Here is a 72,089-nt window from a genome sequence, read left to right on the forward strand (position 1 = left end):
TCAATGACCCCATCATCATCATTCCCTCCTTACTCATCATCACTGGAGCCAACTTGGCAAAATGCTGCAGCGGTCGGAACATGACTGCCAATTTCTTGTTTACCAGTGTTCTCTGTAGGCTCATGTTCCTCAACCTCAGAACCAGGCTCTGAATCAAGTAATGGCTGTGCATCATCAAGGAGCAAGTGGCTGAGTTCAAATAACTCACCTGACTCCTCCATGCCTGATACTAGGGCTATGGCAGGAGTAGCCATGGACAAATAGGCAGAATAAGCCACTCTGGCAGCTGCAGGTGGACTGCACACTAGTCTCTGCTTGGGTGATGGAGGAAGAGGAGGATGAGGATGGTTTTGTAAGCCAGACAACCTCCTCCTCTGCCTGCAGTAGCTGGATAGCATCACTAAACAGAGGAGGTGATGCCCTGTTTGAGGACGGTCCAGGTCCATCTTTCTCTGTGGACACAGTGCCATGGGAATGTCCGCCTCTCCTTGCTGGCCTCCCAGACATGATGGAGGCTTATTACCAAAATGTAATAAAGATGGGACAATTTGTACATGGATGCACTTTAATGGAAAGTTATGTTTGGTGCACTTTAACGTGAATACTCACTACACTGTGCACTAACACACTGAATTATACTGCACTGAAATATAAGTGTTAAACTTGCAGTAATGCACCGCAAATTACTGTGGTAAATGTGCACCAGCACAATGCCATATCCTGCAGTAAATGTGCACTAACACACTGCAATATACTTCAGTAAACCTGCAATAATGCACTGAAATATACAGTGTAAGGAGAAGTCCAGTCTGAGCTCATTCGGCTGGGCTTCTCCTATAGGTCACAGGAGTGTAATTTATTTTGCACTCCTGTGACCCATTTTCAGCAGAGTAAATAGTAAATAGAGTCCACCTGTGTGTAATTTAGTCTCAGTATAAATACAGCTGTTCTGTGAAGCCCTCAGAGGTTTGTTAGAGAACCTTAGTGAACAAACAGCATCCTGAAGGCCAAGGAACAGGTCAGGCATGAAGTCGTGGAGAAATTCAAAGCCGGGTTAAGTTATAAAAAAAAATATCCCAAGCTTTGAACATCTCACGGAGCAATGTTCAAACGATCATCCGAAAATGGAAAGAGTATGGCACAACTGCAAACCTACCAAGAAATGGCCGACTGCCTAAACTGACAGGCCGGGCAAGGAGAGCATTAATCAGAGAAGCAGCCAAGAGGTCCATGGTAACTCTGGAGGAGCTTCAGAGATCCACAGTTTAGGTGGGAGAATCTGTCCACAGGACAACTAATAGTTGTGGCCTTCTGGAAGAGTGGCAAGAAGAAAGACATTGTTGAAAGAAAGCCATAAGAAGTCCCATTTGCTGTTTGTGAGAAGCCATGTGGGGGACACAGCAAACATGTGAAATTTTACTTTTTGGCCTAAAAGAAAAACGCTATGTGTGGCAGAAAACTAACACTTCACAAACTAAAAGTAACACTGGCAGCGTCATGTTGTGGGGATGCTTTTTTTCAGCAGGGACAGGGAAGCTGGTCAGAATTGATGGGAAGATGGGTGGCCAATCTTAGAAGAAAACCTGTTATGCCGCGTACACACATATCAGACTATCCAGCAGACTTAGTCTTGCGGACCAACCCACCTGACTGTCTGCCGGACTTTCCGAACGAGCTACTTGCCCACACATGGTACTTTTGCAGCGGACTAGGTCCGGTGGACTTAGTCCGATGGATTATCCGCCGTACTTTTGAAATGAATGGACTCGCCCACACATACGGAGGAAAGTCCCTTTTGAACGCGTCTCCAGGTAGCCGGGACCAGCGAAGGAGGTGTCACTGGCCCCGTAACCTGGTATGGAGTTAAAGGGGAAGCCCTATGCCGAAAAAATGGCGTGGAAGTCCCCCTCTAGGTCCATATCAGACCCTTATCCGAGTATGCTACCCGGCCGGTCAGGAAAGGGGGTGGGGACAAGCGAGCGCCCCCCCTCCTGAGCCGTACCAGGCCACGTGCCCTCAACATGGGGAGGTGCTTTGGGGAAGGGGGGGCCGCGTTGCCCCCCACCCCAAAGCACCTTGTCCCCAGGTTGATGAGGAGAAGGGCCTCTTCCCGACAACCCTGGCCGTTGGTTGTCGGGGTCTGCGGGTGGGGGCATTATCGCAATCTGGGAGTCCCCTTTAATAAGGGAGCCCCCAGATACTGGCCCCCCACCCTATATGAATGAGTATGGGGTACCCCTACCCATTCACCTGTGAAAAAAACTTAAAAAAAAACACAACACACAAGGTTTAAATATAATTTATTGCACTGCTCCGGAGGTCTTCCGTCTTGGGGGGGGGTCTTCTTGCTGGACTCCTCCGCTATCTTCTGCTAGCTCTTTTACTAGCGGAGGAGCCCGGCTTTCTTTTTCATCGCCGCCCGGGGGTCTTCTTTTACCGACTTCGGGGGTCTTGTCCCCCTCTTCGGTTCTTCTTGCCGGGCCTCCTTCTAGCTCTTTTACAAGCGGTGGCCCGGACTTCTGTCGCCACTGCAATAAATTATTTTTAAACCTTGTGTGTTGTGTTTTTTAACGTTTTTTTCACAGGTGAATGGGTAGGGGTACATTGTACCCCATACTCATTCACATATGGTGGGGGGCCGGTATCCGGGGGCCCCCTTATTAAAGGGGGCTTCCGGATTCCGATAAGCCTCCCACCCGCAGACCCGACAACCAATGGCCAGGGTTGTCGGGAAGAGGTCCTTGTCCTCATCAACATGAGGACAAGGTGCGCGGCCCCCCCTTCCCCAAAGCACCCCCCCATGTTGAGGGCACACGGCCTGGTATGGCTCAGGAGGGGGGGCGCTCGCTCGTCCCCACCCCCTTTCCTGACCGGCCAGGTAGCGTGCTCAGATAAGGGTCTGATATGGACCTAGAGGGGGACACCCACGTCATTTTTTCGGCATAGGGATACCCCTTTAACTCCCCTTTAACTCCATACCAGGTGACGGGGCCAGCGATGCCTCCTTTGCTGGTCCCGGCTACCTGGAGCCGCACTCAAAATGAGCGGACTTTTCATTAATTTCAAAAGTACGGCAGACTAGCACATACACAGCCGTATTGTCTGCCGGACTAGCACACACACGGCCGTATTGTCCGCCAAAATGCGAGTCCGGCGGACATATTTAGGTGCAAAACTACTTTCTTAGTCCGCTGGACTTTTGGGTGAAAAAAGTCCGCCGGATCCCACACACGGGCGGATTGTCTGGCGGACTTGAGTCCGTCGGACTTTTCCACCGGATTGTTTGATAGTGTGTACGCAGCTTTAGAGGTGTACATTTATCAAACAGAGACGAGCCGAGATCCTGATAATCACGACTGATCTCTCAGGTGTAGAGATGGCCTTACAGTTTGCCCGGCGATCGGTTTGCGGCAAATTTTGCGTGTTCGCAATTCGCCAAACCGGCGGACTTCTGGCGCTGTTCGCCCGGCGGACATATGCGTTTACAGTGTGAAAGAACTTTGACCCATGATGGCACATCCATCATGGGGTACAGGACAGCCAATTGAGACATTTCAGCACATGGACAATTGGACATGCCCCCTACCTTATAAATAGACCTGATCTGGCAGCCATTTTACATTCTGTCTTATGTCAGTGTAGGGACGGGATGCTGTGTGGAGCAGGGAGAGACTGTAGTGACACAAATCACTAGCTATTAGGTCCACAAATGTCCTTTTAAGGACTGGTATAGGTGTAGTACAGTATATATGGTTCGCTGCACTGCTGCTGACTGCTGTGCTGGTGATTGCTGAGTGCACTGCTGACCGATTCTGATGCTGTCTTTTGTCAGTGTAGGGACAGGACACTGTGTGGAGCAGGGACAGTCAGTTTAATCACAAGCTATTACTATTAGGTCCACAAAGGTCCTTTTAAGGACTGGTATAGGTGTACAGTATATAGGGTTCTGGTGCACTGCTTTGCTGGTGATTGCTGAGTGCACTGCTATAGGTATACAGTAGGGATGAGCTTCGTGTTCGAGACGAACGTACGTTCGACTCGAACATTGGCTGTTCGTCCGTTCGACGAAATCCGAACTCTTGGTCCGTTCGCGTCAAAATTCGTGTGGCGCGCCCGGACCACAATGCACTGCGGTGCTGCAGTGCATTGCTGGCTCATGATTGGCCAAGCATGCACTGTGACCCCGCATGCTTGGCCAATCGCAGCGCCAGCAGCGAGGAGAGCCATGATTGGCCACAGGCATCCTGCCTGTGGCCAATCATAGCTCAGGCTGTGTAGTGCACGACCCACACTATATAAGGCCGCCTTTGAGGCGGCCTCGTGTAGTGTGTTGTCATCTGAAGCAGTGGGTGTTCTGTGTACCTTCAACACAGTTACACACCAATCGTTTTTGGCTGATTTCCTATCTTGCTCTTGTGTAGTGGTTATTGTCTGTGCCCTGACCGCAGTATACACCACTACACTATATTCACCTCACCTATATAGCTAGTGATCTATCTTTAACCACTTAACAACCGCCCATTAACGGCTTCAGGGCGGTTGTTTAACTCTGAGAGGCCGTTAATTAACGGCCTCCCAGAATTCTGCTCTCGCGCGCCCCCTGGGGCGCGCACTCGAGAGCATCCGTGACCGCCGGGTCCACAGGACCCGGCGCATCACGGATCACGGTAAACGGCCGCTCGTCGCGGCCGTTTACCACGTGATCGCTCCGTCAAATGACGGAGTGATCACTTGTAAACAAACCGGCGTCATGTTATGACGCCGGTTCCTCCCTCCCCTCTCTGTACCGATCGGTACAGCGGAGGGGAAAGAGATCGGTGTCAGCAGCGATGTGGGCTGCATCTGCAGTGCCCACATCGCTGCTCACCGAATTTGACCCCTCAATTCCCTGCCAATACTCTGCAATACCAGTGCATACTCTGCAGTACCCTGCCATTACTCTGCAGTACCCCCCATTACTCTGCAGTACCCTGCCATTACTCTGCAGTACCCTGCCATTACTCTGCAGTACCCCCCATTACTCTGCAGTAACCCCCATTACTCTGCAGTACCCTGCCATTACTCTGCAGTACCCTGCCATTACTCTGCAGTACCCCCCATTACTCTGCAGTAACCCCCATTACTCTGAAGTACCCTGCCATTACTCTGCAGTACCCCCCATTACTCTGCAGTAACCCCCATTACTCTGCAGTACCCTGCCATTACTCTGCAGTACCCCCCAATACTCTGCAGTACCCGCCATTACTCTGCAGTACCCTGCCATTACTCTGCAGTACCCCCCAATACTCTGCAGTACCCGCCATTACTCTGCAGTACCCTGCCATTACTCTGCAGTACCCTGCCATTACTCTGCAGTACCCCGCCATTACTCTGCAGTGCAGTACCCTGCCATTACTCTGCAGTACCCTGCCATTACTCTGCAGTACCCCCCATTACTCTGCAGTAACCCCCATTACTCTGCAGTACCCTGCCATTACTCTGTAGTACTCCCCAATACTCTGCAGTACCCTGCTATTACTCTGTAGTACCCCGCCAATACCCCGCCAATACTCTGCAATACCCTGCCATAAATTGCCATACCCAGCCATACTCGGAGATACCCAGCCATACTCGGTGATACCCTGAAATACCCAGCCATAGACGCCCCCCACCCCTCACCGCCCTCCGGTGCTTCTACCAACTCGCCAGTACGATCAAAGCCAGAATCTTTTTTTTATTTTTTATTTCAGGCTTCCCAGCCTAGAGGTGAGATGTGGGGTCATATTGACCCCCAGATTTCACTGTAAAGAGGACCTGTCACCCCATATTCCTATTACAAGGGATGTTTACATTCCTTGTAATAGGAATAAAAGTGATCAAAAATATATTTTTGGGGAAAAAAATGTCAAACTAAAATAAATAAAGTAAAATGAACAATAAAAAAAAAAAAAAAAATTAAAGCGCTCATGTCCCCATGTGCTCGCATGCAGAAGCGAACGCATGCGTAAGCCCCTCCCACATATGAAAACGGTGTTCAAACCACACATGTGAGGTATCGCCGAGAACGTTAGAGCGAGAGCAATAATTCTAGTCCTAGACCTCCTCTGCAACTCAAAACATGTAACCAGTAAAAAAAAAATTATGAAGAAAAAATTACTAATCTGCTAAATTTTATAACAGAAACAATGAAAAATTCATTTTTTCGCAGAATTTCCGGTCTTTTTTCTTTTATAGCACAAAAAATAAAAAACTGAGAGGTGATTAAATACCACCAAAAGAAAGCTCTATTTGTGTGAAAAAAAGGACAAATATTTCATATAGGTCCAGTGTTGCATGACTGAGTAATTGTCATTCAAAATGTGAGAGCACCAAAAGCTGAAAATTGGTCTGGTTATTAAGGGTGTTTAAGTGCCCAGTGGTCAAGTGGTTAATAATAGAGCTTGCAGTCAGTGGTGTTAGGAGATAGTGCGTGCTGTCTGCGTGCTCTGTACCCAGTACATACCGCTATAATATAGGGCAGGCCCCTACTTTCAAACATCCAACTTACAAACATCTCCTACTTGCAAACGCAAGGAGACAGCAGCAAGTGAGATGAAAAAAGACGGACGACAAAACAAATTATACAGGGGTGATAACCCTTCCCTATGTTTTCCAAAAAGCTTAAAAATAGTTTTTTTGACTGGAGCTACACTTTAAAAATGTACCGGTTGAAAATGACAAACAGATTCAACTTAACACAACAAACCTACACAGTCCCTGTCTTGTTTGCACCGCCTGTATACTGCTGTTCTGAGTATATAGGGCCTGGGGGCCACACGCATTTCCTTTTTTTAATATGGGTACAGGGTTCCCCTTAATATGCGTACAAGACCCAAATAGGCTGGTAATGGGCAGGGAGGGCTACCCATGCCATTTTTCTCAATGATTTTCAACCATATTGCAGGAACCAGATATAACATAAAAACCGCAAGCAGTTTTAAATGGTGTTATTTCCGTTTAATGTCATTTGGTGCAGGGACTGTTCTAAACACGGGAAACACGTGGCACTTCACAGGCATACTACAGACACCCCCCAGGCACCATATTTAAAGGAATATTTCACTTTTTTTTTTCACTTTAATCATCATTAAAATCAGTGCTCCCGCCAAAACGGCCGTTTTTAAAACTTTTTTTTGCATTGACCCATGTCCCCTGAGGCAGGAGGCAGGTCCCCAAACCCTTTTTAGGACAGTATCTTGCATATTAGCCGTTAAAATTAGCACTTTCCATTTCGAACGTTCGAGTCCCATAGACTTCAATGGGGTTCTAACGTTCGTAACGAACGTGGGGGCCGTTCGCAAGTTCTGGTGCGAACCGAACCGGGGGGTGTTCGGCACCATCCCTGTGCTGTGCTGAGTTTCTCCTGGGCCTGCTTATTATGAGGGGATCACACCATCCCTGTGCTGTGCTGACTCCTCCTGGGGGTTCTTATTATGAGGGGATCACACCATCCCTGTGCTGTGCTGACTTACTCCTGGGGCTGCTTACGGTGCTGCTGTCAGTGCTGTATATCACGGTGCTGGTGTGAGTGCTTAATATCACGGTGCTGCTGTCAGTGCTGTATATCACGGTGCTGATGTCAGTGCTTAATGTCACGCTTCTGATGTCAGTACTCTCTATCACGGTGCTGCTGTCAGTGCTGTATATCACTGTGCTGATGTCAGTGCTGTATGTCACGCTTCTGATGTCAGTGCTCTCTATCACGGTGCTGCTGTCAGTGCTGTATATCACGGTGCTGATGTCAGTGCTGTATGTCACGCTTCTGATGTCAGTGCCCTCTATCGCGGTGCTGTTGTCAGATGACTCTATCACGGTGCAGGTGTCATTGCTTTATGTCACGCTTCTGATGTCAGTGCTCGCTATCACAGTGCTGCTGTCAGTGCTGTATATCACGGTGCTGGTGTGAGTGATTTATGTCACGCTGCTGATGTCAGTACTCTCTATCACGGTGTTGCTGTCAATGCTGTATGTCACGGTGCTGGTGTGAGTGATTTATGTCACGCTTCTGATGTCAGTGCTCTCTATCACGGTGTTGCTGTCAATGCTGTATGTCACGGTGCTGGTGTTAATGCTTTATGTCACGCTTCTGATGTCAGTGCTCTCTATCACGGTGTTGCTGTCAATGCTGTATGTCACGGTGCTGGTGTTAATGCTTTATGTCACGCTGCTGATGTCAGTGCCCTCTATCACGGTGCTGTTGTCAGATGCCTCTATCACGGTGCAGGTGTCATTGCTGTATGTCACGCTGCTGGTGATCATCTCCAGCACCCTCTTTTTTGCCTACCCTGGTCCCTGACCTTCCCTCTCCTCCATTGCCTTCATGCGCTCCACAGTCCTGAATTGTCACAACAATTTCCCATATAAAAAAAGAATGCTTGTAGTTATCGATCCCAAATTCACCTCATACATGTGTTATGTCATTGGCCATGTGGTGGGACTATGTTTGCCCAGCTAATAATTATCTTGTGGCTGCAAATTTGACCTAAAGGTTTGCGAAGTTCGCCTCCCATTGAAGTCAATGGGGCCCGCCGCGAACGTTCGGTTTCGCGAACGGTCGGCCTCGTTCGCGGTCCGCGTTCGCGAAACGTCCCGTCGGAAGTTCGTCCATCACTATTAATGACTGACAAGGCTGCAAATGACTGACAGGGCTGCAATGCAAGGCTGCAAATTACACAGTCTTTTTAAGGCCCCTTTCACACGGGGCTGTCCATTTTTACTCATCCACTTGTTCAGCGGGGATCACTCCATTGATACCCACTAAGCTGGGGGGGGGGGGTGACAAGTCCGTTTCTGCTCACTGTGCTGTCAGATCTCCACTTTCCTCTATGGGGGATCAGATGAAAATGGACTGCATGTCCTTTTTCATCTGATCTGATCTGTCACACAGATGGAAAATAGGGTTTCCATCTGTCTGGATTTAGTAGATCGGAGCGGACATGTCACCGCTGACATCTGTCCCTCCATAGAGGTGTATGGAGCGTCCGTTCAGGTTTGCCTAAAAAACTGACAGGTGGGTCTGAACCGTCTGCCCATGTGAAAGGGGCCTAACTTTGGTTTCACTTTTAAAACCTAGCTGCTCTGTAATCACACAGGTATCTCAGGAGATCACAGGCAGCACTACTCCTTCTACAAAGATCTCAGATGTTCTCAGAGGAAAAACTTCTCCTTTCTTCTCCTTCTGAGAACAATTGTTCTCCACTTCATAAACAGGGTGCCAGAGGAGAAGATTTTTCTCTGAGAACTGCTGAGAACTGAAATGAGATAAATTATCTTTGTTTGATAAACATAGACCATTGTCTACAAAAGACTTGAGACCGGGGCGGAAGTTCACCTTCCAGCAGAACACTGCACAATCACTAGATTCACACTAAACTGACAATCTACACTCACAATAGAATCACAATGGCTCACTAACTTGCTAGTAGCACTGAACAGAGCCCTGTTCTATCTCCCTCCACATCAATATCACACTGCAAATGGCTGCTATGGTAAGAATATTTTTATAGTGTGGGGCGGGACTAAGAGCAACGAGCCAAGACTGGATAGTCATCCTCACAGCGTCAAATCATGGCTCTGACAGTGCTATGTGCCCTGATTGGGCAAAGCTGTAATTTCTTCAGCCAAACAGGGCTTCCAATGTGGTGGCTCAGTGCATTGTGGTCATTTGGTGGGCCAAACAAATGGTCGAACACGCCTCGTCGAATGGGTGAACAGCCAATATTTGGCCTGAATTCATGCTCGGGCCGAACCGTTCTCCAACTCTAGGGGTAAGTAACAATGTTTCTGAATGACCATTTGCATTACTTTTATATATGGGTGGTAGGTGTCAGAGACTCTACCCTGTGAAGATATTTGCCAGCACACCATGGAATGACACAAATAGCATCCAAACGGGTGATTTATTGCATGACCACAACACAAGGATAGTGCAATGTTTCGGAGCCACACAGGACCCCTTCGTCAGGCAGGTGAAACTCTACCTTGGTCCACCCTTTGGAAGTGATTATACATTTAATACATACAACCAATTATTTTTGCATAAATATTACCTTTCTATCTACCTATCAATTTATTTTAATTTATTTTTTCTTCTATATTCACAAGAGAATTTTAATTTATCCCCTTCAGACTTCACATTGCCTAACACTTCTATGTTCTACGTATAAAAGGAGAAGTACAATTGCAGTCCTTGTTTTGTGAGGAATGTTCAAGCCGCCTTAAGCTCTTGTTTTACCTCCGGACATTATAAGGACAATAGTTTAAATTAGTTTTTACTTATTACAGGGATTTAAAATTGCATAAATCACTTTTTTTTTTTTTTTTTTTTTACGGGGAAACCTAGATTTCCAGTTCAAAAAATGTATATTAATGTTTTCTTCACAACTAATGAAGCCAGTGTAATTATATGTCTTTTTAGTACTGACCAAAAAGTTTAGGTGTTTTGAATGAAATATGCCAATATGATGGAACAAAAAAAAGGAAGAAAGACTTTCTCTAATTGGATTCTAGTACCACTAATGAGCAATCTACTTGGTCTTTGAGATTCTAAATCCTTCTATGTAGTAAGTGTCATTCTGAGAAAAGTGTTCCTTTTTTACTATAGGAATCAGAATACTTTATTAATCGCAAAGGTAAATTATTGTACTATTTATATTTACTAAGGATTTATTGAAAAAAAAAATACATTTTATGCATTGTTGTTTGGGGACACATACGATTTGGCATACTAAACTGAAAATTGTGGTAAAATTAAGTTAGCCTGTGCTCTTTGCACCTAATTTATTTTACTGCTGCTGTCAAAAATATTGACTTCTGATGCATAGTGTTAATAAAAATTGTTCAATGACAAAGAGATACAAAATAACATTTTTAGATGTTTTTTATCTACTCTGTTTAATTTATTTATAGGTCAAAAGGATAAGCATTGATCTGCATATGATGTAAGTTTAACCTCCCTGGCGGTACGATTATTTCAGATTTTAGGTGCTGAAAGCGGTACAATTATTTTGCATGGAAATTTGGTGTTTTATATTGTAGTCCTGTACTTCTTAGGAATAACTCACTTAAATCTGTCCAAACCAGAGTCTAGCAGACATCCCGGGTATGATAAAATTTGAAAAATTAAATCATAAATTATAATATAATAAAAAAGTATAAATAATTATACCAAATAATAATATAACAATAATACAAATTATTCAATAATGTAATCAAATCAAAAACACTGAGAATTGCTCAGTTGCAGAATTGTCGCTGTCATTACTTTTCAGTATTTGATGACAGATCTCCCCACAAATTACTATCGCTCAATTCTGCGAGTGATTCTATAATGGCTGTATATTTTATTTTTTCCCAATAAATTTTTTTTATTCACGCGAAGTCACATAACAGGCAGAAGAAATCACATTATGCCTGCGAGTGATTCTAATTTATTATCGCTGTTTTCTAGCTGGTCTAAAACCACTTTTGATGTAAAGGGACAGTTTTGTTTGCTATGGACAATCTCCAGTTTCCAGGCATAAAGAACAGTTTTTATAATATAAAACTACATGCAGGACACTGGGCAGGCCACTAGGGACAAAGGGGATGTGAAATAATTACATACAGCAATGTAATCTGTAAGATTACATTATACCGTATGTAATGTGTGTGTTTCACTTTTAGAATTTGGCGCCGTTCTCCATCCCTGTGCGTCGCAACGCTCGCAGGCAACGGAGATCGGCTCCGTGATAGATTGAGTGGAGGACGAGCCACTTGTACAACGGGAGGACATCGCTGGATCCAGGGGATAAGGTAAGTAAGCACTCCCTGGATTCAGCGATGCGAACCCGAGTCTGGCTCTGGGTTACCAATTTTGGTACAACATTTTCACCCCGAGCCAGACTCGGGAATACCGCCAGGGGGATTAACCAATGTGACAAGTGAAAAAATAAAAAATGTAACCACAGATGTTACACTCAAACAAACAAAGTTGAAATAGATATAAAACAGAAAATGCAGCGCCAGGGTGAGAAACACATTAACATTTGAAAAGTGATTAGATCCAAATAATCCGTGCTCAGAAAAGAAGTCCCACACTTATTGTGAGAAAAACTGCAAAAATGATTGCGTGTAGTATACAACACCCAATACAATATACATATAACTGTATGTCATAAATAATAATTGCGTGAAAAAATATATGGTACTAAGACTGAAAATGGACTGAAGTCAGTTCATCAAATTATGAAGGAAGTCCTCTTAATAAATTAAACAGGCGTGATCAATCTTCCCATCTACACCATAGGTCAAGGCGGGGAGGGTGCAGACAACACTAGCCTGTTTGTCTGAAGTACTATTTGAGGGTTCAACCTTCTATGGATACACGATGAATACTCTTACTGGAAATGTTGGACCCACCTGTCTCTTATGACAGTGGGTCTACAGCACTTGTAATCCCAAAGGATTGGGTTCCAGCTTTCGATGTAGTGGATCCTAGTATATGCTCCCCATGTGGACGTCCTTAGTCCTGGATGGAGGTAGGTATTCCTAAAGACCACCAGCCGATATTCTCCAAACTCGAGACCGATGTTATTTTGGGAACCCAATATATCCAAACTTTACGTTACGAATAGGGACTCAAACGGATGATACATAAAACAGGAAAAAGAAACAAAAGGGCTCCGGATGGTGCAGGTAAAAAAAAAACGGTAGGTTTTTATTAAAAAAAAATAAAAAATATATAATATACAAAAAAATATGTTTTTATAATAAAAAGTGATCACAAAAGAGACTAGTAAAAAGCAATGTGGGGTGCACGCAATGCTACCCAAAATTTATTATATTATTATTATTTATATTTATTATAAAAAAAAAATTGTATATATATATATTTTTTTTTTTATAAAAACCTACCGTTTTTTTTTTTTTGACCTGCACCATCCGGAGCCCTTTTTCTTTCTTTTTCCTGTTTTATGTACCCTCCCCACCTTGACCTATGGTGTAGATGGGAAGATTGATCACTCCTGTTTAATTTATTAAGGACTTCCTTCATAATTTGATGAACTGACTTCAGTCCATTTTCAGTCTTAGTACCATATATTTTTTCACGCAATTATTATTTATGACATACAGTTATATGTATATTGTATTGGGTGATGTAACTACATGCAATCATTTTTGCAGTTTTTCTCACAATAAGTGTGGGACTTCTTTTCTCAGCATGGATTATTTGGATCTAATCACTTTTCAAATGTTAATGTGTTTCTCACCCTAGCACTACATTTTCTGTTTTATATCTATTTCAACTTTGTTTGTTTGAGTGTTAGCTGCTGATTCTATTATAGTAGCGCAGTGTCTCCCCTTTTCACCACTTTATTAATAATGTCTTCTCCTTTCCCCGACTTCTTCCTCCATCTTCTTCTGGTCTTCCTTTGGTTTTCTTCTTCTTCCTCCATCTTCTTCTTCTCCCACTTCTTCCTCCATCTTCCTCTGCTACTTCCCCTGGTCTTCTCCATCTTCCCCCTTCATCTTCCTCCGGCTTCTTCTTCCCCGCTTCGTCCCCCGGACAATCTGCCTCAATCGGAGTCTCCCGCTGTGTGACGCTTCTGTTCTTGTGACAGTTCTTATATAACTGAGGGCGGGGCCACTTTTGATTATTCGTGTCCCATAGACTTTAACCGTGTTTAACAATTTTTTTGTCTGTTCAGTATGTTCTGGTACAAACCGAACCACAAGGTGTTCGGCCCATCCCTACTGCCTAGTAAAAGTATGTTAAAAAAATAAGCATTTTTTTCTTTTTATAACATTTTTTTCATTTTTTTATTATTTTTTGAATACTTTTATCAAAGTAGTTCAGTGTCACCATAGTAACACTGTACTACTCTTAAGGGGTGATCATGTTATCAACGGGCTGCAGGTACCGGGATCCACAATCCACTGTGTCCTGTCGACACAGCAGTCGTGGAAGTGGCACACTGCATGCCCCTAACACAGACAAGGCTGAATGAAGTACATGGATGATGGAATTCTTTCCTTATTATATGCATGGTATTTTTTTTTATACAGTAATTGCCAAGGAGTCATGTGATAAATACACAGATAGACAGATCACTATGCAAATATTTAGATGAAATGTAAAGTCTCTCAAGGAGATCAACTCCACAAACTATGATAGAAATTCCTTGATTTGCATATACCGGTTATGCTATTACCAGTGGTGGAATGACCAGGGTCTCATTGGTCACTGTTGCCACCAAGCCCTGGTGGTCCACCACTGTGGGGGCCTAAGATTGCAGAAAAGGGGCCCTGTCTACTGTTAGCTGTGAACTGTTCAACTGTTGCTACTGCTCGAGTGGAAGGTGGTGGGTCTGGCAATGGTAATGGTGTGTGGAAGCAGACGTGCCAGGCTGACCTGAGTGGAGCAACACGCAGTGTCCAGACTTCAGTCCTGGAACTCCTCCTTCCTGTACTTCACCGCAAAGACCGAGGACATGTGCTGCAGGAAGTGACACTGACAAGGAGCAGCAGTAATCCACAGATGTACAGTTAACATGGGAACATAGACCATAGGCTGGATTGGGCAAATGTCTGGGCTGTGGCATGGAGAGGGAAAGCAGGACTGAAACAGAGTGGCCATGAGGTAGGCAGTGTGCTCCGCACCCCCTAACATTGACATGGCAGGAACAGGCTGATTTGCATGGCATGGATCAATGGCTATCACTCCTCATGGCTCTCTGCAGGGGGCACTTTGGAGGTACTATCTTAGTGCCTCTAGAGTGCCCCTGTACATCCTGCAGAGTTCCCCCATACATCCTTCAGAGTGACCCTTTACCTCTCCAAAGTGCCCTCTTGCATCCTCCATAGTGCACCTTAGTACAGTAGTACTAAAGGAGCACTCTGGAGGCACTAAGGGTGCACTCTGGAGGAAGATATAAGAGGGCACTTTGAAGGCACTAAGGAGGCACTCTGGAAGAGGATGTAAGGGGGACTGTGATGGTACTAAGGAGGCACTCTGGAAGAGGATTTTAAGGGGCATTCTGGAGGATGTTTAGGGGCACTCTGAAGGATCTGAAGGGACACTTTGAAGGCACTAATTTAATATCACCAGAGTGACCCCTTACATTCTCCTGAGTGCCCCCTTTCATCCTTCAATGTGCCCCTTTGTACTACTAAGGGGGCACTCTGGAGGTACTAAGGGTGCATTCTGGAGGTAATTAGGGCCACTCTGGGGGAGGTAAGGGGGCATTCATGAGGATTTAAGAGGACAATCTGGAGGCACAGATCTAAAGGGGCACTGATGTTGGCGGGGCCCTAGGGGGAACTGATGTGGGGGGACACTCTGGAGGATGCAAGGGGGCTCTGATGTAAGGTGGGTGGAGAATAGAGCACTCCGGATAACATCTCCTGAGATGTGATTAATGCACCACAGCAGCACATCAGAAGAGTGAAGCACACTTTATAGGAAAAACAAAGCAGAGAATTAAGCGCTTCTAAGTGCAGTAATAAAACACTTTAATGACAAGGAAGGGTTAAAAACACTTACAGGATGAAAGTGAAAAACAGGCATATCAATGAATCCAAGACATCCAGCGGGATGCCTACTGGGAGTAAAGACAGCTGCAGGTGGAAGTTCCAGCTGACCAGCGGTGGTGAAAACTGTGTCTCTGATCCAAGATGGAGAGCCATGCTGTCAAGACCAATATGGAATCCAGGCAACCGGAAGTGATGTCATAGTGAGTGGCACATGTTTCAGAGCATGCTCAGTTGCTCCTTCTTCAAACCAAAAGAACAAGCAATCAATTGGTGTCAGGGGGCCCTGCATGGTTTCCTGAAGATTCTAGTTATGTCTTTGGCTATTACTATTTAGTGCCTAAAACTCTTTTTAAGTCTATTTAATAAGATGTGTAATGTTGCATTTTTATATTAATTCCTTGAGACCTTACATAATAACTGTATTATGTATTATCCATTTCATTTTTACAGATGGAAAGACTACATTGGCTACATAGTTATGGAGGATAAATAGGGCATACGTCAATCTAGTCCAATCAACGTTTAAAGTTAAACCAGATGATAACTAGCTTAAAAAAAATGGGAAGCAATACAACACCTTAACTTGTTTTTCTGAAGAATAAAAACAAAAAATAATACTTACTAAAAAAAAAATATTTAAAAGGCTTGCATATCTTTAAGTCATGTCTCAGAGCAATATCACCATGATCACTGAGATTCATCTTCTTGGCTTTCACAATGTTTATCATATCAACATTTTTCTTTTTATTCTGTTTTTCATGATTTACTACCTTACAACAAGTGGAAACTTGCTGCTCATAGTTGTAGTAGCCAAGATCCGAAATCTGCACTCTCCAATGTACATTTTTCTCACTCAGCTCTCCTTATCGGACATAATAATGGCCAACAGCATTAGCCCCAGTTTGCTTCATGTGTTGGTGGACCAACAAACCACAATCACCTTTACAGGCTGCCTAGCTCAGTTTTACTTTTTTAGTGCCTCTTTGGCCCTGGAGTCTCTGCTTTTGACCGTGATGTCATATGACCGATATCTTGCTATTTGTAACCCTCTACGATACAACACTATTATGAATTACATATTTTGTCTAAAACTCATTTTATTTTCATGGCTATTGAGTTTTTCTGTGATTTTAAACCATGTCCTAGCCATTTCTAACTTACAATTCTGTGGTTCTAATGTCATTGATCATTTCTTCTGTGACCTGTCTCCTCTGTTGGAGCTTTCTTGTTCAGACACAAATCTTGTACAGACCGAAGTTACAGTACTCACTATGCCAATGGCTGTAGTCCCATTTCTATTGATCATTGCATCATATTGCTATATTATCTGCACTATCTTAAGAATCCCTTCAGTCACTGGAAGACAAAAAGCCTTCTCCACTTGCAGCTCCCATCTCGCAGTTGTATCTCTATATTATGGAACTCTTCTTTGTACATATGTGGCTCCAACACGGGGGCAGTCATTAATTGCCAGCAAAGTACTGTCCCTTCTGTATACTGTTGTTACTCCATTGATAAACCCCCTCATATATAGTTTTAGGAATAACGATATTCAAGAAGCTTTTCATAAAACTTGCAGAATTTATTGATATACCATTGACACACAAATGATGTGACTTCTAAAATAACTTTTAAATATGTATGCAAAAAAATGCAGAAACTGTTCTGGCAGCAAAGGGGTTGAATGGAGAGAGGACTGGGTCAAGATTATGTCTTTTTTTGGAACCAGTTAATTATTATGTATCAGTCTGTTGTGCTTAGAGAAAACAAGTCAGTTTAGTGGATCCCGATGAGAAAGTGAGTGACCAAGGAAAGTACAGCCAACGTTCATTCATTCTGCAATACTGTGACCTGCTTTCAGCAGACAGCGTGATGAAGCCCGCTGTCAGCCGACGTCACAGAGCTGGTCTAGGCTCGGGAAAGATTGCGACCACATGGAGCAGCACCAGCAAGCCACTGAGAGCTTGACCCAGCTGCTCCCGCCACTTACACAGCCCAACGCTCCACTGAGCAAAGGGGGGGGGGGGGCAGAGCAGAGTGTGGTGGCTGACTGAGTGATCTGTAGCGTTTGATCACTTAGTTCTCAGTCTTAGAGCTGGTAGAGGACAGATGTCGCATCGAACCGTTGTTACATCCACCTAGGTAAGTATGATTCCCTCCCCCCTAAAAAAATTATATACTTCTCTTTTAAATTGGGTAGAGGATTATTCCTCTGCAACATGAAAAAATACATAATTTTTATAATTTGTACTAAAAAATTATGGATGACTGCAAAGGAAAAGAGAGAATGCTTACCTTTCTGCCATCTGAACTGCTACCAGCACTCCAGTGATGAAAAAGGGTCCCCCAAAGCTTCGGGGAAAAAAAGATGTATGGAAATGTTGATCTCAGAAAAAGGAACCATTCGAACTGGAGATGGCCCAGGAAATCAACATTTGCAGAACTGTGGGTTTCCTGGCAGAATTTGGTGGACCACCTCTCATCAACAGAGTAATGTTCAGTAGAGAAGGTGGCAGGATAAATACATATACTTTTTGTTCTATACAGAAAATATAGTAATAAAAATTCAGATATAGAGATTATTATGTGTTACTCTTAGCATAGGTGGAATGCATGCTGACACTGAGTGGGCTCTTACTTCCACCACACAGTACTGATACCTTTTTTTCTGAGTTTTGTACTATTTTCAGGTTTTATACATGTTAACCTTCCAAGGAGGTGCAATAAAATATTTATGAGGAGCTTGTTCTTAGGTACAATACATTTTTATTATTTTGTTGAAACGTATTAACCACTAGAGATCCGCGCTGTAGCCGTCATTCGGCTGCTTTGCATGGACTACGTCTATTGACGTCTGCACGCTCTGGTATCAGCGAGTCTATGATCCCGACCCCTTACCACATGATCAGCTGTCAGCCAATGACAGCTGATCATGACATGACAACAAAGCCGGTAATTAGCTATTTTTCCTTCTCGCGCTGACAGAAAGAAAGAATAAACTGATCACCGGTGGCTGTAAGAGGGACATCACGGCGAGCTGGCACCAGCTCATCAGTGCCCACCTGCCCCCTGCCAGTGCCACCTAAGAATAGGCAACAGTGCTGCCTATCAAAGCCCATAGTGCCACACATCAGGGCCCCTAGTGCCACCCATCAGTGCCCACAGTGCCACCTATCAGTGCCCACAATCTTCCTCAACAACAGGGCTGCACCTCAGTGCCACATATTGGTGTCCTCTACAAGTGCCCATCAGTGTTGCCCATCAGTGCCACCTGTCAGTGCCAACTATCAGGGCCCATCAGTCCCATCTATCATGGTACCTATCAGTGCCCATCAGTGCCACCCATCAGTGCCACCCATCCATGCCACCCAACAGTGACACCCATCAGTGCCATCTTATCTGTGCCCATCTTTGCCCATCAGTGCCACCTTATCTGTGCCCATCAGTACTGCTTTATCTCTCCCCATCAGTGCCACCTTATCTGTGCCTATCAGTATCGCCTTAACTGAGCCTATCGGTGCCCATCAGTGAAGCCTATCAGGGCCCACCAGTGCAGCCTATCAGTGCCCACTACTGCCACCTCATCAGTGCATATCAATGAAGGAGAAAAATTACCTGTTTGCAAAATTTTATAACAAACTATTAAACATGATTTTTTTTTGCATCTTTTTTTGTTTGTTTAGCAAAAAATAAAACTCCCAGCTGTAATTAAATACCACCAAAAGAAAGCTCTATTTGTAAGAAAAAAATGATAAAAATTTCATTTGGGTACAGTGTAGCATGACTGCGCAATTTTCATTCAAAGTACGTCAGCGCCGAAAGCTGAAAATTGGTCTGGGCAGGAGGGGGGTTTAAGTGCCCAGTAAGCAAGTGGTTAAACATACTTGAGGTTTGGTATTTCGAGGAGCTTGTTCTTCTCTCATTTTCGCCACTAAACTCTGCCACTGGAATGATTGGATACCAAGGAAAGGATTACGGAGAGCAGCTAGAGGAAACACCTTGGTCACAGGGACCACTTATGCCGCGTACACACGACCAGACTTTTAGACATACTAGGTCCGACGGTCTATCTGACGGACTTTTGGCGGAGGTCTGACGGATTTTCCGAATGAACGGACTTGGCTACACACAAGCACACCAAGGCCCGATGGAATGGAACGTGATGACGTACGACTGGACTAGAATAAGGAAGTTCATAGCCAGTAGCCAATAACTACCGAGTGTTGGTTTTCGTCCATCGGACTGGCATACAGACGAACGGATTTTTCAACCGGATTTGAGTCCGTTGGAAAGACTTGAAACATGTTTTAAATCTAAAGTCTATCTGATTTTTGGACAGCAAAGGTTTGATGAAGCCCAAACACTATCGAATTGTCCGGCGGATTCGTTCCATCGGACCTAGTCCGTCAAAAAGTACTTTCATGTATATGCAGCATGAAGCATTTTTTACTTCTTTTTGTTGTATGACAATAGGGTCAATATTATCTGGTGACTGGGAATTTTTACTTTATTCCACACAAGTTGATTTGGGTTTACACAGAGGGATTGTTATTCCAGTGAAAATATCATCAGGGAAAAGCCTGTAGGCTTAAGAACTTTCTGCACAGATTTTCACTGGAATTGAGCACTTTTTTTTATATTTTTTTATTTTCAGTTGGACTTTATAAGTTTCTTTGAATTGTGTATGTCACATCATAAATATTTACATAGGCAAGCACTGTTTACACAATAACCGCTTGCCGACCACCCGCCGTCATTTTACTGTGGCAGGTCGGCACGATCCCATGAGCCGTCGTAGCTATACATCGGCTCGTGGTATCGGGATAGCAGGCGTGCGCAAGTCACCAGAGGCATGTGCCCGCTGATGCTTGTGGCCAACGGTCTCGATAACCGCTGGCCACGAGCGATCATGGGCACGAGAGGCAGAACACCGAAGTGTGTGTGTAAACACACAAATCCCTGTTCTGCTCTGTGAGGAGTGGCAGATCTTGTGTTCCTACTAGCTAGAAACCATGACCTATCACTTCCTCTAGTCATTCCCCTCCCCCTTCAGTTAGAAACATGTAGCAGGGAACACAGTTAACCCCTTCCCTGCCACTGACATTTTTACAGTAACCTGTGCATTTTTATAGCACTGATCGCTGTATAAATGCCAATGGTCCCAAAAATGTGTCAAAAGTGTCCGATCTGTCCGCCATAATGTCGCAGTCCTGCTAAAAATCGCATGTCACAGGGCAGCACAGTGGTGTAGTGGTCAGCACTCTCATCTAGCAGTAAGAAGGGTCACTGGTTCAAATCCCAACCATGATACTACCTGCCTGGAGTTTGCATGTTCTCCATGTGCCTGCGTGGGTTTCCTCTGGGTACTTCCGGTTTCCTCCCACAATCCAAAGACATGCAGATAGGTTAATTGGCTTCTGTCCAAAATTGGCCTTAGTATATGAATGGGGACCTTGGATTGTGGGTTCCTTGAGGGTAGGGACCAACGTGAGTGTGCAATGTACAGGGATAGGGACAATTGTAGATACTCACTCAGGTTGAACTGGATGGACTGGTGTCTTTATTCAACCTAACTAACTATGAAACTATATCACCGCCAATTGTAGTAAAATAATAATAAAAATGCTCTAAATCTATCCCCTATTTTTTAGACGCTATAACTTTTGCGCAAACCAATTGATATATGCTTATTTCGATTTTTTTCCCAAAAACATGTAGAAGAATACATATTGGTCTAAACTGAGAAAAAAATAGTTATTTTTTTTAGAAAATGGGGATATTTATTATAGCAAAAAGTACAAAATTTTGTGTTTTTTTTCAAAATTGTCGCTCTTTTTTTGTTTATAGAGCAAAAAATAAGAACAGCAGAGGCGATAAAATACCACCAAAAGAATTTGTGGGAAAAAAAGAAAATCAATTTTGTTTGGGTGCAGTGTCGCATGACCGCGCAATTGTCAGTTAAAGTGTCACAGTGCCTAATTGCAAACAATGGCCCGGTCATTCAGCAGCCAAATTATCCAGGGCTAAAGTGGTTAAGTATTTTACTATTTTGGGTACATTTTGTTGAGCATAGGAATTTTTATAGTTTTTTTGAATCATGAAAAATGACTATTTGATCCCCCTCTGCAGTAATTCATAATTTTGTAGTATCCATTGAAAAAAATAGAATTAGAATAGAATTTACTTATCTTGTTGCAGAGGGATAATCATTTACCCCAATTTAACATAGTCCTTCTCTTCTTCATTTACCTCTGACTAAACTGACATTCTTTCTCCCAGCACTGTGCATGGAGACTGATACATAAGAACTAACTGGTTTTAAAAAAAAGGCATAATCTTGACTCACTCCTCTTTCCATTTAAAATCAAAAAAAGCTATAAAAATAAAAAATAAAAAATGAAATTCAATCAAATAAAAAATAGTCCATATAATGTGTCAAACCAATTGTAGGCGATTGGCTAAACGCAGCCTAGGGCCTCTAAGCTTGCAGATGTCCACCCCTCGGATCAGGGTCACATACACTCAAGAGCTGCGTCCACAAAACAAGGTCCATACGCTGTCATAAATGGCTCTGGAAAGAGAGAGCCAGGGACAGGGATCCTCAAACTACGGCCCTCCAGCTGTTGCGGAACTATGCATCCCATGAGGTATTGTAAAACTTTGACATTCACAGACATGACTAGGCATGATGGGAATTGTAGATTCTGAACAACTGGAGGACCATAGTTTAAAGACCCCTGGTCTAGAACAAGATGCATGACTTATGTTTGGCCTGTTGACCCATGTTAACTCCTGATGGTGTATCTTAGAGAGTCACAAACTTGTATAAACCATATATTGCTGACTTGTTTAATTATATTCATGACATTAATGATATTACTGTATTACCTTTACTAACATTGTGGTTGATAAAGCTGAACCAAATATAAGCTGTGTACACACCCAATAAAGTAGGCATTTTCTTTGAACTCACTTTGTGTATCTTGTGGTCATTTGAAAGTGTCTCCCAGTAGCGGGGGTTTTCGGAAGTCTGCAGTATAACCATTGGCTGGTCTGTCATGTACCCCTTCATATACTAAAACTCTGTTTCCCCAAAACTCCAGGATTAGCTATCTTACCCTTAGGTATAGACTCTTTTCCAAAAGATACCAGAGTAATAATGTCCCACATCTTAATGAGTACTAGACTAGTGATCATGCGACATTGGAAAGATCAGGAAACTCCTACAATTAAGGAAATAATAATAACAACCAACACTCATGCTACATACAAACTTATGTTGGCTTCCTCTCAGGGCAAATGTCTAATGTCTCATAAGTTATGGAAACCGTGGACTGACTGGTATCGGAAAAAAAGTCTCTCAATATGATATATGACTTATATGCAATCAAATTACACCAAAGGATGTGTATATGCAGGTTTTATTTCTGTGTAACTTTGGTTATCTCTTTTTCTTCTTCTTTTCCTTTATTATCACTCTGTTTTCAATAATTGTTCGATGTACATAATACTCAATAATAGAATAATGGAAATACTCAAACATTTTCATTTACTAGCTCTAAGCAATAACTTAATAACTAATTAAGATGGTTAAAATATTCAACATCACAAAATATTTGATATTAATATAAGTACCTTGGAGGGGTGCAAGGCCTCCCCAATCGGGACACAGTATGAACCCAAACAGGGTGTCAGGAGGGGAGATCCACCTATCCTAATTAAAAAGACAGTGGATATTGTCTCACAACATTTGACTTGAAACTCGTCCAAATATGCAATGTATAAATACATAGAAAATGCCTAATTAAAGGACCAATTACTGTTTTCTTTGTTAGTTTACTACTGTATTACACTTTATGTACAGTATATTTTGTATTATCTCAGAAAAAAATCTCAATAAAAATCATTGATATAAAAAAAAACCTTCATATAGCACAATCAATGTTTTTATATGTATGTGGTTGTATGTGCTTATACATGGGATTTAAGTGCTTGGGTGTGGCTTTATTTTTTACACTTTTTTTATACTAAAACTTTACCAAACATCTCCTCTAGGATACAATATTGTGGTGACAGGTTATCTTTAGCGAGACACCGGGGTCTATTAGACCCTTAATGTCTTATCTGCTCTTCATTGAACAGAAAGTGACAGTTGAGGAACCCAAAAGTGATGTAATGCATGGTGTTTTCAGGTTCTTACTAGGTAGGGAAGATCAGCTCATTGATGTTCACGGGTCTCCCTCCTTTTACTTACCATTAGGGTTCCTGAGCTTGCAGGTGGGAAAGTGGAGACTGGAAAACAATGCAGGGAGTTTAGGGAGTGGGGAAAATTTATAGCCACCTGATCACTTCCACCTGACGGTTGACAATTGGCTTGTCAGGTTTACATACAAGCTGGCCCAAATAAACTATTTCCATTACAGACTGATGCAGATGATGTATATGCTGTATTGCACTGTAGTAGCTCCTGCTACATACAGTATGCAGCACTGTGTTCCTGCAGAAGTACAGGCAACTACTCCTTTGCTGCGAGAGAGTTGGGTTGAATGCTTCTCTACCATTTAGGAGAAGCAAGGTACCTTCAACTACTTGTCGACCAGCCGCTGCAGTTGTATTGCGGCAGGTTGGCATGGCTTCGCAAATTGATGTCATTGTAAGGCAGCTCTTTAAATCAATGCAGCAGGCACACGGGCTCATAGTGGTCCCGGGAGCTGATGCGAGTGGCCGGTGGATGCAATGTCCACCAGGACCAGGACATAAATGCTTATAGCCAGGAAGAGGTTATCAGTAGCACTGATATGTAACTAATTAAAAATGTGAAACTACATTTTCCAAGGAAACAAAAAAGTTTATTTGATAATTGTTTTAAAAAACAATAATGTAGTAGTAGTCACTGGCTGTGATTGGACATCAACAGGAGCCAATGGCTGCTGCCTATTTGTCCAAAAAGGAGAGAGAGCCTAAAGAGCCACTGCTATCATGCACATTGCAATTTAGATGGGGTTTAGGTAAGTATTGGGGGGTCTGGAAAGGAGCTGCATACTGAATCTTTTTTACCCTAATGTATGCCTTAAAGTTAAAAACCTTCAGCTTTTAGAACTAATTTAAATAGGAAAAAATATTTAAAAATAGTTCATGCAAAGCTATAAAATGGTGCTTCTTATATCAATGGACAAAAAGACATAAGAAATTCCTTAGATAACAAATGGCAGAATAATTAATTGCCAAGTAAAAACAATTTTTACCCTGGAGGTTTTTTTTTCCATCATTCTCATCAGATATTTTCCAGGGACTTTTAATGGATAAAAGGCATAGGACTAATGAAGCATTGTAACATTCACTGACACTGACAAACAAGAGAGAGGACCATATCATACCAATAGACCAAGATTCATCCTAAAACATGTTTTTTGTTTTACTTTTTTTAAACAGTAAGTAACTTCAGAAGACAATTAAAACACACAACATCAGTCTGTTTAGTTTTCTGACACTGTATACAACAGCGCTGTTGTATGATTATCCTTTTACAATGCATATCTCTGAGATATTTCTTTACATCATTTTACTGTTTTACATTGAAAGTCCTGAACTCCTTTTATTTATTAAATCTATACTAAACGAATTATTGATTTTCTAGTTCACAATTTGAAATTTAAGTTCAAGTGTATCTAAAAAAATCTTTAGATTTGGTGGCTTCATTCGTTTTCTCTTTTTTTATTATTATTTTTACCTAGTGATATAGATAATAATGTGAAGAGTGAAGAAAATTGCTGCCCCAGTTGAAGGCCTCTAGGTCGAAACACACTGGGCTTGCTGTACGTGCTTCCCACATTGCTTTTACTACTATATGTTTTTGTGATCACATTTTATACATTTTATGCAGCCATCTGTTATTGATGTTTGTATTTTTTATGAGATTAAAAATCCTCTCCTTTTTTATGACCTGCACCATATGGAGCCTTTTTTTTTTTTTTGTTATATGGTTCTAATGTGACAATGTCTCATTTGTCACTGGCTCCAGGTACGGACCCTCCATTGAGGTTCAATCTCTATGTGCTTGGAAGACCTGTCTGAGTCCTGGATATTTGGTTGACATACCTGGATCCATTCTTGTTGATCGATCAAACGTCTGCTTCTAGAGTGATCCCTCAACATACTCCATCTGTATCTGAGTTGGTGCCACCGATGAGCATCTGGCTTTCGGCCAACATAACCCCGATTGACCCACTGTCTTATGACAGGTGGGTCCACCTTGTCTGGTAAGAAGTATTTATCTACAACTTTCCATTAGACAAATGTCCATCACGTTTTGTATGTGCCACACAGCCATCTTCTTGCCTGCATCATCCCATCATTTGTGACCGAGGAATTAATTACAGTCATCTGATTGGACAAAACTTCTATGAAGTTCACCTATAACTTCTTTTTTTAGTGTTTGGACTTTACTATGTTATTGTCACCACACATTATTGTTTTTCATATCCCTACAAGGTTTTTGAATATTACACCATTTTTATCTTGTGTCATAGCACTTATATTCACCATTTGTATGTGTATACCTTGGTCCACCTTATTCATGGTGTTCCATTTTTATATATATGTATATATGTATATGTATATGTATGTATATATATATATATATATATATATATATATATATATATATATATATATATATATATATATATATATATATATATATATATATATATATGGCTAATAATGCACTTCCTGTCTTAGGGTGGCTCCACTATGGAGGAGCAACATAGCCGCCATTGGACAATCTGTTAAGCTGTGGAGAGGGTAGTGATAGGTTGACTAATGGATTTAGATGAACTTTACATAAGTAACTGACAAATTATAGTCCAATTCCACCTAAACAAGCTTAAGCAGATTCAGTTCATTATAGTTTTTTCCCCTTTAAGGATAAGGTTTTAAATACTTGAATAAACACGAGTAAACAATATTGATCAAATCTTGTACCTCACTGTTGGTTAGAGAGACCCCCCCACATCATGGAGATGAACAAATATTAATAATACCAAATTATCAAAAGTAATATGTAATTAAGAATTGTTAGATGAGTACCACCACTATTTCTTGGCCTATTTTGAACTGCAGAACATCCACCAACATTTTTGTAAAAAGTTTAATTTTGTACATAATATGTTTAGTTTCAATAATTTTTGCATCACAGAAAAAGATGGCACATGTGAGACCATTTCCTTGTATCAAATGAGATACTGCAAACCATCAAATGTGGCATTCATTTAAGTATAGCCAAAAAGCCTTGTAACACTAATGAGTCACATGACACCGTGGAGGGAAAATGGCTAATTGAGCCCTATTTGGACATTTTCACTTAGGGGTGTACTTACTTTTGTTGCCAGTGGTTTAGTATTATATTTATAGGTAAAGTTGATCCAAGGAACATCCAATTACCTCTTGGGGGATCAGGCACATATACCGTATATATAGATAGATATATATCTATATATAGATATATATACTGTATATATATATATATATAGAGAGAGAGAGAGAGAGAGAGAGAGAGAGAGAGAGAGAGAGAGAGAGAGATCTATCTATATCTATCTATCTATCTATCTATCTATCTATCTATCTATCTATCTATCTATATATATATATATATATATATAGCCTTTATGGAAGAGTGGCAAGAAGAAAGCCATGGTTGAAAGAAAGCCATAAGAAGTCCAGTTTGCAGTTTCTTTGAAGCCATGTGGGGGACACAACAAACATGAGGAAGAAGGTGCTCTGGTCAGATGAGCCCAAAATTGAACTTTTTGGCCTAAAAGCAAAACACTATGTGTGGTAGAAAGCTAACTCTGCACATCACCCTGAATACACCATCCCCACCATGAAACATAGTGGTGACAGATTCATATTTGGGAATTATTTTCTTCAGAAGGGACAGGGAATCTGGTCAGAGTTGATGGGAAGATGGGTGGAGCCAAATACAGGGCAATCTTAGAAGAAAACCTGTTAGTGTCTGAAAAAGTATTGAGCCTGGGGTGGAGGTTCACCTTCTAGCAGGACACTTACCCTAAACATACAGCCAGAGCTACAATGGAATGGTTTAGATCAAAGCACATTCATGTGTTAGAAAGGCCCAGTCAAAGTCCAGATCCAAATCTAATTGAGAATCTGTGGCAAGACTTGAAAATTGCTGTTCACAGACGCTCTCCAACCAAACTGACAGCGCTTGAGCTATTTTGTAAAGAAGAATGGGCAAAGTTGTCAACCTCTAAATGTGCAAAGCTGGTAGAGACATACTTAAAAAGACTTGAAGTTTTAATTGCAGTGAAAGGTGGTTCTACAAAGTATTGACGCTCATATATTGATTTTCATATATTTTATTGTGAAAACCATTAATCATTTCCTTGCAATTCATAATTATGTTTCCTTCCACTTCACAAACATGTTTTTCAATTTTGTTGTTCACATAAAATATCACATAAAATCCCCATAAAAAAACATTTAATTTTTTGGTTGTAACATGGTTAAATGTGGAACATTTCAAGGGATGTGAATACTTTTTCAAGGCACTATATGTTTTCCCCTTCTATTGGATGAACTGAGTGGACTTGTTTTTTTTTTCCCAACCAGACTAACTATGTAAGTCTGTGCCAAGGAGTTGCATTAAAGGGGACTGACTTATGCAAAGTATAGGGATTGGAGATTTAGCCATTCCTTAACCAGGATTAGGGAGGCCCACCAATCAGAGCCACGCCAAGAGTAGTCTCTGGTAGAAAATGTGGGACTCTCATTAACCCAAATCAGATATTAAATCTCAAATATAACTTACGGGTAACATAGCACAACCTGTCATTGTTTTCTTTAAGTATTCAACCACTTTGTTAAGAACACTTTTTAGTACTGGGTAGAGGAATTTAGCAGCCTAAATCCTTTATAGCATGGAGTGAGATGTGCTGAAAACAATTCTTTTTGGTTTTGGTTCACACTTCTTTAAAGCATCACGTACTTCCTATAGGCCAGTAGTCCACAAGTTCTTGCTAAGAATCCTCCTTTCCACTACATGATCGGTGTAAACAAAATGTTGACCCCTATTCTTTCTGCAATTTCTCAGATCAGGCAACATGTTTTTCAATTTTGTTGTTCTATCACATACAATCCCCATAAAAAACATTTAATTTTTTGGTTGTAACATGACTAATGAATACTTTTTCAAGGCACTATATAGTTTTCCCTTCTATTGGATGAACTGGATAGGCTTGAGTTTTTTTTTTTTTTTTTTTTTTTTTTCAACCAGACTAACTATGTACAAACCACACCAGCATACATCTACATCATGGAGAAAAGGATTGGAATACCATATATTAAATGCTATAAAACAATACAAAGTCAAACCAAATCTAGGAGTGTGTAGGTATAAGGTTATCCTACATACAACTATGTGATATCCAAAGGTTCCAAGAGAGCATAAATAATTTAAATTGATCATTTTTGAGGCATATACACATTCTAGTGAACAATTATTGTTTAGGTTGATAACTACGACAGAGATGTTCGGTAAAGTTAGAGATCTCCAATTCTTTTACACAATATTTTATGTTGTCCGTGTTCCATGGAAAATGTACTTTATTGTTATCTAAACCTATAGTCATGTTCTAGTTTTATGTTAGTTATTTATCCAATTTGTATTTATTTTTGCATTAAAATTTACCTTTCTGTTTTTTTCTGTCCTATAGGCAATGTATGGTGGTAACATCACCGCGATCGCTGAAATCTTCCTCCTGGGATTTCAAAATTATCGTGGCATCAATGTTCTAATTTTCTTCATGCTTCTTGTTATATACAGTTTGACAATATGTGGGAACTTTCTGATAATCATTCTAGTGTCCTTTAGCAAAAATCTTCAATCTCCCATGTACTACTTTTTGTCGCAACTCGCCATGACTGATGTCATGTTGACCACAAATATTTCACCTAACATGCTGAATATCATTATAAATCAAGGTGCAGCAATGTCCTTTGAAGGTTGCATTGCACAATTTTATTTTTTCGGTGTCACCGAAAGCTCAGAGTGTCTTCTTCTTACTGTTATGTCCTATGATCGATATTTAGCTATTTGCAACCCTTTACTGTATTCTTCCATCATGCACCATATGCTTTGTCTGAAGTTAATATTAATATCTTGGGTCATTTGTTTTTCAGTCATTTTGATCCACACAATAACAATATGTAAGATGGAATTTTGTGGACCGAATGTGATAGACCATTTCTTCTGCGATTTAACACCACTGTTAGACCTCATATGTTCTGATACCTCCTTGGTTCGAACAGAAGTTACTATATTGTGTATTCCTATGCTTATTTTACCACTGATCTTTGTCACAGTTTCCTATGTGTGTATTGTCCGTGCAATCTTAAGAATTCAGTCCAACACGGGTAGAAAAAAAGCTTTTTCCACTTGTAGTTCACACCTATGCGTGGTTTCTATATATTATGGGACACTCTTCTCTATTTATGCCCTTCCATCTGGAGGACAATCTCTGTCGGTGAGCAAAATCCTTTCACTTTTGTACACAGTGGTGACTCCTTTGCTTAATCCAATCATATACTCTTTAAGAAATAAGGATATCAAAAAAGCAATGGGGAAGATGAATAAAATGAATAACAGCCACACACTGTAAAACAAGAGGATTGGAGCTTGTTATACCTAAGAATTACAATGAGACTTTTGTTGTATCCAAAAAGCTTTTTTTTTCTCAAAGAGTTTTTCTATTTCAGAAGGCAAAGACAAAAGTTCCAAATATTGAAGGAGATTACACATAAACCATAATTTTAGGCACAGCAACATCTCATATTCTCAACTGGCCACAAGGGGGCATCTGTTGCCTTATGAGTTTATGTGAAATCTCCATTAACAGCTGTAAGTAATTATGAATATATTTCATGTACAGCTGTATCAATGTGGGTGTGTAATATAGCTTCCCAGTCCCTGTTATACAGACGATTCAGTGCCTACACTTGTTTTCTAAACAATGGGACCCAACCTCTTTGTTCTACAAATATTCACTTCAAAGGACCCCTCGTTTGGATATGCAATGAAGGGGGCCAGCCCCTCATCAATACTTACCTTCCCTGAAAAGGTCATGTACCTATAAGTTAAATCTCCCGAATCAAAGTCTGTGCCAAGGATTTGCATTAAAGGGGGGTGTCTTATGCAAAGTATAGGGATTGGAGATTTAGCCAATCCATAACCAGGATTAGGGAGGCCTACCAATCTGAGCCACGCCATGCCAACCAATGAGGCACCATCATGTAATGATATGCACAGACTAAATGGGAGGGAAGAGTAGTCTCTGGTAGAGCAGTCACCAGAATGGTACCTTTGTGGGCAGTAGCATGTTAACTATAGAGTATCTGCCTTGTACTTGTATCTAAATGTGTGACTCTCATTAACCCAAATCACATCTGAGAGATATTAAAACTCAAATATAACTTATTGGTAACTTAGCATAACCTGTCATTGTTTTCTTTACGTATTCAACCACTTTGTTAAGAACACTTTTTATTACTGGGTAGAGGAATTTAGCAGCCGAAATCTTTTATAGCACGGAGTGAGATGTGCTGAAAACTATTTTTTTTCTTTTTGGTTTCAGTTCACACTTCTTCAAAGCATCATGTACTTCCTATAGGCCAGTAGGTCACAAGTTCTTGCTAAGAATCCTCCATTTTACTATATGATTGGTGTAAACAAAATGTTGACCCCTATCATTTCTGCAATTTCTCAGATCAGGCAACATGTTTTTCAATTTTAAGTTACTAGCTTTAATGATCCAATGCCCACAGTAACCTCATTGTCTTCAAATGACATTAGCAGAACCTGATTTAAGGTTGTCCTGCTGTAAAGCCCACCTTCATCAAAGTACAATAGGTTTAATTCCACAAGCTTTAACACGTAGATAATATATATTTAATTTAACTATGTGTTATTATTATTATTATCATTATTCAGGATTTATATAGCGTCAACAGATTGTGCAGTGCTTTACATTACAATATAAAGGGAGACAGTACAGATACAATACAATAAAATACAAGAGGGTTAAGAGGGCCCTGCCCATAAGAGCTCACAATCTAATGGGTTACGACAAGTGCCACAAAAGTTAATAACTGTGATAAGCTTACCTGAAAATATGAGTTTTCAGGAATCGCCTAAAGACGGACATAGTAGGAGATGGAGAGAGAGAGTAGCTGGACAGATTAAGGTAGAGAGTTCCTGAGGATAGGAGAGGCTCTGCATAAGTCCTGGAGATGAGCATAGGAGGAGAAGACGGGAGAGCTAGAGAGCCAGAGGTTTTGGGAAATCACAAAGGGCGACATTTATGAGAGTTTTACCTTGTAAAGTGTGAGGATAGCCTATGTGTGAGTATGGTGAATGAATGTTCAAGTCACCCTGTGTATCAAGAAGATGAGAAAAGCAAAACGATGCAAAGAAGAAAGTAGTAAAGGAGGAAGAAAGTATGTGGAGGGGCCAGAGTAGGAGATCGCTGGACAGATTGAGGTAGAGAGTTCCAGAGGATAGCAGAGGCTCTGCAGACGTTCTGGAGATGAGCATAGGAGGAGGAGACAGGAGAGCTAGAGAAAGACAGAGGTCTTGGGAAGAGTGGAGGGGACAGCTTGGGTGATATTTTGAGACAAGTTTGGTGATGTTGTTTGGGGCAGTAACATTAATTTTAAATTTCAGTTATAAAATTATAGCTGAAAATAAATGTAACCTTTTTGAAACTAAAGATCATTATCTTATTATTATCTTACAATATGATAATATTTTAAATAGTACCTAATCCGTGGTGTATTCAGAGATATCCTCAAGAGTAATATTAGCAATTGTTGACTTCTTTTCAGATTTAATAAGCCATTTTATATTGATATCTCCCTTTAACAAGATGATTTTACACAAAATAAGGACAAAATAAGTAACAATAAAGGTTAAAACATATTGAAATAGCAAACATGTTATACGTGCCTGCTCTGTGCGGTGGTTTTGCACAGAGCAGCCCCAATCCTCCTTTTCTCTGCTCCCCCACCAGTGCTCCTGGCCCCTTCCCCTTGACCAGTGCCCCCAATAGCAAGCGGCTTGCTTTGAGGGCATGGTGTGTGCTCACACCGAAGCCCAGCTCTGTGTGTCCAAAAGACGCATAGAGCCGTGGCTCGGCCCCACCCCCTGCTCTCTTCTCATTGGCTGTGACTGACAGCAGTGGGAGCCAATGGTGCACACTTCTATCTCAGCCAATGAAGAGAGGGAGTTCTGGGACAGCCGAGTCTCTGGTGCACATCGCTCGATCGAGAGGGGACTCCGGTGAGCTTTGGAGGGGCTATAGGGGGGGGGGGAAGCACACAGAATGGTTTTTAACTTCATCATGCATGGAATGCATGAAGGTAAAAAAAAAACCTTCAGCCGTAACAGCCACTTTAATGCTTGAAAGTCACAGAAAGTTTCTGCTGCAACTGCTACATCTGAATCTGAAAACGGAATCCCAAACGCATATAGCATGCAACACTTCTTGGAGCTAAACCTGAATCACAAAGGGCCAAGTTCATTAGAGTTGTACCTTGTAAAGTGCCAAGTTAGCCTATGTGTGAGTAAGGTGAATGGATGTACAAGTCACCCTGTGTATCAAGAAGATGAGTAAAGCAAAAATCCCACATCTGACACCACAATTAAAAGAAAAAAGTAGCAAAGCAAGAAGAAAGTATGTGGAAAGAAAAGGAGAGAGGGGGTAAGGAAGAGATGGAAGAGGTTCAATAGGGAAGGATGCCATGGAACTGGGGGTGTCAATGTTATAGAAGGCTCCTAAATCAGGTGACACTCATAAATGTGATCCAGATGCTCAATGTAGAGATATATTATTTAAATGTATCATGCGTTAAGGTTGTTGGTTACTTCATGATTTAATGATTTCAGAATCCCATTACTTAAGAGGAGGGGTGAGGTTAGACCACTAGTGTCCTGTGATCACAACTCTACCTACTAATAGAAAGATATTCAGCAGATATGGGGTATAGGAGTAGAAAGATGATTGTGATTTCAGGAATTCTTGGAATGCAGAGGCGCATTACCTGTGAAAATATTTTACATATTGCACCCAGAAGAATGAGATCCAAGGTCAAGACCAACAGATATGCAACATAGCCCTTTTTTTCTCTCCACACAACACTAGCATGAGTCCATTTCCCAATCAAAAATGTAAGGATAGGTAACTGCCGTTCTTGGTTCAGGAAAATAGAAGAGAGTTGGAAATAACAGCAAACAAATACTCTTGCGCATTAGTGTGATGTCCGGGGGGTCTACTACTCAAGGGATAGTTTCTCTGGCCTTGATGCCCTCCAGGATAGGGGATATCCTAGTGGTTATAAAAAGATTACAAAAAAGAGAGGGTGCACCAGCCTAGTACATTATACCAATTACATATATTTATTTATAAAAACAAGGTAAAAACTACTCAAAAACATGTGAAGAAATATTGCTTGTAAAAACCACCTATTTGTGGCAATTGATCCTGAAAGAAACAGTTGCCAGATGACAGAGGGGAGGATATCAGGACCACTACTGGCTGACGTGTATCAAAGGAGTACCTTCTTCCTCAGAGCCTACTAGGAAGACTGTTGGTTTCAGGACTGATTGAAACAAATAGGTGGCTTTACAAGCAATATTTCTTCACATGTTCGTGAGTAGTCTTTACCTTGTTTTTATCAATAAATCCTGGTATATGTAATTGGGATAAGGCTAATGTGCCCTCTCTTTTTTCTATCTTTTTTAGAGTTGGGAATAAAGATAAGTAAAGAAGAGTAGGGACCTAGGATTTGAGACGGAGAGTATTTAAGAAAGTAAGGTCTCAAGAAATCTGTCCCATTTTGCTAAGAAGGACACCACCACAGACAGCTTATTGAGGTAGACAATAATATAAAGCTTTCCAACACAATGACATATGTACAAAATTTAAAGAGAGAACCAAGAGTTTCCAGTTGCCAGAGAACATTGCCACTAACAAAAAAGGTAAACAGCGAAAATTTCCAAATAGAAAATTTTTCAGAGAGAGGGGAGACATCACTGAGACTGATACCAATAGTCACACACGACTTATGCAGGAAGATAGGGAGCATTGGGGTACCCACTGACTTGGGAGCCTTTTAAGGCTTTGGATAGCTCTTTCCCTGCTACCTACCTGAGCATATACCTGAAAAACAAGAAAAAACGAGAACATGACAGTCCGCACTTCCAGCTGCTGCTGTCTATCTGTTATGTAACGGATTTGGGAATTCTATACTATAGACATTTGATCTTAAGCTGAATTTGATATGTAACCCCATCCTGAAAGTTGCCTCACTTGCTCGTGACATGAAGTTACGTTGTGTGAGCTAAAATATATGGTTTTGATCGTACTTACCCCTACTCTCTACCCCTGATGAAGGTATCCAACTGGAAATGTGCAGGGCACCAGGGATCGCCATCCACTGGAGAGTACTAGTATCATTTTTAGGCAATGTTGTATCATGTTTTGTGCTATGTTTGTTTTATCATACAACATTGGTTGTCAGACGTCTTTTTATGTTTGATTTTTTTGATCATTGTCTGATCTCTTTGTTTCATGTAATCAATAAATACTTTTCTACGTAATTCAATGTCTGTGGCTTTTAAAGTCCCATCCTAGGGGGAACTTTTTGTTATATACACCATAGGGATGTGGCCACTACATTGATTTGATTTCTTGAGAAAGTGGTAACCTCTCTTTTTTCTATTTAAGTAAGGTCTCAAGAAATCTGTCCCATTTTGCTAAGAAGGACACCACCACAGACAGCTTATTGAGGTAGACAATAACCGGTTCCCGACCAGCGCACGCCGATGTACGTCGGCAGCATGGCACGGGCAGGCAAATGGGCGTACCTGTACGTCCCTTTGAATTTGCTGCCCTGCTTCTTTTTTTTTTTTTTTTTTAAACATTTTATTGGGGGAAACAAGGGAAGTAACATAGGCATACAAGAAAGTAAAGGACATTCCATCATATCTTACGGAAACACATATCTAGTGGCCGTAAAACAACAAATATCATGAACAGTTATCAGAGTTAACATATGAACACTTACATGCACAATCGAGAAAAAAAAGACCAGACCTCAATTACCTAGTAAGTGCGGTATAGCCAGATCGTGTGTGGTACTCGAGGAGGGGTGAGTCTAATCTCTTTTCGTAGTTGGAATATCCTCCCCAGGCAACTGTCAAAGAAGCCCAGTCTAATGGTGACAGGTAAAGAGTAAATAGTATCATGGTATAGAGTACACTTCCTAAACTACTCCTGATAGGCTATCACCTTAGAGTTCTTCAGACGTACTTAGTATAGTAATGTATCCGGTTTCCGTATTTTACACGGTGAGATGCACGTCTTCATATTCTCGGGAATGACTAAGTGTGGGAGAGGTGAGGGGAGGGGGTAAGCAAAGGATTGGAGGTAGAGGAGGGGAGAAAAGGAAAGAGAAAAAGGGAAAAAAAAAGAAAAAAAAAAAAGGGGGGGGGAAGCCTGCACGCACTCGGGGGAGAACATATAAGAGTAGGATGTTACAACCTTAAAGCGTGGGGGAGAATGTCGCTCTCTGCTACATCATCAGTTCTGCCACTTCCCCCATCTCGGAGGCTGCTTTGACATGTTCGTGAAATAAACCAAGAAATGGAACCTAATTATATTCTTGTTGGTGCCATAACTTCGAATTTGCTGCCCTGCTATCGCGAGCGTGCCACCGGTCGGGACCCCCGTGAGTCCGGTCGTGACATACCCGCGATCGTCTCACTGGGCAGCTGAATGGAGAAATGCCATTGTAAACAGTATTTCCCCATTCTGCCTATAAACTAGTGACGCTGATCTCTGCTCCATGTGATTGGAGCAGAGATCAGTGTTCACTAAATGAAAGCCCAGCCCCCCACAGTTACTAACACACCCCTAGGGACACTTAACCCCTACACTGCCACCCACTGGTTAACTCCTTTACTGCCAGTGTCATTTAGACAGGAATCACTGCATTTATATAGCAGTGATTGCTGTATAAATGACAATGGTCCCAAAAATGTGTCAAAAATGTCCGATGTATCCACCATAATGTCGTAGTCACAATAAAAATCACTGATCGCCGCCATTACTAGTAAAAAAATATTATTAAATAAAATGCCATAAAACTATCCCTATTTTGTAAACGCTATAACTTTTGCGCAAACCAATCAATAATCACTTATTGTAATTTTTTTACCAAAAATATGTAGAAGAATACGTATCGGCCTAAACTGAGGGAAAAAAATATGTTTTTTTATATATTTTTGGGGGATATTTATTATAGCAAAAAATAAAAAATAATGCCTTTTTTTCAAAATTGTCACTATAAATAAAAACCACAGCGGTGATCAAATACCACCAAAAGAAAGCTCTATTTGTGGGAAAAAAAGACGTCAATTTTGTTTGGGAGCCACGTCACACGACTGCGCAATTGTCAGTTAAAGCGACGCAGTGCCGAATCACAAAAAAGTGGTCTGGTCTTTGACCAGCAAAATGGTCCGGTCTGTAAGTGGATAATATAAAGCTTTCCAACACAGTGACATATGTGTAAATAAATTGTAGAAGCACAACATTTAGAGAGAGAACCAAGAGTTTCCAGTTGCCAGAGAACATTGCCACTAGCAGATTCAAAAGGTGAACAGCAGACCATGCTGGCCATACACGTATACGCTTTCAGTTGGAAATTTTCATTTTAGGAATGTTCTTTTGCTTTTCTATTCATTAGTGGGGGTCATGTCGACAATCATTTTCAATCACAGTGATGATACATTTCTAAGGAGCCGAATAGAAAATTGTCTTGATGAAACTAATTTTCAGATAGTGTTTGTGGTTTTCTTTCAGAAATTACATTAATTTTAAAAATGTATGTTAAAAGCAAGTGAAATGTTCTAACGATAGTCATCCATTCCTCAAATGTACACTTTGTACAAATATTCTCGGACAAAAATCTATACGTGTATGGCCAGCGTTTTTGTAAATGATATGTTCAAGGCTTAAATATGTTTCCAGTAGGTGAACGCAGCTATTGTTGTTAACCTAACTCCAGGATTTTTAAATATTTGAGAATGGAAAAATGGAAGGTTTGCATTCCTGCCCTTTCCTGCAAGCCTTCGCTCAAACAAAATGATCTGTAAAAATTGATAAAAAATATGTTACCAAAAAAGATTAAACAAATAAACAACTGTTCCAGAAGGCATAAGTGATATCATCATACCTAACCACTGCCTAATGTATTTATTTTTAAAGGATTTTTTTTCAGCTAAATTTGTTTGTGTGTTGTGGAGCTTCCATTTATATAGAAGGCCAACTTTAAAAAATATAGACAAAAAAGAAGAGGCTGTGTTCGGACTTTGATGGTACCGTATATTAACTGGCATTAAGCAGTCAAAGGTAAAATTATTAAAGGATTTTTATTACAAAAGATATATATAAAGAATATATTCACAGAATAAAAAGCAGACCATGACAATCAAGAAAAATTCAAAAGTTGCATCTTATCAAGACAACTTAAACATAAATACCATCTCTATATTATTTTCTCTACATGTTTCGCAGGTTTATATTAAAGTGGTTGTAAACCCTCCGAGACAACTTTACCTCTTCATAATGTAGATCAGTGTTTCTCAACTCCAGTCCTCAAGGCTCACCAACAGGTCGTGTTTTCTGGTTGTCCATTATTTTGCACAGGTGATTTGATCAGTTTCACTGCCTTAGCAATTACCACAGCCGTTTCATCTGAGGGAAATTCTGAAAACATGACCTGTTGGGGCACCTTGAGGACTGGAGTTGAGAAACACTGAGGTAGATAACACAGGTAGCTGATTGCTGCCTGTGAAAGTGTACTCACTGCTGTAGTTTCCATGTAAATCACCCTGTAATCGAAAATGACGCCATGCGTGATTGCGCAGTAGGATGTTTCATTAGCGGCACCTAAAGTGTGCCCGTTCTGTACTCCCTGCCTGTCGGGACATTTCTATGGACGAGTTTCGCCTCTGAATGGCACAGAGGAGAAGTCTCGCGATGCTGCTCTGATTATCTCCTTCCTGATATGGCACTGCGGCGCATGCGCAAGGTTTCAAAAGGGAAACAGAGTAAGGGCGGAAGTGACATCCAGAACAGATTCAGCAAACAGCACAAACAATGGCGTGGCCAATACCCGGAAATTAAGAGATTACAAAGAGCCTAAATAAGGTATTTACAGACCTCGTTTTCGGACGTTTTCAATCTATTATCCCTCGTAATGAGCTATTGTATGTGAAAATTGAAAAAAATAAGAAAAGTCGGCTGGGGTTAACGTCCTCTTTAACCGCTTCTTCAGGAGCTTTCTATATTTAGATGGTGTAAAGAATTGATTGTCATATAGCCATGGAAATAGAAAAATATACAAATTACTCACAAAATACATTTTGTGGATATATACACCGGTAACATTACATATAAATATATTGCATCTGTTGCAGAAAATACTCCTATCGTCATCCATGTGTCTTACCAGGGGTGTCAGATAACCGGGGGCTATGCTTAAGAGGTGACCCACCCCGGAGGGGGTGGGAACCCGTTTCATGGGCACAAAATATACCCAATGTTGATCTAGTTTAGAAAGAGAAAGAAGTCGTCAAATATACTTGAGGGCCATTCCTCAGGAATAACAAATGCACATTAATTTCAAGTAGAATTGAATTTCTTATGTAGAAAATGCAAATGGAGTTACATACCTGAGTGGGGGTATGTATGCAACTATGCAGGCTCAAATGAATGATATGGTTAGTCCTTATAGAGAGGATTGTACAGGGTACAGGGTAAGGTCACACATGTTATTTGTTTATGTAATATGGCATATGAGCAAAATGCAGATATACACGTGTGTATGACAATGCGAAACACGCACATACATGTATAGACTAAATTAGACTGTACCTAAGATTTTTAAAGGACATCAAAGTATTAAAAACTGGCTTGTTGCATCTACAACATTGCATCAGTCATAAACATCCTAGACACCGCGCCTATAGAGGATGTAATAAGATATAATAATAAAGTCATTGGTGCTTGCAATCATAAAAGTTCATGCATGCACAAATCGTACATCACCTATATTAGCCTCTATTGGTCTAGGTGTATAACTTCCTCACCTTTGCAATTGATTGTAATTTGCACTTGTATAAAATATACAGAGATCAGGATTAAACCAGTGTGTGGACAAGAAGCACTCAGATGGAGTCGTATCCAAGGATAGGTAATATATCCTAAAGATAGAGTATACTGTATATATATAAATATATGTAAATATATGTGAAAGATCAGTGCTGAGCATCAATCCACACCATAATATGGGCCATTGTTGTATGTTTAAAAGGACTTACCAAAGAGCCTGCCTCAACATGCATCCCCCAGAGAGACATCCTAGTGAAAGTACTATCACCATCTCTCTTTATGTGTGTGTGTGTGAGCCATGACGTGCTCTCATCCGGCAACGTCCAAGACACAATGGGTGTCTGACGTCACCGGGCCCAGAGTGTGCATGCACCAGGCAGCACATGCACATTGCCCCAGAAACGGTAGATGCACACAACATAGTGTGTGCTTTGCCATTGAGGCAATGGTGCGCGACCAAGCCAAGAGGCCACTCGGTTCCCCCTGCAGGACCACCCACCCACCGGGAGGTCACATAGGGCCGAGCCTGCCCGATCATGCAGCACACCCCTGTACATTGAGACCACAGGTGCCATGTTGGAAAAGGGCATGCCCATGACACAGAGAGACACAAGGATATTTGGAGCCATCTAGCGGAGAAAAGTTGTTAAAACATTCACCTCACTTATGCTTATGAGTGACTCCCAATAGAAGAAAAAAGCAACAAAGGCCCTTTACAAAAATAACAGAAAAAAATTTACAGTTGAAGTTTATAATTTAGAAATGTTTAATAAACATATTAATATAAATCTAAAGCTGACTGTCATAAGGAGAATCGCCAAACCAAATCCAGTCAACCAAAAGACACAACATGGAGAGAAAAAGATATGAAAAAAAAGAAAAATATAAATAAAACAAAGGAAAGAAGAAAATATATAGAAAAAAAAATGAAAGTGTGAAAAAGAAATATATATTCAGACAAACACCAATCTGGCTTAATTTACATAAAAGGTTTATATGAATTTACCTCATTGAGGCCATGCGAAATCATTGCATTGAGATGCTCTATCCAGAGGGTCTCACATTAAAATATAGTTTTATCCCAATCCCCCCCCCCCCCCGTGATTCATAGGGATGGCTTTGAGAACAAAGAAAGAGACCATTTTGGTATGGTATTTATGGTAAAGCCCGAAATACCTAACGGATGTCACAATTTTCCCACCATCCGAATAGTACATATAGTCTGCAATTCTTTGTCTCAACTCACGTTTTGTTTTCCCAATGTAAAATAAACACGCATCTACAAATCATGATGTCATTTACTCCTTTGGTTGGACAGTCGGCACAGGTTTTAGATCTATGCCACTAGCCATTCAGTAATCTTATGCCCTTGCACTCTCTAACCCATGGACAACGTGGACAGTTACCACATCAGTAAGTCCCTTGTGGCAAGGAACTTTTGTCCCTGTATGTTGTGGTTAAAAGTAAGTTGTTCCCTCAATGTGGTTGGTCGTCTGAAAATGAGTTCCGGGCTAGGTCTAAAATATTTAGAGATAGTATAATCCTCTATGAGGAAATGCCAATTTTTGGCAATGAGTGTTTGTAGATGTCGTTCATAAGTAGAATACCTGCTAACCAAACACACAGCTTGGTGTTCATGTTTAAGCCCTTGTACACACGGTCGGAGATTCTGACGGAATGTGTCCTATCGGACCGTTTTGACGGATATTCCGACTGTGTGTGGTCTGCATCGGACTGTTTCCGTCGGAATATCCGACGGACCAAGTTTTCCAACTTGCCGGTAAAACTTTCCGACAAAATGCTCCGATCGGACATACCCCGATCATGTGTAACCTACTCCGACGGACAAAGTGCCACGCATGCTCAGATCAAATTCCTAGACCAAAGCTATTGGCTACTAGCCTGAACGTAGTCCCGTCGTAACGAAATAACGTCATCACGTTATGTACAATTGGATTTTCCGACAATTTAGTCCGACCGTGTGTATGCAACATCACTTCCGGACCTCTTCTGGAATTAATCCGTCGGAATTACTCCGATGGATTTGGTTGTCGGAATCTCCGACCGTGTGTACAAGGGCTTAGAGGGATATTATATAAAATGGCCCCCTGGTGGGCTTCAGATTCCAATAAGCCCCTTGCCCACAGACCCCCACAACCACCGGCAAGGGTTGTGGGGATGAGGCACTTGTCCCCATCAACATGGGGACAGGGTGCTTTGAGGGGCTACTCAAAAGCACCCTTCACATGTTGAGGTCATGTGGCCTGGTACAGTTCAGGAGGGGGGGTGCTCTCTCGCCCCCCCTCTTTTCCTGGGGCCTGCCAGGTTGTGTGCTTTGATAAGGGTCTGGTATGGATTTGGGGGGACCCCTACGCCATTTTTTTTTAATTTAGCTCAGGGTTCCCCTTAATTTCCATACCATACATGAAGCGCCCGGTATGGATTTTGGGGGGACCCCCACACAATTTTTTTTACATTTTTGGTTTCGGGTTCCCCTTAATATTCATACCAGACCCAAGAGCCTGGTAATGGACTGGGGGGGTCCCATGTCATTTTTTTTCACTGAGTTTTATCTATATTGCTGAGACCTGACAAATTCATTACAGCCGTGATCAGTTTTAAATGACTTTTTTCCTTTAGAAATATAATTTTGCTGTGGTATTGTTCTGAACATGGGAAAAATGTGCCACTTTATAGTCATACTATAGACACCCCCCCCCCCCCTGAACTTTAAAGGAATATTTCATTTTTATTGTTTCACTTTAAGCATTATTAAAATCACTGCTCCGGAAGAAACACCTGTTTTTAAAACTAAGCATATGAGCCTTTAAAATTAGCATTTTTGATTTTTCATGTTCGTGCCCTATAGACTTTTACGCTGTTCGTCCGAATTTTTTGCCTGGTGCAAACCGAACCAGGGTGGGGGGGCTGGGTGTTCGGTTCATCCTTAGTTGTATCGCATATGATCAGCTTGACTGAGTCCCAGATAACAGTAATACCAAGCCAGAGTTCTAATACTTTCCCCATTCTTTTCAAAGAAAAAAGTTTTGACTGAATATGCACTTTAACCTCTTGGTGCTGAGCATGTGCAAATATGCGGGCTGGGAGTGCATGGCTCCAAAGTAATCACCACTCCTGAGAACAGCTGTCTCTGCAACCAGGCAGGGTGCTGGCTCTGTTTGCAACAGAGGTAATCGAAGAAATTGAGTGCTGGATAGCCGCCAAAAATGTTCACCTTTATTCAAAAATGGATATCAAAGCATCACAGGGCAATACAGACTAACTGCACAGCTCTTGACACATTTCACATCAGAGATGGTACTTAGTCAAATATGCGGCCTTTCAGCCGGTGGGCCTTGGCAACGAGGAGCCACATATTTGCATGCGTTAGTGCAAATAGAGCTGTGCCGAGAGCACGCGCCCTGTGCGCTCCCGGCACAGTTGCCAGTGGCCAACAGAAAGCTATAGATCACAGTTTGTGATCGGTAGCTTTCTGATCATGTGGTCGCCATGACAGCCAATCACGGCAGTCACATGACCATACCATACTAAACCTCTTGGGGAGCCAGCAGGTATCGGCTCCAAGGGGTTCAAATATTTTCTTGCTCAGTAGAATAGCAGAACTACATACCCCCCAACATTTTGAGATGGGAATGAGGGACACCTACTAACAAATGTATGTAGGCATAGGCCACACCCCCTGTAACACCCTTTTAAAGGAGAATTAACCACAACAAAAAGGTTAATTAAATCCACAAGGACTTTTTTTTACCACTACTATTCCTTTATATTGGATTTTAAAATGTACAAATGCAGCAATTTAGAAATTGGATGAAAGTTTTAGCACAGGGGAAATACTTTTTGAAAGAAAAAAGTGCATTTTATATACAACTATATAGATCAGACCAAAATGGGGGACAAATGAGGTGGAATGAGAAACAGTGGGACATTGTTCTAAATCAGGTACAGTCCCTCCAAATCAGGGAAAGATGGGAGCTATGGAACTATAGATACATTGGTCATTCAATCCTTTGCTGTATTATTATGGATAACATAAACTAAAAAGATACTAAATAATAAACCAAAATATATTTTTGTTTGCTTCATTCAATTTGAAATGTTAATTATAGACATTTTTTTTTTTTTACATGCCAAAGAAAAAGGGAACATAAATAAGTCTTCAAATCCTTACAGATCTCTACACCAGAGAGCATCAATCATCTCTCCAGCTTGTTGACTATTATCAGCAGAGGGTATAAATGACCAAACAGCTTTAGCTGTAGTTAACTAGCTACATGGCAAAGAAACTGGATGATATGTAGCCTTGATGAGAACCTCAATTATTTTTTTCTTTATTTTAATTTTTTTAATGAGAAATATCAGATGTTTTTTCAAAGGTCCTTTGCGGTAAGTTAGCATATTTCTAATATTTTACAGGTGGTTGTAGCCGTATTAGTGTGCTTGCAACAAGAACAATTGAGTACTGTCCTTGACAATCTGGAAGGGTTGAAAAGTCAGAAGGTTATTTTATCTTAATGCCTTTCTTTGCATTAAGATCAAAAATAAAAAACAAGGAAAATTAGAAATATTGAAAGGTAATTATGGGCCCCTTATTTTGCCTATAGGGAGGGTCTTGGAGAAGATAGGTAGAGGTGTTGACGCTGTCGGCTGGGAGAGGGTGGGAAGGGAGGCCTATTTATTTTTCTCTCTTCTTTTCCTTTGTTATTTTTTGATACTAACATGAGGTTGGTCAGAGTTAATAGAAAGATGGATGGAGCCAAATACAGGGCAATCTTAGAAGAAAACCTGTTATGCCGCGTACACACGATCTGATTTTCTGATGGGAAATGTTGGATGTCAGCTTGTTGGCGGTAAGTCTAACCATGTGTATGCTCCATTGGACATTTGTTGTCAGACTTTCCACCTACAAATGTTGGCTAGAATGCTCTCAAATTTTCCGCCAAGAAATGTGTGTTGTTGGACTTTCCAATTGTGTGTACACAAGTCCGTCGGACAAAAGTCAAAAGTACAAACACACATGCTCAGAAGCAAGGACGAGCCAGAAGAGACCAGTCTTGTAAACTAGCATTCGTAATGGAGAATTAACATTTGTGACATGGCAAATTATAAAATGTACAAATGCAGCGCACAATTCTCTTCTTTAATGGGATAATAATGAAGCTGCTTTTCTGGTGATACTGATGGAGTTATTGCAAACAAATTTTCAAAGGCTTTTTTATTTCTAGCGGTATCAAGAATAATATTATTATGTTTTCTTTTTTTCTTTTTGCAAGTTACCACAACACCATTATTCCGTACCGTAGTTTTTAAGAACAACATACAACTATGTTGGTGTCTCTTATCAATTTTACACGGTATTTTTTAAAATGTAATTGGCTACTCCCAAACTGTCATTTGAAGTAAAACACATAGCCAAGTATTATTCTACACAATTTTTTTTTTTATTGTGCATTAAAAAAATGAAACAAATACAATTAGACATGTTATCTGCCAATAGAACTTAACCAAAAAGTGCATTCTATGCTTCCAAAAATATACCAAATCAAATCATTATTTAACCCAAAAAATAATGTCAAAGCAATAACTCTAAGGCCAATAATAAATAACATGTAATCTCCTCCGATTCCACAACATGTCTGATTGATGAACGGCCATTCAGAAACGAACTAAAAAGCACAAATCAACACTCACCAAACTTCTACTAACACAAAATGAGCATAAGGGAGCCCAAAGTAGTACATCTAGTACGGCACTATGTTCGTAATTGTTGGCCAAAATTTGTGTGACTATGTGTATGCAAAACAAGTTTGAGCCAACACCCTTTGAACAAAATTCCACAGTTTTGTTGTTGGAACGTCTGATCATGTGTACAGGGCTGGCACACTTTGAATGACAACTGCATGGTCAAGAAACACTGTAACCATTTGATATTTTTATAATTTTTTTGAAACAGATAGAGCTTTTTTGGTGGTATTTAATCGCCACTGGGTTTTTCATTTTTTTGCTGAATAAATGAAAAAATGCTAAAATATTGGAAAAAAAAAACAACTTTGTTTCTGTTATACAATTTTGCAAATAAATACATTTTCTTCTTCACTGATGGGCTGCACTGATGGGCATTGATGAGGTGGCACTGATGAACACAGATATGTCGCACTAATGGGCACTGATGGGCACTGATGAGACTGCACTGATGAGGCTGCACTGTTGGGTGCTAATGAGGCTGCACTGCTGGGCATTGATGAGGCGGCACAGATAATGCGACACTGATGGGCACTGATGAGGCTGCACTGATGGGTACTGATAAGGTGGCATTAATGGACACTGATATGGTGCACTGATGGACACTGGTGAGGCTACACTGATAAGGCAGCACTAATGGGCACTCATAGGTGACACTGATGGACACTGATATGTTGCACTGATGGGGTTGCACTGATAATCAGTGCCCTGATTATCAGTGAAAATGTCACCTGTAACTGGAAAGCCAGTCATCAGCTTTCCTTTTCTCAGACACTGACAGCGCTGAGGAAAGGAAATGTCTATAACATGTGATCAGATGTCATTGGACAAAGCTGATCACATGGTAAAGAGCTTACGTCATTGGCTCTTTACCCTGATTGGTATTGTGATGTGTCCGAGGGACACAGCTCACCAATGAGTGCAGCGCCCCCTTGAGGGCTCATGCCACGTACACATGATCAGAATTGTGGTCAGAAAAAGCTTTGATGGTTTTTCCGACAAAATTCAGATGGAATTCCGCTCAAACTGTCTTGCATAGACACGGTCACACAAAAGTTCTCTGAACTTTCGACCGTCAAGAATGCAGTGACGTACAACACTACGGTGAGCCGAGAAAATTAAGTTCAATGCTTCCAAGCATGCGTCAAATTGTTTCTGAGCATGCATAGGAATTTTGCGCTTTGGAATTTGTACAGATGATCGGAATTTCCAATCGGAACTTTTTCTGACCGAAAAAATTGAGAACATGCTCTCAATCTTTTGCTGGCCGAAATTCCGCCAGCAAAAGTCCGATGGAGCATATACACGATCCCTTTTTCCAACCAAAACCTCTCATCGGTCTTTTGCTGGCCGAATTTACGATTGTGTGTACGTGGCCTTACACATGCAGCGCAATGTGAAGAATGTCATACAAGGTCCAGTCAGGATGGTAAAGCCACCGCCCGGCCATTATTCTGCTATAGGCCAGACGTGAAGGTGTTAAACTCTTTACTTCTAATGTGTACTAATAAATGCTTTTATTTGAATGTATGCAGATGATGTTTACTTAAGTACGTGCTTGAATATATTAGTAAGTAACAAACAACAATTACCTATTATTCTGTAAACGTATATATTTTCATTACTCAAAAGATGTACAATAACAATAATATTACTGTAGCCCTTCTGCTGGGATTTCCAGGACTCCGGTATTTTAAAATAGTGGTCTTTTGTATTCTTCTGATGGTTTACTCCGCCACAGTATGTGGGAATATCCTGATCATCATTTTGATATCCTACAGCAAGAACCTCCACACCCCAATGTACTTCTTCCTCGCTCAAATAACAGTTTCAGATATAACATTGAGTACATGCATTACACCAAACGCTCTAAAAGTTATAATCAGTGATGGCGCCACAATTCCCTTCATTGGATGTCTCATTCAATTTTATTTATTTTTTGCCTTGGAAACTTTAGATTGTTATCTTCTTACAGTCATGGCTTATGATCGATACCTGGCCATTGGTAATCCGTTATATTATCATTCTATAATGACTTCTAGGTTATGTTTGATTTTAATCATCCTATGTTGGTTTCTAGCGCTTGTACCACCCACATATGTGATAGATAAAATATGGAAAGCCAATTTCTGTGGATTCAACATAATTGACCATTTTTTCTGTGACTTTGACCCTATAATACAACTTATTTGTTCAGACACATCACAAATTCAGGTGGAAGCAAGGTTTTTTTCTGTGCCAGTGGTTATGTGTCCATTTGTAGTCATCGCCATTTCCTATGCATATATTGTAGTCACCATTGTTAGGATTCCTTCTGTAAGCGGGAGACAGAAAGCTATATCCACGTGCAGTTCTCACCTCTCTGTTGTGGTCATTTTTTATGGGACCCTTTTAGCTATGTATGCATTTCCGAGTTTAGAGTCAAGCACCACCAGAAAGGTCTTCTCCATGTTCTACACTGTGCTGGTACCTTTACTTAATGCTGTTATATACAGTCTCAGAAATAGAGACATCAAAATAGCTTACGTGAAATTAAGAAGCCATTTTTATGGAACATGCACAAGGAAATTTTTCTAAGAACCTTATGCATCTGAAAAAAGATATTACAATTGTTTGCCTGACAAATTATGTTACTCTTTATGCAATTCATACACAAAAAAGTAACAAAAAAATATTTTTTTCTTCTATTCAGCATTAGTTAAAAAAAAAATTACTGTACATAAAAAAGTATACTGTACATCTTACACATACGGAGCAGCAGCCCAAAAGACCAAAAGGATGTGGCCAAATCGTTCTAATCAACCCTGTCAAACACCTTCTTGGCATCTAGTGACAAGAAAAAACCCTGTTTGCCCTGCAATGTCAACCAATGATGGAGATTCAGTGCCTTCATGGTGTTGTGCCTGGCCTCCCTACTTGGAACAAAGCCCACATGGATGAAAGAAATAAGAAAAGGCAAGTGTGGCAAAGGCTGATTTGCCAAAATCATGTTAAGAAGTGATAATGGATGATAATTCATAACTAGGGAGTCATCCTTTCCCTAGTTAGGGATCACCATAATAAAGTAACTGGTGGGAACAAGAAGAAGGGGTCACCAAAGATCTTAAAGCCACTAGAAATCTTGACTTTAAAACATCTGCAAAGGTCTTATAATACTGGAGGGCCAGACCAACCAGGCCGGGAGTTTTGCCTGGTTTCATCTCCATGAGTGCCCTATGCAACTCTTCCTTAGAGATAGGAGCTTAAATTTTAAGCGCCTCCATCAATGGGATAGGAGCAGGACTGTAATGTTGCCGGAATTACGAGACAAGCTTCAACCTAAAAAGTATACAACTTATTTTATAATTTGGCCTGTTTGAATTCACACTAACCAGAGCTATTTACAAACAAAATAAAGGCTATTTTTCAATTTTCAATTTTTTTCTTGTTCAATATTTTTATTGATTGGAATGAACAGGAGAGGTGTACAAACATTTTACTGGATAACCATTTGAGATAGGTAGGTAAGACTTGAATGTTGCTCCATCAAATAACTGCAAATCGGGGAGGTGTTGAGCAGTAGCCACAATAAAGAGACACCATGGCTGGGGATAGAGGTGGCATTGTGAGATTTGAGGTAGTGTGCTATCAATGGGGGATATTAGGGAAAGATGCCCAATCATGTACTGAATCTACTGTTCATTGACAGATTTGTTAAGAAGAAGAAGAAAAGAAGGTAATGGGTTGAAAATAGAGTGAAATAGAAAAGAGAGAAAGGGGAAGAAGGGGGGGGGGTGTTCCTGGGAAGTGGGGGCATGACAGTATTATTATTCCTATGACATGTAGGCCAGTCAAGTTCCTCCAGTCAAGTTCCTCCACCCCAAACTCGCTCATCCATGTCTTTATGGACCTTGCTTTGTGCACTGGTGCTCAGTCATGTTGGAACAAGAAGGTGCCAGTGCCACTAACATGAGGGCATTGCATGAACCGACACACTGACTGAGTGTGCTGCTCAATGATCCCCGGGCCCCCAGGAAGATAGGCTGGGGTGTTCAGCAGGCTCCAGACCAGCTAAAGCATGTCCACACGTCGTCGTACAGCTGCACTCCCGCCCTGTGGTGGTGGAAAGAGCCAGGCTAACGGGCTTAGAGCTTACTTCCTGGCGCAGAGTGCCAATCCTAGGAGTGCAATTAAAAGAACCCCGGACCAGGAGGGAAGGAGGTTCGCCTCCCCTGCTCTAAGGAGGGGACCGGGGAGGGTCAAATGAGATCCCCCCGTACAGGGCCGAGGAGTGACAGGCTTTGGAAGGGGTGTTGCAGCACATGGTAATGGCCAAATACCTGTAAACCCAAAGCAGAGCTGTACAACTTTGGAAAGAGATCTCCCAGGAGAAGGGAGAGACACCTCGGTTTATGTCAGTGGAATGGAGGGTCTGGAGGTGGAGTGTATTGGAGGGGACCCAAGTCTTTAGGAGGTGGAAGGAACCCCAGGAGGGACTGTTGGATCCCTGGAAGTTGAAAGTTGTGGCACTACAAAACCCAGCAGCGAATCAGCAAGAATCGGCAAAAGACTTGTGATGAAGCCAGAGACAGCATCTACAGGGCAGGTGCAGTAGGTTAACCCTTTGTACGGTGATCTTAATAATTAACTAAGTGCATCTCAGTCAGAGCTAATAGTGGATTGGGATTTAAGAGAACATCTGAGAGCACTTCCTACAAAGAAAGACATTCAATTACTTATAACTGCTGTTGAATAATCCAGCAAACAGGCTGTGGAGGGGTTAAGGGAGGAAATAGGGGCACTGGGACACAGAGTAGAGGAAATAGAGATAGGCCAGGATGATATTAGACAAGGAGTGGCTGATAACCAAGATATACATCATGAGGAAGTATTGAATTATCTGTTAGATCAAATGGATAATCAAGAAAATAGAGATTGTAGGCAAAATATATGCATAAGGGGTCTGCCTGAAATAAAACAACATTTTAATTGCTTCCATAGGTGATCAGTCTGTCCCATTGCATTCTGGGGCCATCTGAACTGGATAAAATTAAAATAGGCAGAGTCCATCGTGCCCTTGCCCCTACCCCACAAAATGCATAAAAACCAAGAGATGTAATTTGTAAACTACATAGATATTCAATGAAAGAAGCCATCATGAAAGCAGCCCATAATAAATCCATGGGTGATTTTGAAGGTGCAAAAATAGCCTTATTTTCAGATTTATCATATAGAACTCTTATGCAATGCAGATTGATTAAACCCTTACTGGAAGTTAAACAAGCAGCTGATGTTAAATATTGCTGCAGATACCCCTTTAAGGTTGTAGGAACCTGAAATGGGAAAACAGCAACTTGTAAAATGAAAGATGATTTGCAACACTTCACAGAGGTGCTGGAGCTCCCCCTGGTGAACTTTCCGGATTGGAGCTTGAATAACTATAAACCATCGCTACAATAACCATCGCTACAATGACCAGAATGATGGAAACAAGTGCCAGTTAAAGGTCAAAAGACAATTGATGTGGATGTGGATAAGACAGGACTAGAATCTGGTTATAGAAAGATATGCCTTAGTAATGGTGTAAAGTGAAATAGGCTAAGAGGAAAGGAGCAGATTGCCTAGAGTTGAATGAGTGGAATGGGGGGGGGGGGGTACTTTGGGTGAGGGGAGGAGGAGAGGTTGTTTTTTTCCCTCTGTACTCTCTTAATCCCCCAGCACCTCCTTTTTTTTTAATCCCTTTTATTACTGCCCTTTTTTCTTTTTTGGGAGGGTGTTGTTTTTTTCCCTCTGTTCTCCGATGGTCCAGCACCACCCCCCCCCTTTTTCCCCTCCTATCCCCCCCTAAATACTTTTTTGTTTTCTCCCCTTTGGTGGGGACTTTTGAGGCAATATGCTGTAATACCTAAAAAAAAAAAAATGCTATAAGAATATAAATGGAAGCCAGGGTTTACAAGGTACACTGTTCATGTTTTTTTCATCTTTTCCCCAATAGGTCGGTCCTGAGACAAGGGACTTTGTTTTCTGCCAAAAGGTGGAAGGGGGGGACTCCGAGCACAGGTGGTGCACCTCTGCCCGGATTCACCCTCCCTTTAGGTTTGTTCTATTTTTGTCATATGTTCTCCTTTCTTCCCTATTCATTTTTGTTCGTGTTTAATCTTCTGTGTAAACATGTTGGCTGCTAATGCTCTATTTGGCCACTAGATGGTTTATGGTGTGCTTCTGGGCCTGTGCTATGTATTGCACATGCCCGGCGGGTGAGCTCCTCCAGTGCATGGTTGGCAGGTGACAGAGGTCCTTCCAGATCCCTACTCAGGCCTTTGTGCAGGGGGGGTGCCCCTACGTGTCACTGCTGCATGTATTTCCATTACACGAGCGGAGACTTCCTTTCCACCGGTGATGCAGCTTTGAATGATGTCATCACGCCCCTCTGGGCGGGGCTACGCCACGCACCTCTGTGTCAGAGAGACACTCTGAGTTCCCTCCCCAGCTGTTTTGTTTTACAGCTCATGGGGCGGAACCAGCAGCATTATGCAATCAGCTTGTGCTGATTGGGTTTCCTACATACTCATTCACTATTTAACTGCCTGCCAACCAGCCACCGCCATTATACTGCGGTAGGTCGGCACGATCCAGCGAGCCATCGTAGCTATATGTCGGCTCCTTTAAGCGGGATAGCAGACGTGCAATACCTGCACCCCTTCCCCCATGTCAACACCATGCCTGCACCCCCTCCCTTATGTCACCACAATACCTGCACCCCTTCCCCCATGTCAACACCATGCCTGCACCCCCTCCTTTATGTCACCACAATACCTGCACCACCTACCCCCATGTCAACACCATGCCAGCACCGCCCTCCCCCACATGCCACCCCAATACCTGCAGCCCCCTCTCCCATGTTTACACCATGCCTGCACCGCCCTCCCCCCATTTCACCACAATACCTGCACCCCCCATGTCAATACCATGCCTGCACCTGCCTCCCCCATGTCAACAACATGCCTGTACCCACCTTTCCCATGTCAACACCATGCTTGCACACGCCTCCCCCCATGTCAACACCATGCCTGCATCCCCCACCCTATGTCAACACCATGCTTGCAGCCGCCTCCCCCCATGTCAACACCATGCCTGCATCCCCCTCCCCCATGTCAATGCCATGCCTGCACCCACTTCCCCCATGTCAACACCTTACCTGCATCCCTCCCCCCATGTCAACACCATGCCTGCATCCCCCTCCTCCTAAGTCACCACCATGCCTTCATCCTCTCCCCCAAGTCACCACCATGCCTGCACCCCCTCCCGCCTAGTCACCATCATGCCTGCACCCCCCAAGTCACCATCATGCCTGCACCCCCCAAATTACCACCATGCCTCCACCCTTCCCCATGCCAGCCTGTAACACCCCAAGTCACCATGCCTTCACCCAAACACCTCTCCCCCTTGTCACTGCTCTTGAGGAGATGTAGCTAGACTGCAGCTAACACTCTGTCTGTGGCCAACACTCCTCTGGGGGCATGGATTTAAGAGGCACTCTGCGGGGGGCACTGATTTAAAAGGCACTCTGCTAGGGGCACTGATTTAAGAGGCACTCTGTTGGGGACAGTGATTTAAAGAGGAAGTAAACCCTGATGGGTTTACTTCCTCTTTCATTCCCTGCAAAGGCAAAGCATAATGGACTACTATGCATCGCATAGTAGCCCATTATGTGTCACTTACCTGACACAGGAGCCAGCGATGTCACCGCTGTCCCCTGTAGTCTGGCGCATCCATCTTTTCGGTGGGGTCTCGCAGCTCCGCCATTGTCATTCGGCGGAGCTGCGATGATGTCACTCCCGCGCATGCGCACGGGAGCCGACACGCACGGCAGCTCCATTGTTGGAAATGCCGCGCTCAGTGCGCCTGCGCGCCGCTGTCTACGATGCATGCGCCGTAGACAGCGGTGCCTGTCTTCGGGCAAATATCTCCTAAACCGTATAGGTTTAGGAGATATTTCTTGGACCTACAGGTAAGCCTTAATCTAGGCTTACCTGTAGGTCAAAGTGGTTTGTAAGGGTTTACAACCACTTTAAGAGGCACTCCGCTGGGGACACTGGATGTAAGAGGCACTGCCCTGGGGACACTGACTGCTGGTGACACCTGATGTGAGAGGCACTCTGCTGGGGACACCTGATGTAAGAGGTACTGTACTGGGGGCACCTGATGTAAGAGACACTCTGCTGGGGACACTGACCGCTGGGGACACCTGATGTAAGAGGCACTCTGCTGGGGACACCTGATGTAAGAGGTACTGTACTGGGGACATCATATGTAAGAGGCACTCTCCTGGGGACACCTGATGCAAGAGCTCCTCTGTTGGGGACACCTGATGTTAGAGGTCCTCTGCTGGGGACTCCTGATGTAAGAGGCACTCTGCTGGGGACACTAGATGTAAGAGGCACTCTGCTGGGGACACCTGATGTAAGGACAAACTTTGCTGGGGGTACCTGATGGCATCTGGTGGCAGGCGACGTAGCAGGTGACATGCTCAGGGGTCCCACTGATTCTGAATTATGGTGAGTTGAATTCTATATTACAATGTAATAATAGTAATAATGCGCTTCATTCATCCTGACACCACAACAACCATGGTGCTGGGATGATTGAAGCACTAACACCAGGTGTTTGGAGTATCTTTATCTGCTGATTTGTTAAACTCTGGAATACACATATTTCTATTGTTGTGTAGGATCTGAGCCTGCTGTCCCTCCATCCCTCTTTCCTTCCTTCCCTCCTTCTTTCCTTCTTTCCATCTCCTTCCCTCTTTCCCCTTTCTTTCTCCATCTCTCATTCATCTCAGACTATAACCACACCCCCATTTAAACCACACCCATATACACCACGCCCATTATTTAATGTAAACCACACCCATTCTTTTGTGCCACATTTTTCTTTTTTGCATGCCCCGCCCTGTAATTATAACAAGACTCCGCCTACAGCCAAAAGAGTGTCCCTATAATTTATATATATTTTTTACAATGTTTGCAACTATGCACATAGTGCCTCTTGCTGGTCATATACCAGGGAGTAGTATACCAGGGAGTCTTATGTGTGTGTGAAGCATTGGCCAGCTCTGGAATGCACAGCTGCACACCTGCTGGTCTTTCTGAGCTCTCCCAGCCAACGTGGACTATATGTCACTGTTTTTTATTTCTTCCTTGTTATTCCAATGAAGTCTGTATGTAAGTACCTTCTAACCCAAAATATTGTACAGACTTACTATATAATACTACTTGTTTCTATATATTACTGCACACATATTATGCATTATATTTATGTTGCAAATAAAGATAAATTAACCCAAAGTAAATCTTCCCTGATGAAGGAAAATATGTACCAATAACAATTTCCAAAATGTCTGGATGTATGCTTCAAATCTTCATGGACTGACTTCAGCTTGACTCTGGCAGTGCCTAGATTATTAGCCTTGGGTTTGATCACAAAAATGAGTACACCCCTCACATTTTTGTAAATATTTTATTATATCTTTTCATGTGACAATCGAATAAAAGCAGTCGGCAACTCCATACCATCAAGCGTATTTATTTTCAAGCCTTCACAGTGAGTACAGTCATGTGACAACACCGAATAAATTACACTTTGCTACAATTTAACGTAGTGAGTGTACAGCTTGTATAACAGTGCACATTTTTTGTCCCCTCAAAATAACTCAACACAGTCATTAATGTCTAAACCGTTGGCAACAAAGGTGAGTACACCCCTAAGTGAAAATGTCAAAAATTTGGCCCAAAGTGTCAATATTTTGTGTGGCCGCCATTATTCAGCACTAGTGATGGCCGAACGGTTTGCCTGTCGGTCGTTTCGCGGCAAATTTTGGCTGTTCGCGGTCCGCCCGTTCGGCGGACTATTGGCGTCGTTCGCCCGGCGGACTTCCGTGTTTACTGTGTAAAAGAACTTTGACCTATGATGACACATCCATCATGGGGTACAGGACAGCCAATTGAGACATTACAGCACATGGACACTTGGACATTCCCCCTAACTTATAAAAACACCCGATCCGGCGATCCGGCGGACATTCTTTCTTCTGTCACTATAGGGAGAGGTTGCTGTGTGGAGCAGGGAGAGATTGCAGTGACCCAAATCGCTAGCTATTTGGTACACAAAAGTTCTTTTCAGGACTGGTATAGGTGTTAGGTGTATATAGGTTTGCTGTGCTACTGATTGTTGCAGCAGCCTGAGTGTCTTTTGTCAGTTTAGAGAAAGGGACAGGACGGTGTGTCTGCTGTAGGGACAGTCAGTTTAGTCATCATTAGCTGTTACTATCAGGTCCACAAAAGTGCTATTCCAGTTATTGTTCCAGTAGCCTCTGTTTTGTCAGTTTATATAGGGACAGGCAGGAAGCAGTGTGTAGGGCAGTGAGGGTCAGTTTAATCAGTAGCTGTTACTATATTAGGTCCACAAAGGTTCTTTTCAGGACTGGTATCAGTGGTATGGTAATAGGCTTGTACACGTATAATATGCTTTCTTCCAAATATAGAAAGAATATTATACTTGACTGCTGCCCTTCTGCTGCAGTCTGCTAATCATTCACAACCTCCTTGTTCCACAAAGCTCCTTATAAGGACTGGTAATAACCTGGTGTAGGGTGCTATAGTACATAGGGTTGAGTGAGGTACAGTCTGCCATTCTATAAGGACTGGTATAGATCCACAGTACATAGGGTTGAGGTGCACTACTGCTGACCGCTGCCCTATACTGCAGCAGTCCTTCATCGGTATAGGGACTGACGTACCGTCTGCTAATCACTCACACACAACCTACTTGTTCCACAAAGGTCCTTATATGGACTGGTAACTTGGTCTGTCTAGGGTGCTACAGTACATAGGGTTGAGTGAGGTACAGTCTGCCATTCTATAAGGACTGGTATAGGTCCACAGGACATAGGGTTGAGGTGCACTACTGCTGACCGCTGCCCTATACTGCAGCAGTCCTTCATCAGTATAGGGACTGACGTACAGTCTGCTAATCACTCACACACAACCTACTTGTTCCACAAAGGTCCTTATAAGGACTGGTAAGGTATAGGGTACTACAGTACATAGGGTTGAGTAAGGTACAGTCTGCCATTTTATAAGGACTGGTATAGGTCCACAGGACATAGGGTTGAGGTGCACTACTGCTGACCGCTGCCCTATACTGCAGCAGTCCTTCATCGGTATAGGGACTGACATACAGTCTGCTAATTACTCACACACAACCTACTTGTTCCACAAAGGTCCTTATAAGGACTGGTAACTTGGTCTGTCTAGGGTGCTACAGTACATAGGGTTGAGTGAGGTACAGTCTGCCATTCTATAAGGACTGGTATAGGTCCACAATACATAGGGTTGAGGTGCATTACTGCTGACCGCTGCCCTATACTGCAGCAGTCTTTCATCGGTATAGGGACTGAGAGTTTTGTCACAGGGTCATTTAAAAAATGACAGGCAGAGGAAGAGGCAGGCCCTTCCACAGGGGTGGTAGGGGTAGGGCAGGAGCAACAGGCTTGAGCCAAAGTGGGAAGTTGCAGAAGGTGCGTTCAATTACTTTAAAGGACGCACCAGACTTGGTTGAGTGGCTCGCTCAGCCTTACTCTTCTGCACCCTCCTCATCCTCTCGATCTGTACCATCTTCTTCACTCTCTGCTATGTGCACCCCCAAAGACACTACCACCAACAACACTACCACCATCACCACATACCTTCTGCTTGAGTCACAGGAATTATTTTCCGATCCATATCAAGACACTTCTGATGCACAGCCACTCTTGGTATTGGATCAGGAAGAGGAGGCAACAACAACCGCTACTCAGCAGTCTGACGACAGTACCCAGATCAGCCCAAGGAGGAGGTTGGTCCCCGGTGTTGCTGCCTACTCCGAAATCTCTACTTATAGCGGTGGGGAAGGTGACGTTGATGATGACGTGTCTAGTGATGTCACGTGGGTGCCCACAAGAGAGGAAGAGGAGGGGAGTTCAGAGGGAGATATGGACCAGCAGTTAGGGAGGAGAAGCAGGAATAACTGACATTGCACAGGAGGGACAACGCAGACTGCAAATGTATCAGGAGCGAGTCATCGGCCATGTACGGTCACATCTGGTGCTCCCAGGGCACCGGCACATGGCTCCGCAGTGTGGACTTTTTTTAACGTGTCCGCTGCTGACAATATCGTTGCCATCTGCAATCTTTGCAGTCAACGCATTAGTCGCGGTAAGCCCAACTCTCACCTAGGGACGACCGCCTTAAGAAGGCACATGAGCAGCCATCACCGAGCCGAGTGGGAGCAATGGAACACACAAAGCCACACTCCAGGCTCTCACCGTCCAGCCTCGTCTTCTACTTCTCCTTCTCCTCTCTCCTCACAATTGTCCTCCACTCCACCTTCCATCACAACAAGCTCATGTTTTTCTGCAAAAAGGCAGGCTTCCGTGGGCCTAATGTTCGAGCGTAAAAAAATTATGACGCCGGATAACCCTCTTGCCCAACGGTTGACGGCTGGCTTGTCAGAACTCATAGCCCGCCAACTACTGCCATATAAACTGGTGGACTCGGAGGCCTTTCGCAAATTTGTGGCCATTGGAACACCACAATGGAAGGTCCCAGGAAGGAATTATTTCTCAGAGAAGGGCATCCCAGAGCTATATGGCCATGTTCAGCGGCAAGTGAATGTATCTCTGGCACACAGTGTCGGTGCCAAGATACATCTGACCACAGACACGTGGTCTAGCAAACACGGGCAGGGAAGGTATATCACTTTTACTGCCCACTGGGTGAACCTTCTGACGGCCGTCAAGCATGTAACCCGTGGCACCCGTGGCACCCGTGTAGATTTGGTTTTACCGCCACGGATTGCATGCAGGCCGGACTCTTCTTCTCCTCCTCCTCCTACTCCATCCTCCTCCCTCTCCTCCTCAGTTGACTCCTCCTTTTCCGCTGCTAGCGTCTCTTTTGCTGAGCCGCCCAAGCTCCCCAGAACCTATTCGACATGCCAGGTGAGACATTGCCATGCCGTGCTGCGTCTGTTGTGCCTGGAACCAAGAGCCACACTGGCCCGGCACTCCTTTCAGCTTTGTGTTCACAGGCAGATCATTGGCTAACACCGCTCAATTTGACAGTTGGTAAAGTGGTGTGTGACAACGGTGCCAATCTGCTTAGCGCATTGAAACAGGGCAAAATCATGCACGTGCCATGCATGGCACACGTCTAAAACTTGGTCGTGCAGCGATTCCTTGTCAAATACCCTGGGGTCCAGGACTAGACATGTGCAGAGTAAAATATTTTGTTTCGGAATTTATTTAGTAACTCCCGAAATTCGTTTTTATTTATTTCGTTTTTCGTTCAAAAATTGCATTCGTCCGAAAATCCACATGAATCACGGTCGAATCTGTCTTTGAAGGCTTATGGTGTCTGTCGAATGTATAAAGAAGATTAGACGGAGCTAGTATATAGCATACTTTAGAACCCTATTAAAGTCTATGGGACTCCAACGTTCAAAATCTAAAGTGCTCATTTTAAAGGCTAATTTGCAAGTTACTGTCCTAAAAAGTGTTTGGGGACCTGGGTCCTGCCCCAGGGGACATGGATCAATGCAAAAAAAAGTTTTAAAAACGGCCGTTTTTTCAGGAGCAGTGATTTTAATAATGATTAAAGTGAAACAATAAAAGTGTAATATTCCTTTAAATTTCGTAGGGGGGGGTTGTCTATAGTATGCCTGTGAAGGGGCGCATGTTTCCCGTGCTTAGAACTGTCCCTGCACAAAGTGTCATTTATGCAGGAAAAAAAGTCCTTTAAAATCACTCGCAGCTATTATGAATTGTCGGCTCCGTAATACAGAGAACACTCATTGAAAGTCATTGATAAAAAAATAAATAAATAAATAAAATAAAAAAGCGTGGGGGTCCCCCAAATTCAATTACCAGGCCCTTCAGGTCTGGTATGGATATTAAGGGGAACCCTGCCTCAAATTTAAGAAAAAAATTGACGTGGGGTTCCCCCTAAATATCCATAACCAGACCCTTCAGGTCTGGTATGGATATTAAGGGGAACCCCGCGTCAAATTTAAAAAAAAATTGACGTGGGGTTCCCCCTAAAAATCCATACCAGACCCTTTATCCGAGCACGCAACCTGGCAGGCCGCAGGAAAAGAGGGGGGGACGAGAGAGAGCGGCCCCCCCTCCCTCCTGAACCGTACCAGGCCACATGCCCTCAACATTGGGAGGATGCTTTGGGGGTCTGTGACCCCTCAAAGCACCTTTTCCCCATGTTGATGAGGACAAGGGCCTCATCCCCACAACCCTGGCCGGTGGTTGTGGAGGTCTGCGGGCGGGGGGCTTATCAGAATCTGGAAGCCCCCTTTAACAAGGGGACCCCCAGATCCCAGCCCCCCCCCCTGTTTGAAATGGTAAGGGGGTACAAAAGTACCCCTACCATTTCACAAAGAAAGTGTAAAAAATGGTTAAATAAAACAAACACACTTTTGAAAAATTCCTTTATTAAAAAAAATAAAATAAAAAAAAGATTCCAGCGGCGGTAATCCACTCTTGCTATCCAGCGACGGACGATCATCTCTCCAGCGATGTCTCATCTCATCCAGCGCAGCGATCCATCCTTCTTCTGTCTCCGTGGAGGAGACACTGCAAGGATTCCGGCGGCTGACGTTTCTTATATACGGAGGACGGGGCCACCCGTCACCTGACCCCGCCCCCCTCTGACGCAAGGTGAAACCCGGGGTTCCCCGTGACGTATAGGTGACCCCTCCCCCATCTGATGCAACGGAAACCTGCCTGTGTTACATCAGAGGGGTGCGGGGTCACCCATACGTCACAGGGAACCCCGGGTTTCCCCTTGCGTCAGAGGGGGGCGGGGTCAGGTGACGGGTGGCCCCGCCCTTCGTATATAAGAAACGTCAGCCGCCGGAATGCCTGCAGTGTCTCCTACACGGAGACAGAAGGATGGATTCGCTGCGCTGGATGAGATGAGCCATCGCTGGAGAGATGACCGTCCGTCGCTGGATAGCAAGAGTGGATTACCGCCGCTGGAATCTTTTTTTTATTTTTTTATTTTTAATAAAGGAATTTTTCAAAAGTGTGTTTGTTTTATTTAACCATTTTTTACACTTTCTTTGTGAAATGGTAGGGGTACTTTTGTACCCCCTTACCATTTCAAACAGGGGGGGGCCGGGATCTGGGGGTCCCCTTGTTAAAGGGGGCTTCCAGATTCTGATAAGCCCCCCGCCCGCAGACCTCCACAACCACCGGCCACGGTTGTGGAGATGAGGCCCTTGTCTTCATCAACATGGGGACAAGGTGCTTTGAGGGGTCACAGACCCCCAAAGCATCCTCCCAATGTTGAGGGCATGTGGCCTGGTACGGTTCAGGAGGGAGGGGGGGCCGCTTTCTCGTCCCCCCCTCTTTTCCTGCGGCCTGCCAGGTTGCGTGCTCGGATAAAGGGTCTGGTATGGATTTTTAGGGGGAACCCCACGTCAATTTTTTTTTTAATTTGACGCGGGGTTCCCCTTAATATCCATACCAGACCTGAAGGGTCTGGTTATGGATATTTAGGGGGAACCCCACGTCAAATTTTTTCTTAAATTTGAGGCAGAGTTCCCCTTAATATCCATACCAGACCTGAAGGGCCTGGTAATTGAATTTGGGGGACCCCCACGCTTTTTTATTTTATTTATTTATTTATTTTTTTATCAATGACTTTCAATGAGTGTTCTCTGTATTACGGAGCCGACAATTCATTATAGCTGCGAGTGATTTTAAAGGACTTTTTTTCCTGCATAAATGACACTTTGTGCAGGGACAATTCTAAGCACGGGAAACATGCGCCCCTTCACAGGCATACTATAGACAACCCCCCCCCCCTACGAAATTTAAAGGAATATTACACTTTTATTGTTTCACTTTAATCATTATTAAAATCACTGCTCCCGAAAAAACGGCCGTTTTTAAAACTTTTTTTTGCATTGATCCATGTCCCCTGGGGCAGGACCCGGGTCCCCAAACCCTTTTTAGGACAGTATCTTGCAGAATCTTTTCTCTCTGTCAAATCTTTTTTCTCTGTCGAATATTTTCTCTATATAATCTTGGACTAATAGAGGTAAGGTTAGGCACATTCGAACACAGGTTCTATAGACACAGATTGTTGTCAGAGTCATGTCGAATCTCCTATTCTATATCGAACTGTTGTAACAATGAAAACGAAAATAAAGCATTTATTTATGTCGGATCTTTTGTTTTTCGGATTTTGTGCTTTTGTTATCGTTTGTCAAAACGAAAACGAAAATAGCTGAAATTCGGACGAAAATGCATTCGGACGAAAACGAATGCACATGTCTATCCAGGACATCTTGCGGCAGGCAAGGAAAATCTCGGCCCATTTCAGAAGATCTTACACGGCCATAGCTCACCTTGCTGACATTCAGCGGCGACACAATCTGACGGTCAGACGTCTTATTTGTGATTGCCCGATGAAACTCAACCTTCTATATGCTTGATAGGCTGCTCCAGCAGAAACATGCAGTTAACGTCTACCTGTATGAACTCTGCGGCAGAACCGGTTCTGGGGAGCTGGTTTTTTTTTCACCACGCCAGTGGGTGCTCATGCGCGACGCATTCAGACTTCTGCGCCCATTTGAGGAGATCACCAAACTGGTCAGTCGCAGCCATGGCACCATCAGTGACATGGTACCTTATGCCTTCTTTATGGAGCGTGCATTGCGTCGTGTCATTGGTCAAGCTGTGGAGGAGCAGGAGCGGGAAGATGAGGAAGTCGCAATGCTGGATGAATTCCCAGGGGGGGCTACTCTATCTGAGACAAGTCAACAACAGGAGTCTGAAGAGGAGTCAGAGGAGGATGGCGCCAGGGCAGATGAGGAGGAGCAAGAAGAGCATGCTTTAAACCTTTCTGGGATCCCTGTTGTGCGTGGATGGGGAGAGGAGAATGAAGAGGACGACATTATCCTGGATAATGAGCAGGAGCCAGGCCACCACGCCGCTTCCACTTTAGTGCAAATGGGGGCCTTCATGCTCCAGTGTTTTAATAGGGACCCCCGTATAAAAAGCATAAGGGTCAAGGATCAGTACTGGGTGGCAACGTACTTAGACCCCTGGTACAAACACAAAATGGCGGAAATGTTACCGCCGTCACAGAGGGCTGGCAGAATGGAGCACTTCCAGGCCTTGCTTCGACAAATGCTGCATTCTGCCTTTGCGTGCGCTGGCAGAGGAGCAATTCCCACTCCCAGAGAAGGAGTTGCGGGTACAAATCCAACAGCGCCTGCAAGAAGAGGCCGGTTTGAAGATGTGTTGGTGACTTCGGATATGAGGTCATTCTTTCAGCCGACCCATCGACAGGTGTCATCCGGATCCAGCATCAGGGAATGCCTAGACCGTCAGGTGTCCTACTAAATCGGGTTAACGGCCGATGTGGACGCTCTGAGGAGTGAGGAACCCCTGGACTACTGGGTGGGCAGGCTTGACCTCTGGCCAGAGCTTGCCCAATTTGCAATCGAACTGTTGGCTTGCCCCTCATCCAGTGTCCTGTCCGAAAGGACGTTCAGCGCAGCAGGGGGGATCGTGACCAATAAGCGTACTCGCCTAGCTCACGACAGTGTTAACTACCTCACATTTCTAAAAATGAATGAGGCATGGATCTCGGAGGAATTCAACACATGTGACCAGTAGACCATGTATATGTCTATAAACAATTTTTTTAATCGAGCACAGAGACCTTCTTTCTTCATTTGGCCCACTTCCTTGTCCAAAAAAAGCACACCGTACTATATGCCCGTACCCTCCTCTTTGAAGAGGTTGAGCGCTGTCATATTTCTACTGGGGCTGCTTATTTTGAGGGGCTCCCACCATCCCTGTGCTATGCTGACATCCTCCTGGGGCTGCTTATTATGAGGGGCTCCCACCATCCCTGTGCTATGCTTACATCCTCCTGGGGCTGCTTATTATGAGGGGCTCACACCATCCCTGTGCTATGCTGACATCCTCCTGGGGCTGCTTATTATGAGGGGCTCCCACCATCCCTGTGCTATGCTCATTATGAGGGGCTCCCACCATCCCTGTGCTATGCTCATTATGAGGGGCTCCCACCATCCCTGTGCTATGCTGACTTCCTCCTGGGGCTGCTTACGGTGCTGGTGTCAGTGCTGTATATCACGGTGCTGATGTCAGTACTCTCTATCACGGTGCTGCTGTCAGTGCTGTATATCACGGTGCTGGTGTTAGTGCTTTATGTCACGCTGCTGATGTCAGTGCTCTCTATCACGGTGCTGTTGTCAGATGAGTCTATCACGGTGCAGGTGTCATTGCTGTATGTCACGCTGCTGATGTCAGTGCTCTCTGTCACGGTGATGCTGTCAGTGCTGTATATCACGGTGCTGGTGTGAGTGCTTTATGTCACGCTGCTGATGTCAGTGCTCTCTATCACGGTGCTGCTGTCAGTGCTGTATATCACGGTGCTGGTGTGAGTGCTTTATGTCACGCTGCTGATGTCAGTGCTCTCTATCACGGTGCCGCTGTCAGTGCTGTATATCACGGTGCTGGTGTGAGTGCTTTATGTCACGCTGCTGATGTCAGTGCTCTCTATCACGGTGCTGTTGTCAGATCACTCTATCACGGTGCAGGTGTCATTGCTGTATGTCACAGTGCTGATGTCAGTGCTCTCTATCACGGTGCTGTTGTCAGATGACTCTATCACGGTGCAGGTGTCATTGCTGTATGTCACGCTGCTGGTGATCATCTCCTGCACCCTCTTCTTTGCCTACCCTGGTCCCTGACCTTCCCTCTCCTCCATTGCCTTCATGCGCTCCACAGTCCTGAATTGTCACAACAATTTCCCATATAAAAAAAGAATGCTTGTAGTTGTCGATCCCAGATTCACCTCATACATGTGTTATGTCATTGGCCATGTGGCGGGACTATGTTTGCACAGCTATTAATTATTTTGTGGCTGCAAATTTGACCTGTAGGTTTGCGAAGTTCGCCTCCCATTGAAGTCAATGGGGCCCGCCGCGAACGTTCCGGTTCGCGAACTATCGGCCGCGTTCGCGGTCCGCGTTCGCGAAACGTCTCGTCGGAAGTTCATCCATCACTATCCAGCACTGCCCTAACCGTCACCACAGCTTCACAGGTGGTGTCAGGAGAATTAGTAGACCAGACTGTGTAGACTGCACAGAGACAGCCAAAAACGCATATAAAGTGAACAGTAATGATATTCATTAAGATAGGTGATGAAATAAGAAAATCCAAGCAGTGCACAACTAACCCAACAAACCCACTAACAACAATATATACAGTGAGGGACAGTACCAGAAACAAAAATGTCAGCCAGGCCAGGGTCATACACAGCAGATCAGCAGAAGGACAAGGGATTTTCCAGAAACATAAACGTTAGCTAGGCCAAGGTCATACACAGAGAGATCCGTAGTAAGGAGCAGGAAACCAACAGGACAGGGAGGGGTTGGATCGAGCTGAAGGGTCAGGGTACGGGTACAGGAACACAGGAAGGACCAGGTCAGGATATACTCGGGAACAAGGTCAGATGCAGGATCGGGTAACAGGCAGCAAGGTCAGAGCCCAAGGAGAGAGAAACCAAGGCAAGCATGTGAGGGTTTGCCGGGCATTTATAAGACTGCCAGTGATTAACCTCATGTAACAGCTGAGCACAGAAGGTGCTGTCTGCTCCACACTGCCGGAGTACACCCGCTGGTGGACACCGGTACTACAGCCCAAGGGTCCAACAGTGCCACCAACAGGTGAGTCCTCTTATTACAGGCCCTGGGTGTTAGAAGACACCCGCTGGTGGACACTGGTACTGTGATCCAAGAGACCGACAGCACTACCAATGGGTGAACCTTTTCATGACAGTACCCCCCTCAAAGGAGTGGCCTCCGGACGCTCCAACTGGATGTAATTGTCCAAAGTTAATGGCCTCAAACCAAACAATGGATGAGAGCACCTCAAGCTGGTCATTTAAGTACTTCAGGCTGGGCAGCGGATACATCAAACCGGACAGCAGGAACATCAGAGCAGACAGTGGGAACATCAGGGCAGACAGCGGGCACATTAGGGTAGACAGCGGGTCATCAAGCTGGGCAGCAGGGTCTGTATCGTCGAGCTGGGCAGCAGGCTCTTGGTCATCGAGCTGGGCAGCAGGCTCCAGGTCGTCAAACTGGGCAGCAGGCTCTGGGTTGTCAAGCTGGGCAGCAGGCTCCGGGTCGTCAAGCTGGGCAGCAGGCCCAGGGTCATCGAGCTGGGCAGCAGGCTCTGGGACATCATGTTGGACAGCGAGCACCGTAAGGGCAGGCTGGATCACAGGAACTGGCTCAGCAAGTTGAGTAATGGGAACTTCAAGCTGGGCAGCAGGCAGGGGCACATCAAGCTGGGCAGCAGGCACAGGCACATCAATCTGGGAAGCCGGCACATCAAGCTGGGCAGCAAGCACAGACACATCAAGCACTTCAAGCTGGGCAGCCAGGCATGGGCCCTTCAAGCAGAGCAGCAGGCACATCAAGCACTTCAAGCTGGGCAGCAGGCATGGGCACTTCAAGCTGGGCAGCAGGCATGGGCACTTCAAGCTGGGCAGCAAGCACGGGCACTTCAAGCTGGGCAGCAAGCACAGGCACTTCAAGCTGGGCAGCAGACACGGGCACTTCAAGAACTTCAAGCTGGGAAGCAGGCACGGGCACTTCAAGCTGGGCAGCAGGCAGGAACACATCAGACTGGGAAGCAGACAGGAACACGTCAGGCTGGGCAGCAGACAGGAACATGTCAGGCTGGGCAGCAGACAGGAACACGTCAGGCTGGGCAGCAGACAGGAACACATCAGGCTGGGCAGCAGATGGAGGGTCATCAGGCTGGGCAGCAGACGGAGGCTCATCAGGCTGGGCAGCAGATGGAGGCTCATCAGGCTGGGAAGCAGATGGAGGCTCATCAGGCTGGGAAGCAGACGGAGGCTCTTCAGGCTGGGCAGCAGACGGAGGCTCATCAGGCTGGGCAGCAGATGGAGGCTCATCAGGCTGGGCAGCAGACGGAGGCTCATCAGGCTGGGCAGCAGACGGAGGCTCATGTGGCTGGGCAGCAGACAGAGGCACATCAGGCTAGGCAGCAGACAGAGGCACATCAGACTGGAAGGCTGGCACCAGGACATCAGACTGCAAGGTAAGCACATTGGACTGGAAGGCAGGCAGCAGGACATCGGACTGGAAATCTGTAAGGGTCAGGGTACGGGTACAGGAACACGGGAAGGACCAGGTCAGGGTATGCTTAGGAACAAGGTCAGATGCAGGATTGGGTAACAGGCAGCAAGGTCAGAGCCCAAGGAGAGAGATACCAAGGCAAGCATGTGAGGGCTTGTCGGGTATTTATAAGACTGCCAGTGATTAACCTCACATAACAGCTGAGCGCAGAAGGTGCTGTCTGCTCCACACTGCTGGAGTACACCCACTGGTGTAAACTGGTACTACGGGCCAAGGATCCAACAGTGCCACCAACAGGTGAGTCCTCTTATTACAGGCCCTGGATGTTAGAAGACACCCGCTGGTGAACACTGGTACTGCGATCCAAGAGACCGACAGCGCTGCCAACAGATGAACCTTTTCATGACAGGTGGCCACTGGAGTCATCTTCTTCTCCTCCATGATGACATCATGGAGCTGGTGGATGTTAGAGACCCTGCGGTCCTCCATCTTCCATTTGAGGATGCCCCACAGATGCTCAATAGGGTTTAAGTCTGGAGACATACTTGGACAGTACATCACCTTTAGCAAGGCAGTGGTAGGCTTGTATAAACCTCAATCTTGTCTAGAAGACCGCCATATCGAGGTTCAACGTTTCCTAGTTTTATACGAATATCACCGAATCTGGAACATCCAAAGGACATAGGAGAATGTGTTCCAGATTCGGTGATATTCGTATAAAACTAGGAAACGTTGAACCTCGATATGGCGGTCTTCTAGACAAGATTGAGGTTTATACAACATAATATCTTCCTATTTGATAGGCCATTGGACATTTGTGTAAAGGAACCTTGTATTCTCATCTTTTGTTGAGTTCATTTTGACTCCAGGGCTTTGAATGCGGTGACACTGCAACAGATCCATACCATCCTTACCATCTCCACGTTTGTGGTTTAATCCCCTCCTCCCTTGGCTTGTCTTTCCGTTTTTGGAACGGTTGCCAAAGGAGGAGAGAGTGCCTACTTTTGGTACAAAAAATTAGCATACAGTGGCTTCCCTGAAGAAGAAATTATTAATACACATTTTTTGAAACGCGTAGGAAAAGAGCTGCCTGTTTTGCTGGATAGAGTCTACGTATGTAGTAATATTCTATGCCATATACATATGTTAGCACAACACTGTTATTTTATGGATCATTGTGGTTCTGTAATATCGTTTGATAGTTGTAATAAAAATGTATATATTTTTTCATATATATTTTAGTATTTATTCTTTTTTCTATATTGCCTTAAAAATCCCAATAAATTTGAGGTGTTATTTAATTATATGTACCCCAGACCATGACATTCCCACCACCAGTCTTGGGTTTGGGAGATTTTATATATAAATATATATAAATATAAATATATAAATATATATATATATCTCAATTGGTGCACTTTGCATATTTTTTTAAGGAAATTATTATTTTTTGATGGTAAAAGGTATTTTGTGCATTTCAATAAAAGTGGCACTTGGTTGCCTTTTACATACTTTTTTACTCCTTTTGTGCCATTAGATTCCAAGGGGGTGGCTCATATTGCACCAGTTGCATATTCTCTTTTTTCTATATACATAATTACATTGGTAAAAGCTGAAGCAACGTCCCTATGTAAAAAAAAAAAAGCCATACTTGAAATTCTTCATTAAATTCTGATCATATTTACCAATTTTTCACTGATTTCAGTTCATTAAAGAAATTGTATAAGAGAAATATTAGAGAAAACCTCAATGTCATTTTGGTTTATTGACAATATTTGTGATGGCTTTCCAAATGTCTTTGTTCCTCAAGCTATATATGATGGGGTTAAGAGACGGTGTAACAACAGCATAGATCATGGTAAGAATTTTGTTCATAGTCAGTGAGTGCAGGGAGGCTGGAAATATGTACGCCACTATCACTGTGCCGTAATAAAGGCACACAGCAGTCAGGTGGGAGCTGCAGGTGAAGAAGGCCTTTTGTCTTCCTGAAAGTGATGACATTTTCAAAATCGCTTTAGCAATATAGACGTATGATATCACAATGGCCAGGAATGGGAATAGAACTCCAGGGACACACAACAACTTGATTTGCATCTGAATAAAAAAGACATCTGAACAAGAAAGATCCAATATAGGAGCAAGGTCACAGAAGAAATGGTCAATGATATTTGGTCCACAGAAATTTAAGCCACCTATACTTACAGATAAAATAAGAGAATAAATAAAACTTGGTGTCCAAGCCATTATGGACAGTTTCTGGCAGAGCCCACCCCCCATTGTTGAAGCATAATGCAGTGGGTTACAGATGGCCAAATATCTGTCATAAGACATCACTGTCAGAAGAAGACCCTCTGAGCATTCTGAAAGAACAAAGAAAATATATTGAATGATACATCCTGCTAAAGACATGGTCCCCCCTTCCTTGAGGACAACATGAAGTGTGCTTGGAATGCTGTCAATGCTCAGTAAGAGGTCACATAGAGAAAGCTGTGAGAGAAACGAGTACATGGGAGATTTGAGATTCTTGCTGTAAAACACCAGAATGATAATTAGGGCATTCCCACATAACGAGACACAAAAAGCCAAAAGCAACAAACAGAAGAGTAAAAACTTGTAATTATGGAGATTCTGGAATCCAAGAATATGAACTGTGGTGACATTGTTCTTTATCTCCATTAACACGAAAGTCAAACAGGTAATGGAATGCTGAAATCAGAAGGTTTTAAGTCATGTTAAAAGGGATAAAATAATTTGTTTAAATTATCATTCCTTCCACTTTGATTCTGAAACATGAAAATCAGGATAATGTGGGTGGATCCCAACTGATTCATTCATCTACAGTATGTCCTTGGTAGTGATCGAGAGATCTATAAACAATTTTCATTTCTGTTTCCTGCCACATTCATGCTACACCATGTTGTTCATTTCCACATATGAATCTTAAGAAATATGTTGTGCTTAAAATTGTGTGTGTATTTAACCACTTACAGACCGGACCATTTTGCTGGTCAAAGACCAGACCACTTTTTGCGATTCGGCACTGCGTCGCTTTAACTGACAATGGCGCGGTCGTGCGACGTGGCTCCCAAACAAAATTGACGTCCTTTTTTTCCCACAAATAGAGCTTTCTTTTGGTGGTATTTGATCACCCCTGCGGTTTTTATTTTTTGCGCTATAAACAAAAATAGAGCGACAATTTTGAAAAAAACGCATTATTTTTTACTTTTTGTTATAATAAATATCCCCCAAAAATATATAAAAAAACGTTTTTTCCCTCAGTTTAGGCCGATACGTATTCTTCTACATATTTTTGGTAAAAAAATCGCAATATGCAATTATTGATTGGTTTGCGCAAAAGTTATAGCGTTTACAAAATAGGGATAGTTTTATAGCATTTTTATTAATAATTTTTTATTATTTTTTTTTTACTAGTAATGGCGGCGATCAGCGATTTTTATTGTGACTGCGACATTGTGGGGGACCCATCGGACATTTTTGACACATTTTTGGGACCATTGTAATTTATACAGTAATCACTGCTATATAAATGCAGTGATTCCTGTGTAAATGACACTGGCAGTGAAGGGGTTAACCAGTGGGTGGCAGTGTAGGGGTTAAGTGTTCCTAGGGGTGTGTTACTAACTGTGGGGGGTTGGGCTTTCATTTAGTGAACACTGATCTCTGCTCCAATCACATGGAGCAGAGATCAGCGTCACTAGTTGCTAGGCAGAATGGAGAAATGCTGTTTACACGGCATTTCCTCCATTCAGCCGTCCCGTGAGACGATCGCGGGTATGCCCGCGGCGATCGAGTCTGCGGGTCCCGTGACCGGTCTCACCGGGGTCCCGACCGGCGTGGCAGGGCGGCATTGAAGATTGGACGTACCTGTACGCCAATATGCCTGCCCGTGCCATTCTGTCGACGTACATCGTCGTGCGCTGGTCGGGAAGTGGTTAATGTGCACAGTACACGTTGAGAAATTAAAATATATCTAAGGCCATATTTTTATTTTATTTTGGGTAACGTATAGCAAAGATAAATTCTCTCCGGTAAATGTGTGCCATTGAGTAGGTTTCCTTGCTCTTTCTGTCCTGTAGCCTGTCACCAGGAAGTAATAGGAAATCACTCCAAAGAGAGAAGATATTGGCTTGTAGATGAGACAAAGGAAGATTTCTCCTCTATTCTTGTCCTGGTGATGGCTCGGCATTTTGGATTTCCCATCACCTTCTGTCCTTCTGACAGTGAGTATCAGGAGAATCTGCAATTAAAGCCTATTGGGGATTTTAAACCTCTCCCATGTTATCCAAAATAAAAAAGAAAGTTCTGCCTTTGGGTGCACTTTAAAATTTTCTTACTCTCTGTTTATCATTAGGTTTATTTCCTCCATGCTAATGTGACATTTGGTGTTTCTTAAGCCTGTCCTCAAGTCCCAGTAATAGTTTCTACTTGTGGATATTCACACACATTTCAAAATAGCATTTCTGAGACACACGTTAGTCTACTTGTATTTGCCTTAGAAACACACAATGCTGTTGAGGCTTGAGACTGGTTTTTAAAGTGGAACTCAATTTTTTAAATTTATTGCTGAGCATGTTTAAAAATAAAAAAGCAGTTTTTTTTTAAATACTCACCTTTAATCCAATGTTGCAATGCAGATGCCACCAGCCTTCCAGGTTGGATAATGGTAAGCAATATTTAACCTACTTCCTCTGGGCCTAGACAGTCATCATTATTGGGTCTCACAGTAATCAAGAGTGTCACTCAATACAGAAGGAAGGAGTGCCAATCACCACCAAGAACGAAGAAGGACCTCTCTGGATAAGCCTGAAGAGCTTGGTTAAAAAAGGTGTATACGGTATATAATAAAGCAACAGTGTTTTATTGTCAACGTTTCTATGGAGTTCAGTCCCTTTCCCAAGACTTTGAGTTTCATAAAAACATTGACAGTAAAACACTGTTGCTTTGAGTTATCTCCACTACAAAACCTGTGAATGCCGTAATACCTGTTTTGGATTTTGGATTTATGTATTTTTTATGGGTGAGCACTAGGGCATTTATTTCAAAACATAGAGTGTGGTGGCTACCCTTATGAATATATGTAGCTGTACCTCAGTAGGGGCTGCTGAAAGTTGTGGCCCACCTGTCACCCTGCCCAGCTTGGCATTCACTTCCCAATCACCTTGGAGACAATGAATAGTTCAGATGTTTGTTTTGTTATTTTATTGAGGGATTGAAACTTGGATAGGGATATAAATATATGGGATGCCCAATAGAAAAAACAATTGTTTGATTGAATCTCCAATCAGTTGA

At 42.9% G+C, this 72,089-nt stretch overlaps 4 protein-coding genes across 4 annotated transcripts; 3 read left to right on the top strand and 1 right to left on the bottom strand.

The window, feature by feature from the left end:
* The first annotated feature begins 15,985 nt into the window (after positions 1 to 15,985).
* LOC143961500 (olfactory receptor 11L1-like) lies at positions 15,986 to 21,596 on the top strand. The gene has a single exon (XM_077470796.1). The coding sequence runs from the start codon at positions 16,194 to 16,196 to the stop codon at positions 17,118 to 17,120; it is 927 nt and encodes a 308-aa protein (XP_077326922.1). The 5' UTR covers positions 15,986 to 16,193; the 3' UTR covers positions 17,121 to 21,596.
* Positions 21,597 to 29,267: 7,671 nt separating this feature from the next.
* LOC143964027 (olfactory receptor 5G9-like) lies at positions 29,268 to 30,829 on the top strand. Its single transcript, XM_077473744.1, has one exon. It carries the CDS (start codon positions 29,268 to 29,270, stop codon positions 30,207 to 30,209), a length of 942 nt encoding a protein of 313 aa, XP_077329870.1. The 3' UTR covers positions 30,210 to 30,829.
* Positions 30,830 to 43,999: 13,170 nt separating this feature from the next.
* Positions 44,000 to 48,175, top strand: LOC143961502 (olfactory receptor 9G19-like). The gene is made up of 2 exons (XM_077470798.1): positions 44,000 to 44,186; positions 47,078 to 48,175. The coding sequence occupies exon 2, from the start codon at positions 47,175 to 47,177 to the stop codon at positions 48,117 to 48,119; it is 945 nt and encodes a 314-aa protein (XP_077326924.1). The 5' UTR covers positions 44,000 to 44,186; positions 47,078 to 47,174; the 3' UTR covers positions 48,120 to 48,175.
* A 20,356-nt stretch (positions 48,176 to 68,531) lies between these two features.
* On the bottom strand, positions 68,532 to 69,455 carry LOC143962403 (olfactory receptor 11L1-like). The gene has a single exon (XM_077471686.1). The coding sequence runs from the start codon at positions 69,453 to 69,455 to the stop codon at positions 68,532 to 68,534; it is 924 nt and encodes a 307-aa protein (XP_077327812.1).
* Positions 69,456 to 72,089: the final 2,634 nt, after the last annotated feature.

Source organism: Lithobates pipiens, unplaced genomic scaffold (genome assembly GCF_037356315.1).
Source record: "Lithobates pipiens isolate NorthernLeopardFrog02 unplaced genomic scaffold, aLitPip1_a1.2 Scaffold_8, whole genome shotgun sequence".
Taxonomy (NCBI): domain Eukaryota; kingdom Metazoa; phylum Chordata; class Amphibia; order Anura; family Ranidae; genus Lithobates; species Lithobates pipiens.

Coding starts and splice junctions, on each gene's coding strand:
- LOC143961500 (XM_077470796.1), top strand. CDS start 16,194: ATGTCTCAGAGCAATATCACCATGATCACTGAGATTCATCTTCTTGGC.
- LOC143964027 (XM_077473744.1), top strand. CDS start 29,268: ATGTATGGTGGTAACATCACCGCGATCGCTGAAATCTTCCTCCTGGGA.
- LOC143961502 (XM_077470798.1), top strand. CDS start 47,175: ATGTACAATAACAATAATATTACTGTAGCCCTTCTGCTGGGATTTCCA.
- LOC143962403 (XM_077471686.1), bottom strand. CDS start 69,455: ATGGAGATAAAGAACAATGTCACCACAGTTCATATTCTTGGATTCCAG.